This window comes from Tenrec ecaudatus, chromosome 11 (genome assembly GCF_050624435.1).
Source record: "Tenrec ecaudatus isolate mTenEca1 chromosome 11, mTenEca1.hap1, whole genome shotgun sequence".
Lineage (NCBI taxonomy): Eukaryota > Metazoa > Chordata > Mammalia > Afrosoricida > Tenrecidae > Tenrec > Tenrec ecaudatus.
In genome coordinates, this window is record NC_134540.1 from 65130167 (window position 1) to 65201772 (window position 71606).

The following is a 71606-nucleotide window of genomic DNA, read 5'->3' on the forward strand; positions in this document are numbered from 1 at the left end:
CTCATCGTGACCTTATAGGACATGCCCCTGTGGGTTTCCGAAATGGAAACTCTTTACAAGAGTAGAAGAAGCTCCTTATGGGAGTAGAAAACCCTGTCCTTCTCCTGTGGAGTGACTGGTAGCTGTGAATTGCTGACCTTGTGATCAACAGCCCAACACAGAACCACACACCGGCAGTTAAATGTCTTCACGTGAAAGATTCCCCCGTTCCAGTGACAGTGTGTTCTGACTTAAATATCAGGCTATCTAGCTTGACAAGGAAGTTCAGTTTCCTTCTGAGAGTCAGAGAATTTTCAGGAGAAACAATTTGGTTGAAGAACCATTAGCATTCCTGGCACCCTTTGACAGTGGTTTTATTTTGGGGGCAGGTAACGTGGCAAAATGGAGGCAGTCAGATGGTCATCATTTCATGACTTCTCGAAGGATTGCCAAGCCCTGGGCGGCACCTCTTTAGAGCATTATATCTTTTAGCTCCCACAACAATAGTTGTGGTGGAAATGGTGCGGTGGAAACAGTCACCCTTGTTTTGCAGGTTCTGTCTTTACAGCGTAGTGACTGGTCAGAATTCAAACCCAGATCCATGGATTTAGAAGCCAGGCCTTATGAACAGCTATACTTACAGAGGCTCAGGATATGGGGCTCCCCAGAGATACATGCACCTCAGAAACTAAGAATATTGCATGGTTGAATGTCAGAGCCCCAATCAGCATCTTTCTTCCTTCCTCCCATCCCCCCCCCTCTTTTGTTCTTTTGAGTATGTGCATTTTAAAAAATTTTAAGCACTTATGAAATACTTGACAATTGGGCTATTCCTCAGGATGAGAGCAAAGATCACCCCCTGCATAAATGTAGAAGTAATATCCACAACTTTACCAAACATTAGGCAACACTTCAGCGGAAGCCTGACCGCTGACCAGGGAACACAGTTCTGAGTTGATCCAAGACAAAAGGAAACCTGGCTGGGAAGTACGGGTTCCCTTTGAATCAAACTTCAGTTGCCATCAGGGCAAATCATGTGGCCATAGAAATGGAGGCTGTTTTGGGAAGGTCCATGTATACAGCCCGGGAGGTCCATGTGTCTACTTGGCTGCACCCTGGCTGGGATGCTATTAGCTCAATCTCAGTCAACTTGAAATCATTCCTATCTGTGGCAAAGTAGTAGACCCCCAAAGCCCATCTCCCTGTGTTCTGGGATTTCAAGAGTTTCATCTGCAGATCCCGCAGCGCCCACCCCGATGCTGGGGGAAGCCGGAGTAGCTAGCACCTTTGGGTTCTGCGCTGGGCTCACCCGATGCACCACATTGGGGCTTCTGTGCCTTTTTTCTTGGGATATAGTCAGTTAAATGACCCTTCTAGCCACAATCCCTTGTGGGAGGTATTACACATTTTAGCCTATACGCCTGTTGTGATAAGCCCATTGGGGGGGGGTGGGGTGGGGTTTCTCGGTTACAAGATTAAGGTGGGATGTGTACTTAGTAGATGGAGCCTTACCAGAGGGTTTGCTTAAGTCACTATCCTTGGTTTTTCTTGGGGGCATGGTCTGCTGGAAAACAAAAACCAAACCTCCATCCTCCATCAGAGCCATCTCAGAAGCAGGAACACAGAGAGAAATCCCAGGGCCATTGGAAATGGATATTCCAGATCTCTAAAATGGGAGAGGTTGAGGCCAGGGAGACCGAGGGACAGAATAAAAGAGCCAGGCTGAGACCAGAGGCCAAGGCAAGGAGACCATGAGGTGGAACAGAAGAGCAGTCCTGAGGCCAAGAGACTGTGAGGCAGAGCAAAGGGCTGACTTCCTGGTCCATAGCGACAGAGGCCAAATAATCACATGGCTGAGAAGCTGAGGACCAGGGAGAGACTGGGTTGTTGGCTGAAAAGAGGTGCTTCTGTGGACCAATGACTCTGTTCTTACTGTTTATTGCTCTTGACCGGTCAACTTCCCTTGTTAACAACCCCCATAATTGTGAGTTCTGGGAAGACATGGCCAGGAATTATCAAGCTTCACAGAAAATTAAAGTGTTATTCAAGGCACAAATGGTGTCAGAACAGGTAAAGAAAGATGGAGGGTGGAGGCATGTCTGACCCCTGCCTTGGGGCCATAGGGAACCCAGAGATGGTGAGCTATGACCCCCTTCCATGCTGTTTCCATACTTTCTGACCTCAGTGAACTCTCTCTCTCTCTCTCACATATGCTGGAGGAGGGGCCTTTGGTGGCACAATGGTTAAGTGTATGATTGCTAACTGGAAGGTGAGTGGTTCGACCCCACCAGTCAACGGTTTGTCTACCTGCTCCCTCTAAGATGAACCCACTGCCACCATGTTGGTTCCAACCCATAGTGACTCTTTAGGACAGGATTACTCCAAATGGTTTCTAAGGTGTTTCCAACCATCGACTGTGTGGTTAGCAGTCTAACGCTTAACCCACTGTGCCACCAGGGCGCCTCCCTAAAAGACTACAGCCCGGCCCATCCAGTGGTGACGGGTTTGCTCTGTCCAGTAGGGTTGCTATGAGTCCGAGTTGACCGGACAGCCCACAACAACATGCCAGGGGACCAGTCTACAGCAGTGGTTCTCAACCTCCCTCACGCTGCGATCTTTTCATACAGTTCCTCATGTTGTGGTGGCCCCCACCATAAAATTATTTTTGTTGCTACTTCATAAGTGTAATTTTGCTACTGTTATGAATCGGGCGACCACTGTGGAAGGGTCGTTTGACCCCCAAGGGGTCTCAACCTGTAGGTTGAGAACCGCTGTTCTAGATACTGTTGCTTTTTTTAAAAAACAGTGGCCTCACATTATTTATTGTTAACCTCTCATTGCAGAAGCATCGGAACCAAGGAGGAAACAGCAGACAGCCAGTGAACCCAGGTGAACGCCGCGTGCCTGCCCTCACACGGGGCTCCTTACAGACCAGCTTGGCTCTTCTCCAGCGTCTTCTCTTGGGGTTGTGCCGGTTCTCATCTGAGTCCGTTGGGGAATGGACAGGTTCTGCTTTTGTTTCTTGGCCAGGAATCTATTGATCCTGGACGTCTTGTGAGAAGACATTGTGAAGACGGGAGGCAGCCTGGACGGCTGAGAAGTGGATTTAGCTTCTGTTGCTTTTCTCCAAGAGTCCACCCAAGGGAGACGAGGGCTAATCTCAAGGAATGAGGGTTTGAGGCAGCCAGGTCACTTGACAAAGTGCAAGCCTGACAGCTGAAGGCTCCCAGTGCAGCGCCTATCACCCTGCCTCTTCTGGACCATTTCAGCTGTCTGCTTTTGATGGACAGAGGCAGCAGGCTGCTAAAAATACCCTAGCCACAGAGTGCTCCTGTTCCCAGCTTAGGCCGGACATGGCAGACGCCCAACACATGCAGATAGTTTCTTATTGCACAGTAACTTTTCAAAACATTTTCCGGCTGGTAGGTCTAGAACCACAAGCCCCGTGGTCTCGTTCTGTACTGTCGGCATTGTTGGGTGAGACAGGAGCCCCTTCCCAGATCACTGTCCTCTGGCCTACCCAGTCCTGCCTGCAGGAAACGTGGCGGAGGTGAAGGTGGGGGCCCGGTGGCTGAGAGGAGGTCGGCAAGGGGAGGTGGTTTGCCCATTTATAGACTTGCTCTTTGGGCTACTGGAGGTGCTGAAATAGCAACAGTGACAAGAGGCTTGCCTCAGTGTAGAGTATCTGGCCTGAGCGTCTCTGAGATGACAATAGGGGCAATGGAGAACGTGGACGTCTTCACCTCCGAGGGCAAAGGCAGGGGTCTGAAGGCCACTAAGGAGTTCTGGGCGGCGGATGTCATCTTTGCGGAGCGGGCTTACTCTGCCGTGGTCTTCGACAGGTATGCGCCTCTCCTGTTAGTTTGTCTGGTGCCCAGCTCGAATAATAATGATTTTCAAAGTCCTCAAGGGAAGGATTCATGTGGTCAGTTTGTAACAAAATGGGGCATCTGACAGTTGACTGTTTTCTTGCAAGAAGTCATTGCCAATGCCGTTGGTTCCCGAGGCCAGTTGTAAAGGTGAGCCCACGCTTGGAGGCATTTTACCCGCATAGCTGTGGTGGCCGCGTGGGTGTGCTGTGTGAGGTGAGGACCAGGGAAAGGGGGTGGAGAGGTGCAGGTGGTATGGTAGGTAATGTGTTCTGACCAAAGACTCCAAGCTTTGAGCCTTTTTAAATTATAAGTATTTTAGAACATCACGTAATTGCTGAGGTGATTATAATTTATTGTAATTGAATACAAAGAACACAGGAATAGCCGTTTACCTTTGAAAAGTGACAAGGTCATGGATTCTATTTCAACATTTCTTCTCTTAAGTCTCAACCTCTTAAGTACCACTACACAGTCTTGTGTGTCTTCCCTCAGACATAACCCGTGTTGTGGTTTTAATGTGTTTCCTTCTAGAATGTTCTCGCACTATTACACACTTAACAAACAGTGGTAGTTTGTGTGGATGCGTGTGTCTTTTTCCCCCTTTCTATACAGAAAAAGTATCCTTCTTTAGACGTCATTTTAAGAATTTTTCATCTAAATATTTACATGCGTTTAATGTCTTTCCATGTGGGAACTAGAAATCTATAGACACATTCCCCACCTAAGTCTCAAAGATTTGCTTTGTAAAAACTATACTCAGATCTATTCATGCTGGTCTGTGTAGCCTTAGGAGGCCTCACAAAGTTTGTTGGAAATTTTCGTTTGCTTTTTAACTCCATTTTTATACAAACGTTTGGAAGTCCCCTTATGCATGTTGCAAACAGTCTATCCTACGAATATATGAGATTGCGTTATCCGTTCCCCTATTCTGAAACAAAGTTTCTATAAAAATTGTTCCTACAATGACAATATTAGACTGTGTATCTGTGCACATGTGTGATTGTTCCCCAGGATATGTATCTTGAGGGGAAATTGGGGACTGTGGAGGGTACTGTTTTCAGATCTAAGAGGCTTCCCAAGGCGCTTCCAGTACATCGACATTCCCACCTTCTGTGAATGAAAGTCCCTGCGTCCCCACAATCCTGGTGCGGGGTGTGTGTATACACCACATATTACTTTTAAATTCGTACTCAATTTTTATCCCAAACAAAAAGCAAACTCTGACATGGTGGTTAAATTATGACAATACTTTCTTGAACCCAAAGCGGGGTGACTTGATGGATATCCATGTGACTGAATCAAGACTGCCTGTGGTAATCTAGGCTGCATGGTTGGCTGATTGCACAGCCCTGAGAACGGGCAGTGCCTTCAGAGATGATTTGATTGGTGTTCAGTCTTTTTCCTTCCTGCCTACCAACACCTTTAAAGCAAAATCACTGAACTGTGGTCTATGAATCACCAATACCTGAGTAGTGCGCGGGACTGACGTGAGAGTACCATCTCCTCAGGGGAGTGTGTTTTGCTTTATGTGTGTATTTATGCATGGGGCAGGGGTGGGGGCAGGTGAGTGGGGTTTGGGACTCCGTTAGACTCAGAGTTGAAACATACAGCACCAGAAGTATCAGGGCTGTGGACATTGATCGTGGTACTGCCACTGCATCGCACCTGGCCTCAACAAGTTTGCGGACTCCAAGTCCCCCAAAGGCAACAATAGATGTGTCAGTTCCCTTTCAAGAATGCTTGCAGTTGAGGGGACTTTCTTTCCACGTTTAAAGGAAGACACATTTGTAAGGGAAATTTAGGAAGAAAAAATATGCTATCCCATAAAGATAACCACTCTTAACATTGGTATGTATTTCTTTTCAATTCCTTGAGAATAGTTTTCATGTGTTTATATTACACCATTGAGATCTTATTAAATCAACTATTGCACACTTTTGTTGAATTATTTAGTTGTCGTCCATGTTGTGATACATTCATCATATAGCCTGCTGTCTGTATGCTCTTCTGCCTCCCCCCCTTATGACTGGACACAGGTTGTTGACATGTTGTTGTCATAAATAATTCATTGGAAGTACAAAACAATGGAACTACAAACCAACATGTGCATTGCAGATAAAAATGCAATGTTATTATTATTACAAGGGTACTAAAACTATGATGAGTTGTGTAAAATTATAAAAAAAATATTGAAAGGACATATTTTTTGAAAGGGATGCACCCAAACTTACCACTACACAGATGAGAAGGTGGGGCAGCTGGCTGTTCCTTTGACCACCCCCTGAGATGTGAGGGGCGGGGACACGTCAGATCAAGGCTGTCCTTGCTTGCATTTTAGGCTTCTGGTGAGGCTCAGCCATTGTAGACCAGACAGTAGACTGGGGAGGTGGTACCGAGTCATCCACAAAGGTTTATCCATTCAGTCTCTCTATAAAAGTAGCAGAATGATCCAGGTTATTCTCAACCAGTCATGGTTCTACGTCTCCAAGCAGAGGGAAAGGGGTCTTTTTCTTCTTCTCCTTTTCATTGCCCACTTCATTCGATGAAGATGGATTATTTTAAGGAATATATTTAACAACAACAACAGCACCCACACAGTCACACAGTTAAGAAGTATAACCTGGGACACCACCGTCCAACTTCACTTGCTAGGTGCCATTGCCTAGATTTTCCACTCGTAGAGACCCCAGGTGACAGAGTCGAACTGCCCCACAGAGTTTCCTATGTGCAGGAGCCCCCATGGCACTGTGGCTACACACTGGGCTGTTAACTGAAATGTTGATGGTTCTAAACCACTAGCCACTCCACGAGACTTTCCACTCCCATAAAGAGTTACAGTCTGGTAACCTCACGGAGGCAGTTCAACCCTGCCCTATTGGGTTGCTATGAGCCCGAATTGCCTTGATGGCAGTGAATATATATTTTTAATCTTTCTGGGAGCAGCTCACCAGGTCTGGGTTTGTAGCTAGCTGGGTGCTTACCCACGGTGCCCCCAGGGCATCCCCAACCCAAATAGAACGTTCCAATATAGGGCATCTTCCCTGTCCTATCTCCTGTCCGCTTTAATCATAGTTTGATCTGTACCTATTCCTGATGGTAAATAATTTCATGTTTGCAAATAAATTTATTTTTTAAAGCAGTGTTAAGGTTGCAGAAAAATGCTTCAGAAAGCACAGAGTTCCCATATACATCATTTTACAATTTAGTTTTGCTGTTTCACTTTCTGATCTCTTAACAAAGGCCTGGTATTATATATTGTCTTATGGCACTTGCTTCTTTCTTTCATATGCATCCATAGTTTTGTGCTGCTTCGCGCCCCTGAGTCACTGTGGACAGAGTAGATCGCCCCCTAGTGTTTCCAGGCTGTCATCTGTCAGGGGGACCAGCTAAGAGGTCCTTTAATGGCCAGAGTTACTGGTGGGTTCAAGCTACGGACTTTGGGTTTATTAGTCAGGCCTTTAACTATTGTTTCACCAAGGCTCCTTAGGAGAGAGTTTTGTATAACTAGTCAAATGGGTAAACTCTGTATGTGTGTGCACCACAATTTCCCCCCCCCCATTCCTCTGACTACTATGGACACTTTTATTCCTATCTCCTGATGGACAAAGAGATGAGTTTTTCTAGGGCGTGTTCCTAGGAGTGGAATTGCTGGGTTACAATGTGTGCTACAATCAGCTCTAAAATATAGTGCCTGATTGTGTCTTTCCCCAAATAAATTGAATGTAGCACAAACAGCACCAATCGGGCCCTGGATTGTTGTCCTTGGCCTGGATCTCTAGAACACTTAGCATCTTTTAACGCTGCTGACTGGGAGAACAAGTGGTCTTAAAGATGAGAGAGCAAGAATGATCGTTCAGGCTGGGAAAATACCAGTCCACCCTTCCTTCCGATCTCCCACGTGTCCTCAAATTCCTTTCCAACAGGGTGCTCTGGGCGGCCACTGCCATGCCACCAGAACTGGCGTTAGCCAGGATGCCTACTTGCCACCCCCTTTAGCTCCTTTGCTGCGCAGTAGAAGCAGTGACGGGAAACAGGCCAGGTGGGGCAGCATACCTTCTTGGATACAGGTATTTTGAAGTGAATGAGATGAGACAGCAGGTGGTGGATGGGCTGCCACGCCTGTCCTCTGCCCCTCTCACCCTGCACTCTGAGGTCTTCCCGAAGGCCAGTGAATGCGAGCTCTGCTTTGTCTTGGCCCCTCCCATCTTTCTGAGCTTCGCAAGTTTGTTTGATGCTGTTTTTTTGTTTTGTCTTTCGCTCGTTTAGAGAATTTTGAAATTACTGAACAACTGGGGGAAGAAATAAAAATCCTTAATAACCTTTGTATTTGGAGCAGATGACTGTTAACATTCTGTGTATTTCCTTCTAACTACTGTATGCACATATAATTTAAACATAGAAGAGTCGATTCCAGTGAGCTGCAGATGGGGTAGTGGTAGATGTACTAAACTAAATGTATACTTTCATTGTAAGATGCATTCATAACTCAATGTTCTACAAGATGAGAGGTAGTACGTTTATTCTAGAATAATTCCAGGATATGTGCTTGACGTTAATGTCTCTGAAATCGTGACACACTTTATCACCCATGGCTCCTTCTGATTTAATTGGGAGCAATTTTTCTTCTTACTGGTAGATAAACATAGTTAATTTACCAACTGATGGCATCTTAGAATCCATGTAACTAAGAAACATTTTTAGGCACTACCATCTTAAGGAAACAGAAGGCTGAACATTCGGTCCATGCATTACCTCTCACTGAGCTCAACAAATGGGCTCTATAGCTCTCTACTTAAGTCTCTCTTGTTCTTATAAACCCAGTTAATGGCGTTTAGTCTTAATCAAAGGAGGGGTGTCTTTCAAAAACGGGTTGTCCACACAAATGAACCAAGAAAGCATTATGTTAAGTGAAATAAGCCACGCCCACTCAGGGATACGTGTTGCTGATTTCACTCTGAAATACCTAGGACAAGAAACTTCACAGCTACAGCAAAGGAGATGAGAAGTGACTTTGGGCGGAGGGTGGAGAGTGAGTGCTTAATGGGCACAAAGTTCCTGTTCAAGGTGATGATAAAGTGAGTGCTTAATGGGTACAAAGTCCCTGTTCAAGGTTCTGGAAACAGGTAGTAAGGGTGGTTGCCCAAGAAATGAATGCCAACAAATCAAACACTTAAACAAGTGAAATCTGTAATTTTAATTTACTATATATATTTGTGTTAGTCTGGGTAGATTAGAGAAACAAATTCATGAAGACTCATAGGTCTATAAGAAAGACCTTTATATATAAGAGCAATTGAATATTGAGAAAATATCCCAGCCCAGTCCAGGTTAAGTCCATAAATCTGATATTAGCCCATATGTCTGTAACCAGTCTATAAATTCTTCTTCAAACTCACGCAGCACATGCAATGACGCCGAATGCAGCAAGCTCACAGGCTAGTGGGTGGAAAGTCTTGTGGGTCCAGTGGTGATGGAAGTGTCTCTGCACTGGCATGGGTCTCCATGTTAACTCTTCAGCTCCAGGGCTCTGGCTCCATCAGTCTCTCTCCATTTGACTTGTCAACAATAATGTCTCTCAGGGAGTGAGTCAATGTCCCATCTCCAGTGAGTTATTTATCTCCTGAGCGTCTCCAAATGAGGTTATCATGCTGTGACCTGATTGACAGGCTTAACTCTACCCCTTTAGTCTTAAGTCTCAAATTGACAACAGATTATGTAACTACCACAATATTTTACCACATTTCTAAAAAAGTGTTTCGAGGGTCTGAGAATGGCTAGATCAAGAAGTTCATCAATACGAAATAGGAATCTACACATCACTGAAAAGAAAAATGTTTATATAATAAATCGATGCATTAGGTCCTTATGACTGCAGTAGCAAATTGTCTGGAATTTTGTGTCTTAAAGGTATGCACATTTGTTATGTTAAAATTCTGCAGGATCTGCAGGGCTGTTTCCTTCTAGAAGCCACAGCCAGCGTTCCTTGGCTGTGGCCCTCTTCCTCTGTCTTCCAAGCCAGTAGCAGGGCATCTTCTGTCCTTCTGCCTCTCTCAGTTAGCGACCCTGGTCATTGCTTGGAGCCCACTCAATTAACCCACAACACCCTCTCCATTTTGAGTTCCTTTTCCCATCTCTCCGCTTGTCACTGGGTGGTGTTTTGTACACTGCTGTGACGCTGGGAGCTATGACAGTGGCATTAACAATACCGGCCACCCTTAGGAGCAGGTTCCAGTGCATTTCTAGACTAGGATGGACCAGGGAGATAGCTCTCAGGATCTACTTCTGAAGACTGTTGTTGTGATTAGTTCATGTTGAGTCTATTCCAAAACATCACCAGGGAAACCTTTGGGAACACAGCAGAGTATTGTCTGATGTAGTGCAGGAAAACGAACCCGTTTGGTTAGAAGGTACTTCACAACAGTTGCAGCATAGAAGTCAGAGATGCAGATGGCACAGTGCCAGGCAGGGACCACTTTGTTCTGGAGCTTATTTGAAGGCAACTAACATCAATAACAACAACAACATCAACAACAGAGCCCAGTTGGCATAGTGGGTTCTGAGGCTTTCGACTCCCGCCAAGAGTTACAGCCTTGGAAACTCAAAAGGCCATTTCTACTCTGTCCTATAGGGTCGCTGTGCATCTGAATGGACAATACCAACCTTTAATGCATCTGTTGTCTCTTTTGCCATGCCACCACCACCACCAAAAAACCCCAAACACTTACAGGCTCCAGGCATTAGGAACCTACCCAACCAACCCGTGATGATATAGATGAAATAAAAATTAATTTAATTTATCGCAAACACGTCAAGAAGAAACAAGAACAATGGATGTATTTATGGACTGTGATAAGAGTTGTACAAGCCCCCAATAAAATGAATTTTAAAAAGAAAAAAATGTCCTTTAAATAAAAACTTGACTTGTTTTCAAATGAATTGATTCTCTTGTGTGTGCATGTGCATGTGTGTGTGGGTAAAAGATAGAGGGAGGGATGTGAAAAGGCTGAGTGCTTTTTAAAGAAATTATTATCAGTCAGGGCTTTTGAAAATTAAACCAGTTACAGCTTCTTCTTGTCTAGGGGGACAGCTGGGCATTTAGCCGGCATACTGCCGTGTGGGCCAAGATTAGCCACGGCGGACAGGCAAGCACACATGTGACCTTTTATCTGCTAACAGCTGGTCAGTGGGTGGTGGGGTCCAAGGATGCTATAAATGGAAACAAGTTCAGAAAGGGATTAGATACACCTCTGAGCAGTCTGTTCAGGAAATGCATGAAGAAGCGTTTGTTAAAACGTTCAGGTTGTAGCCTGCACTTGATGCTGAGGAAAACCACTGTAGAGGTAGAATTTTGTCTTTAATTTGGCATTTCTAGTTTTGGGGACAGTCAGGCCTCTTGAAGTGCCTTGGGATCATTTGTGAGCTGCACCACGTATTTCTACTAAATCCTTAAAGTCAAAAGTGGCCAGGAATTATTGCCCATTTGAGCTTAGCTCAAAATGTCAGCACCCCGCCCCAATTGGGATATCATCTTCACTCATTTGCATCTTAAGACACGTTTTGTGCAAGAGAGGAGCCCTGGTGGCAGAGTGGGTTATCCATTGGGCCACTAACCACAAGGTAAGCAGTTCGAGTCTACCAGCAGCACTGCGGGAGAAAGATGAGGCTTTCTGCTCTTGTAAAGCTTTACAGTCTTGGAAACCCACATGGGACAATTCTCTGCTTTCCTATCGGTTGCTCTGAGTCGGAATCGACTGGATGGCAGTGGGTGTGCTTTTGGGTTGGGGCCACAGAGCAGCCCTGTGGTGAGAGCTGGAGTTTGGGGAATGCAGACAGGTCTGAACTGGCTGTGCGACTGCCATCAACCTTGTGAGATGTGGGAGAGAAAGGCTTGGGAGCTGCTGCTATACCGAAAAGATCTTAGAACCCAACAGGCAAGCTCTCAGTCAGAGCCAAGATAGCAGCGCCACTTACCGTGGTGGGCTGGGTGTGCAGCTGTCCCTGCAAATTTGAATCCAGCGATGTCCTTAAAGAGCTGACATCTTGTAGGAGATGACTCGGGCATAGGAAAAACAAAGTATTCTTACCAAGCCTGATCATGTTGTTCTTCTCAGAAAAGCCTTCGTGGTTCCTGTGGGCCTGCAGAAGAATGGTGTGTTGGTGCTGAGAGTGGATAGGGCAGTGGTTGCTCCGTGGTAGAATTGTTGCCTTTCATGCAGGAGACCTGGGTACAAATCCCAGCCAATGCACCTCAGACGCTGCCAGCACCCAAGTGGAGGCGTACATGTTGCAGGTTCCAGTGGGGTTTCCAGACTAAGACGGACTAGGGAGAAAAGCCTGGGGATCTATTTATGACCATTAGTGCATGAAAACCCAACAGACCAGATTGGGCTTATCTGTGGGCGCGGCCTCTTCGGTGTCGAGAACTAACTCCGTGGCTGCTTACACCATTAACAAGCGAGGGTGGCTTTTAAGGCCTGCCACAGAATGGTCAGCTCTTCAACACTTTCCCCTTTTGGTAAATCCAGTGACCTGCCGAACAGCCTCTCCTGCTTTCTACATATGCCTGGATGTCCCACTTCAAAGACGTTGACTCTTGCCAGCGTCTTGCTCTGAGAGACCCTGACCTTCTCTGTGAGTGCAAATTCAGGGCCTCTTTTGAGGGTCAGCATAATGCCTTCTCATGGCCTAGGTATAGCTTTTCCAGATTTCATGCCTCCCCTGATTCAGCAGAATGAACCGCCCCCCCCCCTTGCTGCCCCCTCCTTCCTCTAACCTCTCCACAGATCATCAGTGCCTGGGATCTGCTTGCCTCATCCTGTATTTCTGCCACAGGCCAGCCTAGAGACTGTCAAAGGCAAGAGCTGTGCCTACTTTATCTTTAAGGCCCGCTCTCACCTAGCTGGATGCCTAGTACATAATAGATGCTCAATCAACACTTGTGCAAGGAAGGCAGGAGGTTGAAGACAGGCAGGGAACAGGAATGTAAAATACTGTGAGGTTCTCTAGGTGCGCCATGAGGGCTGTGGTTGTTAGGTGACATGGAATTGGTGCTGACCCCTAGTGAAGTGACCGCATGCCCAACGGAAGGAAACCCTGCCTGGCCCGCGGCCACCCTCACCACCGCTCCTACGCTTGAGCCCCTGTCACCCTCACCACCGCTCCTACGCTTGAGCCCGCGTCACCGTCACCACCGCTCCTACGCTTGAGCCCCTGTCACCCTCACCACCGCTCCTACGCTTGAGCCCGTGTCACCCTCACCACCGCTCCTACGCTTGAGCCCGAGTCACACCACTGTGTGAAGGCCTTGCTCTTCGTTACTTCATGCCTAAGATACTTTCAAAGACAAATCTCTCCTAATTTTGTAAGGAGGTTTGGCAGACTGAGAGATTTCAACCATCCTGGAAAGACAGAATTCTTGCTACAGTCCTCTCTGGCTGTGATTTTGCTAGATGTGTCCACCAGCCAGGCATCTTTTCTTGGCATTTATTTGTCCAGTTCTTGGTTACTCACATACAGGAGGCTGAACGCTCACTGTCCTTCTAGCCTCTAGACTCTGACAGATGACATAACCCAGCTGGAGCTGCAGAGAGCTCCAGTGGGGCCTCTGGAAAAAGTGAGCTTGGAGCTGCATCTTGCCTCTGTGCGGGGAAGATAAATGCAAAAAGATATAAGGAAATACTTAACATGAAAATACAAAACATAAAAACACAAAATATAACATAATATATAAAATCTACTTTAAAAGCACGTAAAGAGGAAAATAAAAGGTTAAAAAAGTCTCTTGAACATGGGAAGTGGGGTGCAACGGGGAGGGAATAGCCTCTGTGCAGAGAGAGAAAACACTGAGACTCAGGAGCAAAGCAACTGGCTGAGGGTCACCGGGTAAAGACCAATGGGGACAAGCACACTTTCTCCCGGCGGGAAAATGTGGGTTGGAGACTTCATGTGTCTTGGACATTCTTCCCCCCCGAAGCGTCCTTCTCTTCCGTGCCCCCATAAAGGAGGTTGTCCTATAGTGGGGTGCCTTCTTCTTGGACAGCTGCAGGTGAAGGGTGAATCTGGGAGGAGAGCAGGACCTCGGAGACCCTTGGACTCAAGCTTTCCATGTTTCTGATCCAGTGAGGGATGGGTGTCAACTGAGTTAAACTCTGGGCTGGTTAAATTACACGTTAGCTCATTTAAACCTCAAAATCAGACAGCGGTGGGGTTTCAGGAGATTAGAAAGTCATCCAGTTTTTGAAAAAAATAATAAATATGCTTAATTTTTAAAAAGTTAATTATTAGTTGGATAGAGGCTGGTGGAATGAACTCCCAAAGCGATGGCCCTTCGGGTCTGGAAATGAACTCACCCGCATGGCTCAATTTTCAGTCCAACCATAGATGGATCTATAAAAGGAACTATAACACTCGTGAGGTACACACACCTCCGAATAGCCACCATTAGAGAGCAAAGGGCAGTATTTGTCCTAGGACAAAGGTCAGAAGGGTTAGGAAAGCAGGGATAGAAACAGGAAACACATGGAGGGAGTGGGATCCGTAATTCATGGGAATTACAATCTATGAGGTGAAATAAAATGTGTAAGAATTGTTGAATAGAAAACCAGTTTGCTTTATAAACCACCCAATTCACAATAAAAGGTATCAAGATTCAAGATATTGCTATTCCCACTTTCACTTAAACCTCCCACAAAACCTTAAACCTTAAACCACTTAAACCTGCCAACCAAATAAAACTATAAGGCTCAGAGAAGTTAGGGGACTTGTTCGGAACACACAACCAGAGTCAAGAGAAGAATTCAGAGGTTCAGAATTTTTAGAAAACTTTGCTAAGCCTACTTGAGATTTTCTTGGAATGCCCCTCAGAAGGTCAGCATTCCCAGCGGTTTTTTTTGGCATCTCTGCATTCTTGCTATTGAAAGTTGTTCCATCAGCATCCCCTAAGAGCTTATTAGACATGCAGACTCTTAGGCCCTATTCTGGACCGAATGCAATGTAACAAGCTCTCCTGTGAGTAATTTCTGTGGACACTAAAGTTTGAGAAGCCCTTCTCTGCACTGTACCTTTCCTTCTTCTTCCAGTTCCAGGTTCAAGGCTAAATCCTAAGGGCAAGTGTGAGGCAGTCATTCTCATCCCAAAGGGATCTAAATCAGGAAATATCTTCCTGGGTTTCACCAGCTGTTAAGGTCTGATTCTGGTCCCCATCAAACACACAGAATGGAATATAACACCTATTTGTGAGCCTGTTGAAAACAGTTTGGTGGTTACAATTTGGAACTCACTCTGCGTTCACTTTGAAGAGTGACTAAAGGTCACTCTTTTGAATTATTTTATGAGGAGTAATGAAAATTTTATTACCGAAAGGCAATTGCAATGCTTGCTCATGGGATGAGCAATGTTGTATATATACATATACAGGACAATGCGATGTTATTGAACTGATTGTTGTTACCAGGGACCATCAAGTCAGTTCCAACTCACAGTGACCCTGTGTACAACAAAACGAAACACTCCTGGCCCCACACCATCCTCACAACCACTGTTATCTCTGCGCCCATTGGTGCAGCCACCATGCCAGTCCATCACAGTTAGCATCCTTCTCTTTCACAACTCTCTGCTTTACCAAGCATGGTGGCCTTCTTCAAATGCTAGTCCCTCCTCATAACATCTCCAGAGTACGATGGGTGGACTATTACCATCCTCCCTTCCGGGAAGCTGCACATCTTTCAAGACACATCGGTCTGATCTTCTGGCAGTCCATGGTATGGTCAACATTCTTTGCCACAATCATGATTCAAAGGCATCAATTCTTTGGCTTGCCTTACTCTTTACCCAGCTTTCACATGCATATGAAGTAATGGAAAATACCAGGGCCTGGATCAGGTGCACCTTAGTCCACAAAGTGACCCCTTTACTGTTTAACACGTTAGAAAGGTATTTGGTCGCAGATTTGCCCAATGCAATACTTGTTTGATTTCTTGACGGCTGCTTCCATGGGCTGAGAGTTGAACTGATTCAAGGCCTACTAAGTGGCTAGATCAGTGATTATAAAGGTCTCTCTGTCATCCAGGTACGAGTGATGTCCATATTGCAGCATGTCCAGGCTCTGTTCACTGCCCTTCCTTGGGCAATGTGGCCTGGTGACTTTAGAGACAGAGGGGGAGGGGGATATTCTACTGATATCTATTCTTTTAGCTGGAACACAGCTATAGTTCACGGCAGATGGATGATTATATAACTAGGCCTGTTAGACGTGTGCTCAGTCACTTCCTGGGAGTCTGGAGGAAAGTGTCAGGACAGATGTAGTTTTCCTTACGACCCAGACTCTTGAGAACAGCAGGCAGTGGCTTACTGAGGGTAGCGAGATCCCAGCGCAGCCAAAAGAGGGAGTGGGGAGGCGTCATCTGGACAACTAAACACCCATCTGGGTTTTATTATAACCATGCACTGGCAATTCTTTTATTTTTAACAATAAATAATTTTATTGGGGGCTCTTACAGCTCTTATAACAATCCGTACATCAATTGTATCAAGCACATTTGTACATATATTGCTATCATCTTTTTCCAAATATTTTCTTTCTATTTGAGCCCTTGGTATCAACTCTTCTTTTTTCCCTACCTCCTCCACCCTCTCACCCTTGTGAATCCTTGATAAAATTTAAATTATTATTATATTCATATCTTACACTGCCCACTGTGTGAACATCCCCCTGGGTGTGTGTGGTTATACATCGATCATTGTGATCAGTTCCCCCTTGTTCCCCTTCCTCTCCCCAGCTGCCCCTACCCTCATGGTATCGCTGTTCTCATTATTGCTCCTGAGTGGCTTATCTGTCCTGGATTCCATGTGTTGAGAGCTCTTATCTGTATCAGGCATCAGCAATTCTAAAAAGTACTAGGGATAAAATATTTCTTTCTGAAAAAAACAAACAAACAAACAAACAACACCCCCCCCCCAAAACAAAAATGGGACAGAGCGGCACCGAAGGTGAGAATCCTACCTCCAAAGCCCCGGAAATAGCCAGTCACTGCTAGTGAACGGCAAAGGTTGGCCAGAGTGTGATCTTGACTGGAGACAGGGGTTTGGAGGTTCCATGAGATGCCAGGGTTTGTGTGTGTCCCTGGCACTCAGTTCTGCCAATGACCTTCATTTGAAATGGCCGTGGGCTCTTGCGCAATCTTAGGCATGCTGGCTGTAATTCGACTCCTCTCTCACTAAGGACTTCGAAGGGAACTCAGGTGCGTGAGAAAGGCCTTATTATTCTGAGAACTTGGAAGCAGCTCTCATTTCTGAATAAGCACTCCTCGTTAATGCCTTGAGTACCTTATGATTATTACTCGTTCCCAGCAGCATACCTGACAGCAGATGAGGACACCGCAGTGTGTGTTAGTGGGAGTGAGGTTTGAAAACCGGTTCGACTCGGGAAGCGCAGGGCCTAGCTTAGAGCAGCAGTGCCCTTGATTTGCCTCTGCTCCGTCTCTTCTCTGCTTGGTGACATCCTGGACCACTGGGCCCAGCCTTTCAGCTGTTCCTTGTTTTAAACGTTTTATTAGGGGCTCCTACAACTCTTATCACAGTCCATACATATACACACATCAATTGTATAAAGCATCAGCTGTTCCTTGAGCTTGGTGTCCTGCATTGGCTGCCAGGTCTTCCTTGTCTGCCTTGTGACCCTGTTGTGGATTGAATTGCGGCCCACAAAACGATAAGTTAATGTCCTCACCATCAATCCCTGTGAATGTGTGACCGTGCTTGGAAGTAGGGTCTGTCACGATGTTATTAGTTAACATGATGTCATATTGGAGTAGGGTGGGTGCACCATTATAAATGAGAGGAGACACAGAAACTCCGAGGGAAGATGGTCATGTGAAGAGGGAGGAAGAGAAGGAGTCAGGCTGCAGCTACAGGCCAATGCATGCGGATCCGACCCAAAGCTGGAGAGACAAGAAACAATCTTCCCCTAGAACCATCCAGGACCGCATAGCCTTCCTGACAGCCTGAGCCTCAGAACAATGAGACAATGCACTCTTGTCATTTTAAGCTCCCACTGGGTGGACCTTGGTTGTGGCAGTACTAGGAAATATGTGTTGTTGTTGTTAAGTGCCCTGGAGTTAGTTCCAGCCCACAGGGACCCTTTGGTCAACAGAAACACTGGCCTGTCTGTCGCTTTCTCACAATTGTTCTATGTTTGAGCCCATGGTTGCACCCACTGTGCCAATCCATCTCATTGAGGGGCTTCTTCTTCACGGCCCGCTCCCCCCGTTTACCAAGCACGATGTCCTCCCAGGGACTGCTCTCTCCTGACAACATGTCCAAAGTCTTTCCATCCTTGCCACTAGGGAGCATTCTGGCTGTACTTCTTCTTCCCAGAGAGATTTGTTTGTTCTTTTGGCAGTCCATGGGACTTTTCAATATCCTTCACCAATGTATAGTTCAAATACATTGTTTTCTTTGACGTTCCTTATTCAATGTCCATCTTTCACATGCATATGAGGCAATGGAGAATACCATGTCTTGGGTCAAGTGCACCTTAATCCTTAAAGTAACATCCCTGCTTTTCAACACTCTAATGAGGCCTTGTGCCGCAGATTCACCCAGTGCAGAGCATCCTTTCATCTCTTGACTGTTGTGGATCTAAGCAAGATTAAAACCTTGAGAACTTCAACCTTTTCTCCATTTGTCATCATGTTACCTATTGGTCCAATTGGACTTTTGTTTTCTTTACACTGAGTTGTAGTTCACATTGAAGGCTGCAATCCTTGATCTTCATCAGCAAGTGCTCCAAGTCCTCCTCACTTTCAGCCAGCAAGGTTGAATCATCTGCATATCCCAGGCTGTTAATAAGTCTTTCTCTAGTCCTGATGCCACATTCTTCTTCAAATAATCCAGCTTCTCTGAGTATTGGCACACAGAATGACTAAGTATGGTGATATGCAAAATGATATGGTGATACTTAAAGTAACTGGAAATTGAAATCCCATGTGATCCAGCAATACCACTATCAGGCATATACCCTAAAGGAAAAAGAGACACACCATGAGTGGAGTTGTGCTCTCCTGTGTTCTTAGCAGCACAGTTCACAATAGTGAGAAACTGGAAGCAGCCCCGATGCCCAACAGTGGAAGAATGGATAAAGAAACTATGGCACCTACACACAATGGAATAGTATGCATCCCTGAAAAACAGCAACGAAAGCATGAAATACCACATGAGATGGAAGGACCTGAACCATTGTGGTGAGTGAAAGAAGTCAATCGCAGAAGGACAAGTATCATATAAGTGCACTACTGCAAGGAGAAACACCAACTTAGCAAATCTTAAGAACCAATTCCTGAACAAAATGAGAGAAAGCTGCCCACCGGTCATGAGCCACACATCGTCTCCCTTTTGTGCACTACAAAAGAGACAGTGTGACAGAGGAGACCCCACATTGCTGGGGGTCACTCCTTCAAGAAGGGGGAATTGGGAGATGACCATCCACTTGAGGTGATACAACACTGACACAAGACTGGGACAAATCATCGTCCCCCTTCCCCCCTCTAGGAATGGAAGGAGTCACTTTCCATTAATTCAAGTCATGATCATGAGAGGGGAGCACCTACATTGTGGAGGAGATGCTGGTAGTTCTGTTGGTGAGCATGGTGGGTGATTGGGGAGAACTGACCACATAGCAGGAAGGGATGCTAAACAATGCGTGTAGGGACCCTAGAGGGACAGTGGGTCAGATTTCAGGTCCCTGGGTAGACACTATAAATCACTTCTCGCCCTACCTTCTGTGAACTGCACCATGGACTAAGCACCAGGATGATCATGGAAGCTGACCCAGCAGACAGCAGAGCACTATGCAGGGGCTACACCAGAAGGATTTAACATACCTTGAAGCTGCCTGTGCCCTTGAACTGAGGGCTGGTTACTTAGATGGGAGAGGAAGCACAGAGTGGCCTCCTCAGGACTGTAGAAGTGGAGGTTGTTGGACCTTGGGGAGAACCCCAGACTCGATAGGTGCCCGATGGAAGGGGATCTGGGATCACCATACATGTAGTGCCTCAGTGCCCACCCGGCAGTGACACCACAGGTTGTGATCCATTGAAAAGGGATCTACACTTGGGGGAGTTGGCCCAGGAAGGCCCCAGTGGCATCAACCCCTATGCTTAGGGTCAACAGAGCCCAATTGAATGGGAGATGGAAGTGTGTAGGACAAAACCTCGTGGGTTGTGGCTCAAGGGTAGACTGTACTTGCATGGACTCCTCATACCGACAGTGTCTGGAGCTCTGGGTCATTCAGAAAATGGACCATGATAATAGAGCAGGGAGGGAGGGAAATAATGACGAGCTGATACCAAGGGCTCCAGTAGAAAGCAAATGTTTTGAGAATGATGAGGGAAACAAATATACAAAAGTGCTTGACACATGGATGTACATTTGGATTATGATAAAAGTTGTATGTGTCCCCAATAAAATGATTTAAAAAAAAGACAGGAAAGAAAGAAAAGTTAAAAAAAAATAAAGTGCAATTGACTTATACTGGAGAGACTGACAATGCTGTACTTCTGTGCTTCTATGTAGCTGCCTTTTTGGGGTTTTTGTTTTTGCCATCTTTGTTTTTTCTCTCTTTTCTTTTTGGGTGTATGTGATCTGTTTGCTTGGTGGCTGGTTGGCTTATGGTTGCTATTAATGCAGCCGATATTATAGAGTTGTGATATTGTCATATTATGACAGACAAAGTAAGCCTGAGATGTGCAAACCCCATGGACAACCAGATGCAGTCTGCGCTCCTACTTAACTCTAGTTCTGATATCATGGCCTTGCTCGATACTTCATGAAATGATCACTGAAGATAAGGGTGCTTCAGCAAAGTGTGGTGAAGAAAGTAGATGGTGCCCAGCTATCAATCAGAATAGTGTTTGAAGTCTTAAAGGCTTGCATTCAAGCAAGCAGCCATCTAAGGGAGGCGTCAACTAAGACCATACAGAAGAAGCACACAAGCTTGTGGGGTCCAAAAATGACAATTAAAAAATTCAAATATGGCGAAGGAAAAGTACCAGAGCTAAAATTATAAACCCCCAATTTGTAGAAGGTTATGGAGGAGAGTGGGAGCACCAAGCCCACCTGCAGAGTATTAATTGCTGCTTGCAGCTGTTTCCTCTCACTGTGTGTCAGGCCCCATCAGCAAATGAAGGTCCCAAAGGCTTGACTCCTCAGGCTTTCTCCCTCAGCGTCACTAGGGCCCACTCCACTTTGAGAAGACGGCTTCCCCTCAGTCATGTTCTGAGTGCCTACCAACCTGAGCGGCTCATTTTCTATCATCATTCTGTTTCTTTCTCTTTCTTTCTTTCCCTTTATTTTTTCTTTCTTTTAAAATCATTTTATTGGGAGTTCATACAACTATTATCACAATCCAAACATAAATCAATGGTGTAAAGCACATTTGTACATTTGTTGCCATCATCATTCTCAAAACATTTGCTTTCTACTTGAGCCCTTGGTATCAGCTCCTCATTTCCCCCTCCCTCCACTGCTCCCTCCCTCATGAACCCTTGATAATTTATAAATTGTTCTTTTGTCATGTCTTGCCTTGTCTTATGTCTCCCTTCACTCCCTTTTCTGTTGTCCATCCCCCAGGGAGGAAGTTATATGTAGATCCTTGTGATCAGTTTCCACATTCTACCCCACCTTCCCTCTACCCTCCCAGTATCACCACTCTCACCACTGGTCCTGAAGGGATCATCTGTTCTGGATTCCCTGTGTTTCCAGTTCCTATCTGTACCAGTGTACATCCTGTGGTCTAGCCAGATTTGTAAGGTAGAATTGGGATTATGACAGTGGGCAGGAGTGAGATGGGGGAAGCATTTAGGAACAAGAGGAAAGTTATATGTTTCATCGTTGCTACCCTGCACCCAGACTGGCTCACCTCTTCTCCGAGGCTCTTCTGTAAGAGGATGTCCAGTTGCCTACAGATGGACTTTGGGTCCCCAATCTGCATTGCCCCTCATTCACAATGATTTTATTTTATTTCTTTTGTTCCTCGATGCCTGATCCCTTTGACATCTTGTGATCACACAGGCTAGTGTGCTTCTTCCATGTGGGCTTTGCTGTTTTTCAGCTAGATGGCTGCTTGTTTACCTTCAAGCCTTTAAGACCCCAGACACTATATCTTTTGATAGCCGGGCACCATCAGCTTTCTTCACCACATTTGCTTATGCACCCATTTGTATGATTCTGTTTTCCCTCATTAGGTTTTCATTAACTGACAGTTTCGATGCTGTCCGTAGGGTTGTCAGTGGCTAACTCCTCTGAAGTGGTCAGCCTACTCCTTCTTTGTAACCTGTTCTTTGTCTGAAAGCTCTGCTGAAACCTGTTCACTTTGGGTGACTCTGCTGCTATTTGAAATACCAAACATCACAGCAACACACAAGCCACAAACTGACAGACAAGTGACTGATGTTTACAGACACCATCTCCTGTGACTTCCAGGATCTGCTGTCCACACATTGGGAGGCCACCTGAATGGTGTGAGAATTAGGGAAACTATAATTGTATCAGGAACTGTTGAGGGATGGGGAAGGTCTCAGCTGTCTAGTACTCCTCTAGAAGAAATACCATAAGTGGATGATATTTCACAAACAGAAAGGTATTGTCTGACAGGCTGCAAGGTGAGAAGTCTGAATTCATGGTACCAGCTGTAAGGGAAGGCTTTCTCTCTCTGCTGGCTCTGGAGAAGTTCCGTGTCAACATCTGTGAGCCCGGTATTCCTTGGAAAGTGACATGTGTCTTAATATCAATGTTCTCTTGGATCTAGGAACTTTCTAGCACAGGGACCCTGGGCACAAAGGACAGACTCTGCTCCTGGATCTTCTTTCTATGTGATCGTACATCTCGCTTTCTCTGCTTGCTTCTCTCTCCTTTTACCTTTTGTAAGACTGTAGGTGCTGCAGGCCACACCCCAGAAAAACTCCCTTTGCAGGTCTGTGACAGCAATAAGTGTGCTACATCCCACCCTTGGTCATCTTACAACAGATTGAATCATATGGGTTCATTACAGAATTGCCACTTTGTGTCATTAAATAACTGCCAAACCAGAGAATCATGATTCCCCGCAAGGTGACATATAGTTTGGGGGGAGGGGAAGCAATTCAGTCCCTGACAGGGGTCCTTAACTTAGAGAAAGGAAGAGAAGGGGAAGCAGGTCAGGAATCTTTAAGTGCTCAAAGAACTGATGTGACAAAACTTGTTCCATTGGGCCAGCATCCTGAAGGTCCAAATAGAGTGCAAGCCTCCTTGCCACTGAGTCTATCCCAACTCATCGAAAAGGAGCTTCCCTGTGGGGTCTCTGAGATTATACATCTTTAAGGGAGCAGAAAGCCTTATGGTTAGCAGCCGAACACGGAATCTTTGCACTACCAATGTTCCTCAAATGAGAGCGTCTTTTACAGGGAGGCAAGCTCACGTGCAATACATGGGAGCACTTGGCAATCATGAAGGCTGGCCAAGATTATTAACTAACTGTTCATAGACTCAGTGACTTCTTCACTGTGGAAATAAGATAGTTAAGGATTAGAGCAGATCACCCCAGAGAGAAAATTCTACACTTGGATGTTCTGTTGAAGGTTATTCCTGAAGAAATAAGACTGTAGGATTCTAAAGTCCCATGTTTTTTATACTTTTGAGATTCCCGTCTAGAGGGTTGACTTTAGCCTCTGTTTCCCAACCTATCTTGCCCCTGGGAGCTTGGCAATTCCCCACCCAACCACTGAACTGGGTTTCATCATTTTGGCGCCTCCATGGTGAGGGTTTGTGCCTCCAGGTGACAGGCGTTTGCAGTGGGGCTTAGAAACATGGTATAGCACGCCAGATTCGACTCGCCCTGGGGCTCAAGCAGTACTTGGAGATGGGCTTTTTAAATTGTAGCTTCTCTGTTTGAAAGATGGTTTGTCAGGAGAGATAGGGAGCTTTTTAATGGGACACTGGGTGGCAAGAAGCATGGCTTTGTGTGGTGGGGCTACACAATCTCACCCACCCCCTTGGACAGCATTATGGAGCTGGGAAATGGCATCATGGGGCGACAGTAGCCTTGTAATTCTTGCAGTTGTAAAACACACAGACATGTGACCCAGGATGCGAAGCTTCTTAAGCTATGGGCTTCAGCTCTGTGTGGGTCGTGAGAACTCTGACAACAGTAACAGGTGTCTGATCACACAACGACCAAACATTTGTTCAAAATCACATGCATGATGAATCCGAGGTGCTTCTCCAAGCATTTGGCCATGTTGCCAATTTCTAGGTTGTAAAGAGGTCACGAGTAGAAACTAAGATGTCCTGTGCCTCGTGTCTTAGCACCCATCCTATACTGTCATGCATCATGTCTCATCGTATTATATTTTGTTCCTTTGGAAAAGGGACATCATATTTCAGCAATGTTCTCATTGTTGAACATAGTGTTGAATAGGGGCTGTTACTGAAAATGCCCACCCGTGGTGGTTCAGTGGTAGAACTCTTGGGTTTCCTTCCAGTCAGTACACCTCGTGTGTGGCCACCACTCATTTGTCAGGGGAGACCTGGGCGTCTCTGTGATGCTAAACGGGTTTCCATGGAGACTTCAGCCTGAGGCGGACTGCGTGGAGAAGTCCAACTATCTACATTTGGAGACTAGAAATGACAGTCCTAAGGAGTTACACAGTCTGCAGCCGACCCAGGGGATGGCAGGGCACCCAGCAATGCTTTGTTCCCTTGTGCATGGGATCACCAACTCAATAGAAGCCAGGGACAGAAACAACCCAAAACATGGCGCCCATGACCCATGACCTTCACAAGAGGATCATGAGGCATGTACCCCCATTCCTTAGGCCTTGGGGCATTCCTGGGTTCCTCAAGTCTTTCCTTGGATGTGTTCCAGGAAGACCCTGCACTTCCAATCAGCGCTCATCATACTGCGGACTTAATTGTTTCCTTCATAATTTGTGCCCAGTAGCTAGCGATATTCACAGTGCTTTGCACATGGTAGGTATTAATTTGTACTTATTGATTTGAATGGAAAGGCATATGGCAGAAGACAATAGTGTCTCTGAGTTAATCTGGGTAGAACAGAGAAACAAATCCACAGAAACTCATATATGTATACGAGAAAGTTTTATATAAAAGGTAAGTGTACATTCAGAAAGCATCCCAACCCAGTGCTGCCCAAGCCCATAAGTCTGATTTAGACCATATGTCTGACACCGGTCTACAAGGTCCTTCTCAAACTCACAAAACACACACAGTGACGTCGAATGTAGAAGGATCACAGGCCAGTAGGTAGAAAGACTTTGAATTCAGTGGTGGTGTAAGCATCTCAATGCTGGCAGGGGTCTCCACACGGCTGCTCCAGCACCCAGGGCTGCATCAGGGTAAGTCCATGTGGCTTCTCCCCAGGAGAAGTCCATGTGGCTTCTTCTCAGGGATGTCTTGCAGGAAGTGAGCCTTGCCAGCTGAGACAGGAAACTAGTGAAGACAGCTGCACACTGGTCCGACCACCAGAGAGCAAGAGACCCAAGAACTAGAAAGGCGAGGCTCACTGAGCCATATAGCTCTTCACCCTTCAATTAATCCCACATGTGTTATTCCGCCAGGTTGTCACAATAAACCGTAACTATCTCAGTCTCCCACTAAGATCACTTAAAAATAATCAGCTGAAGAAAGAGTTACATTTAGAAAGGACCTTTGGAAGACTATGCCTCTCATCTTGAAAAGTGAGGGGGTTGAAGCTCAGACTGATACATGCTCTTTCAAAGAGCCAGTTGTTGAATCCTGGTCTCCTAAGGGCCAGCATGGGTCCCTGCCCATAGACCTGAGTCCCAATCAGGTGTTTTCTTCCTCCATTTGCAGCCTCGTGAATGTCGTGTGCCACACCTGCTTCAAGAGGCAGGAGAAGCTGCATCGCTGTGGGCAGTGCAAGTTTGCCCACTACTGTGACCGCACCTGCCAGAAGGATGCCTGGCTGAACCACAAGAACGAGTGCTCCGCCCTCAAGAGATACGGGAAGGTGCCCAATGAGAACATCAGGTCAAAGTGGGGCCCCAGGCGGGGGGGGGGGTTCTGATCCCCACATGTCAGGCTGGCATGGTGGCAGTGAGAACATTCCCAGGCACGAGGAAGCCAGGTAGTGGGCCCAGTGCAGGTCAGGAGAGAACCTGGAAGAGCTTGGGAGTGGTCACTGCTTCAGTCTGGAGCAGTCCCTGACTGGGGCTGGAGCTGCCTTGAAACTCATCTTGAATGGTGCCCCCTTGTTTAACTTTTTTTTTTTTAATTTAGCTTCTAATGTTACAAATTAGGAAATACCACAATGTTACAAAGCCAGATTTCTGGCTTTTGTTGGAAAGGAAACTCAGATTTGGCAAAACGGGCCAGAGTTGAGCAGCATCCCTTCCCTCCGACCCTGCAGAGCATTCCAGTCTCCTAGCCCCACGTTCCCTGAGGTCTCACGTGCCACCCTCTGGCACTCATTCTACCTGAGAGGCATTGGATCTGTAATAACTAGCGCCCTCTTCTGGTGTGCACTGGGTTACTTTGGGCTGCGAACTACAAGGTCAGCATTTGGAACCCACCAACTGCCTCCACCCTGCCCCGAAACAAAACAAATGCACTGCCGTGGAGTTGATGCTGCCTCACAGTGACCTTATAGGACAGGGTAAAACTTTGAGTTTCCAAGACTGCCACTGTTGACCAGAGTAGAAAGCCCGGACTTTCTCCTGGGGAACAGCGGGTGGTTTCGAACTGCTGACCTTGAGGATTGCAACCCAAGGTGTAACTAAGACACCGCCAGGGCTCCTTCAGCTGCTCCTCAGGTGAAAGGTAACATTGTCTGCTTCTTAGAACCCCTCAAGGAGCAAGTCTATTCTGTTCTGCAGAGTCGCAGACCGGACGAGCTCCATTTCAAGGGCTCGCAAATCCTAGAGGCTCTGCTGGAGTGGGGGCTTGGCAGGGCACCACCCTGATGGTCATCAGGGTGGTGACATTGGGGGGATTTTCATCGTGTGTGTGTAGGAGCCCTGGGAGCGTAGCAGTTGTGCCTTGGGCTGTTAACAGAAGGTCAGCAGTTTGAAACCACCAGGCGCCTGGAGGAAGAAAGATGAGACTTTCTGCCCCCACAAAGTGCTACAGTTTTGGAAACCAGAGGACCAGTTCTACTTTGTCTCATAGGGTCACGATGAATCAGAATCAACAGTGAGTTTGGATTTGCTTTGGTACAGGGGTGAAGTTGAAGGACGTATCCTATCCTGGTAACTTGGAGAAACGATACATTAATCTGGTTTGACCAACCCCCTCATGTCCTCTCAGTTCTAGCTGTTGAAATCCCACCTATTCTTCAAGGCCCAAAGTGCATGTCGCCTCCAGTGACAGGGACCCCCCTCTGGACGGTGCCAGTTAGCTGTTTCTGCTACTGCTGAATTGAAATCTGCCTTCCATTGGCCTCTAATCTCGGTGCTTCACCATCATTTCCCAAGGATTTTGAAGATAGTCGATCGGCTCCAGGCCTGACCTCACACCTTATTTTCCCTGATGATGTCCTGAGCTTCATTGGGGGCACCTTAGTGCCCAGGCTCCTGGAGTTCCCCAGGAGCATCATTCAGAAATGAGTTTGTGGCCCACATCAGAGGACAAAGGAGATGGCTTGTCAAGCGGTCTCTCTTCAGGGACAAGGTCGACTCTGGCCCATCAGCCAGCCAGTCCCAGGCACCTGGTCAGCCAGCAGTCAGTGCGAGGCAGGCAGGCTGACACAAAGATCTCCCCAGGTGGTGCCCGACCTAGGACACGACGTCCACGCTTCTCCCCACTGCCCTGCACTCGACGCCTTTGCAGCACGAGTGGGCAGCAGAGAGAATAGGCCCTGGCAGGAAGGCCTGACACAGGCTTCCGAAAAAGCGGCCACGGACCATCCAACAGCGCCCCATTCTGCTCCCACACATATCGCTTTCTCTTGTGTCAGAAGTGACTAGATGGCAACTCGTTTTCCGACCCGGTTACCCTCTTCTATATGCTGCGTGCACTTGGCCGCAGGTAAAGCGGATCTCGTTTAGCGGGGCCTCTCTACCGCCAAAAGCTTCACCAGCGAAGAGCGTGTGGACATGCGGTCTTGTGGCCGCACCCGTGGCTGGGGTGCGCTCGGCGCTCGGGCAGTGCTTGCTGGGTGAGGGCGTGTGGTGGCCCCTCCCCAACATCACCCCTCTCCACAGGCTGGCCGCCCGGATCATGTGGCGGGTGGAGAGAGAGGGCACCGGGCTCACGGAGGGCTGCCTGGTCTCCGTGGACGATTTGCAGAACCACGTGGAGCATTTTGGGGAGGAGGAGCAGAAGGCCCTGCGGGTGGACGTGGACGCCTTCTTGGAGTACTGGCCGCCTCAGAGCCAGCAGTTCAGCATGCAGTACATCTCACACATCTTCGGAGTGGTATGACACCCTGGCTAAGCCTGCCTCCTCCAGGGCCCCCTCTTCGCTCTCGTTCCTCCTCTCACATGGACTGGTGGACGAGGAGCCCACGTCTGCCCTGGGCAGGGACTTCTATGCCACCGGGGATGCCCTTAGGCCTGCAGACCCAGACACTGACACCTCTGTTCTGCTAACGAGATGCAGCAGAAATACCCACTGCCCTTTCTATTTATGAGACCAGGGACAGGCCCCTAAATCAGTCCATCAAAACAAGCCCAGAGACAGGAGAGCTCGATTCCTCATCAGGGAAGACGAGGGGAGGAAGGATAACTAGGCTTGTGGAAAGGAGCCGTTTCTAGAAACTCCTCGGCCACAGTGGAGAGGGGGTGCCAAGACACAAGCTAGAGGGCAGCAAGATCTCATTCTTTGTCTTGCTAGCCATGCTTCCTTTGAGCTGGTTCCTGCCTTGTTGCAAGCTGGCATTCCACACATAAACTTTTTTTTGTCTCCGACTGATGGGTTTGGGAAGTCTGCGTATTCCAACCTTTCTCTCCCAATATTGGAAACAAAGAGCAACCACTGTCTCTGTGTCTCCACTGGTCATTTTACTGTATAACAGTTTTGTTGTCATATAACTCACCAATCATACCTTTCAATAGTCCAATCATATTCCAAAGAGCTTTATAATCACCATCAATTTTAGGACATTCCTCCTTCTTTGTACTCATTGCTCTTATTTCCCCATTTCTTGCCTACTTCCTCTGCCATGCCTCTAAGAAACTATTAATCCATTTGCTCTCTATCGATTTACCTATTCTGGATTTCATATAGAGAAAATCGTGCAAAATCAAAACAAAAATAAACCCAACATCGACAGACCAAAACAGAGCAAAATTTCAGCCAAAAACCTTAGAAATTAGAGCATATATATATTTGGATCCAAAGTTAGATCAAATGACAAGGTGTCACATTTTAATCTAACTACAACTGCAGTGATCCATCGACAGTTCACTCTGTCTGATAACAAGACCATCCCCATCCTGGGGCCAGAATCAGAGAGGATCCGCTGGAGGCTTAATATACATGGGGACCCTGCAAATGGGCTTGGGGTTTTCACTGGATCCATAGCCTTCCGCACGGCCAGATGTGCAGAATTTAACCTCTGTTATTTTTCCCACCTCTTGATATGGATTTTATTATTTACAATCCTTGAATCACACGGGCTGGTGTGCTGCTTCCAGGTGGCCTTAGCCCAAGGCTCACTTAGATGGCTGCTTATTTTCAGATACATCTTTAAGACCCCAGACACTATTCTTTTTGATAGCTGAGCACCATCTGCTTTCTTCATCACACTTTTCTGTAGCACCTGTATCTCTGGGATCACTCATGAGGGCAGCCATGTCATAAGAACTAAGTGTTCTTAGATTAGGGCTATGCTCGTGAGCTCAACATCTAGTCACATATCTCTGGTTTATGTATGTCCCTGGTTCACTTTAGAGATATCTTTATTATTTTATTGGAGAATGTGAGAATTCATCTCCATGGGGCATATGATAATGTGATTGATGTTATCATTAATGTATCTAGTATAGAATTTAAAACACTGTTGAGAACAGGAAAGTATACATGTATCGGATAGTACACTTTAGGTGACTGGACACTATTTGCACGAATGATGATGATTAGGAACAGGGTAAGATTTTCAATGAGGCTCATTCACAAAAGCAGAAGTATGCCTGCTGGACTAGAGATGCCATAAAAGGCAGAGTATAAAAATAGCAAACGTGTGGTGGTCTGGAGTTGCCATTTGTTGGGTCGCCTCAAAGCAAGAGTGTTTGAACAAACAAACCTATGAAAAAGAGAAGAGTCTTTGAAGCAAAGTCCAGTGACTTCCACATCCACAGCCTTGGGAGAGTAGCCATCTGCTTCTTCTCACAAGAGCGCATTTCAGCCTTAAGCCCAAGGGAGTTTTTCCAGTCCTTCGATCTGCTACAGGTATGCTGAAGGTAAAGTCCAGCTCGATTAGTGTGAATTCCAAATTAGACCTTTCTCGTGTGGTCTGTGAAAGATGCTGTGCACCTCAAAGGGACAGAGTCTAAAGTCCTGGTTGTCTATAGTACACGGTGTGGGTCACCAAGGGTTGAATAAAAAATAGGTCCAAAATGTCCAGTTAGAAACATAATACTGCGCTTATTCTCTCTTAGGGGATCAATGTGCTTAATGTAGAGCACTTCCCCCAATGGCAGGCTGCCCCACCCCGTTTATCCACCAACAGAAGTATAGGCACCTTCTCTGAGACAAGTTGGGCCATGTCCTAAGAACCAATTGAAGAACAACTTAATCTTTAACAAATTTTTTTCTTAAAAAAATCTTTTTATTGGGGGCTTGTACAATTCTTATCACAATCCATACATCCATCCATGTGTCAAGAACATATGTACAGTTGTTGCCATCATCATTCTCAACACATTTGCCTTCTACTTGAGCCCTTAGTATCGGCTGTTCATTTTCTCCCTTCCTCCCCACTGCCCCACCTCATGAACCCTTCATAATTCATAAATTATTATTATTTTGTCATGTTACACTGTCTGACGTCTCCCCCTGCCCTCTTCTCTGCTGTCCATCCCCCAGGGAGGAGGCTATAGGTAGATTCCTGTAATCCGTTCCCCCTTTCTACCCCACATTCCCTCCACTCTCCAGACATCGCCACTCTCACCACTGGTCCTGAAGGGATCATCTGTCCTGGATTCCCTGTGTTTCCAGTTGCTATCTGTACCAATGTACATCCTCTGGTCTATCCAGATTTGTAAGGTAGAATTGGGATCATGATAGCGGGGAGGAGGAAGTATTTAAGAACTAGAGGAAAGTTATATGTTTCATCGTTGCTACCTTGCACCCTGACTGGCCCATCTCCTCCCCACAGCCCTTCAGTAAGGGGGTATCCAGTTGGCTACCTATGGGCTTTGAGTCTCCACTCTGCACTCACCCACATTTACAATATGATTTTTTGTTCCTTGATGCTTGATACTTGATCCCTTCACAGCTCATGGTCACATAGGCTGGTGTGTTTCTTCCATGTGGGCTTTGTTGCTTCTGAACTAGATGGCCACTTGTTTATCTTCCAGCCTCCAAGACTCCAGATGCTATATCTTTTGATAGCCGTGCACCATCAGCTTTCTTCACCACATTTGCTTATGCACACATTTGAAGAACAACTTATTCTTTAAAAAAAAAAACACCCACAGAATGCCACATAAGTAAAAACTAACTTGGTTTGCCTTGCGTTGCAGAGAACAATGTTAGATATTGCCCTGCCCAAAAGTAACCTTGGTCATGCACATGGTCAAGCACTCAACGGATTACAGTAAGTTGGTAGTTTGAACGCGACACTTGCTCTGTGGGGAAAAGACATGGAAACCTGCTTACCTAAAGATCTACAGCCTAGGCGATACCCTGTGGGGCAGTTCTGGTCTGTCCTATAGGATCGCTAGGAGTTAGAGTTGACTCCACAGCAGTGGAGGTGGGTATTGCACTTATCAGATTTAAACATTGTGATCAGGGAGTGTAAAAGCAGCCACCAGGGACAAAATAATAAAAAAGAGATCAATTTTTATTTTATGAGGAGCTCAGAGTTGAGGATGGGAAAGCAAAAGAAGCAGGGGAGGGATAGGCGGGCAGCCCCCACCCTCTCTCTCACACACACAGACACACGTACACCCTGAGACAGATAGCAAGGAACACTCATGGGAGGCCAGATGCTGAGACAGGGAGAGCCATCTTGGAACCAGCATTCCCATCTTTGGCCTTTTTAGAACACAGCTACGGAGAACTTTCAAGATGGTGTGACATTTTAACAAATATGGGACTTTCCCATGCTGAGCTCATGAGTCATTTAGAGTCTTAATAAGGTGACCACATTAAGCGGGACACCAGCAGGACACCATTGATAAAACTCATATCCTGGCAAAATAGCCACATGGCAGCCGAAAACCATATACCCTAGCTTGTCGTACATTCTTTAAAAAAAGAGGGACTTTTAAAAAACGCCGTGGGATGCAGGAAAAATTGTTAAAAATCGGGACTGTCCCACCCAAAGCGGGAAGACTCTTTAAAGAGAAGAAGAAGTGAATTATTTTGCTTTCGAGTTCAGAGTTTCTAAGCATTTCCAGGGCAAGAGGAGGTCTACTTCTTTTTATTCAATTTTTAAAAAAAACTCCTTTCAACAGCCGGGATGTTGTTTTGCCCGAGTTTATATCTGGTAACAGTTTCTCTTTTCTTTTCCCTGGAAAGATCAATTGCAACGGCTTCACTCTCAGCGATCAGAGAGGCCTGCAGGCAGTGGGCGTGGGCGTCTTCCCTAACCTAGGTTTGGTGAACCACGACTGTTGGCCCAACTGTACCGTCATATTTAACAATGGCAAGTGAGTATGTCTCTCCCCAGGGTGGTGTGATGGGGGTAGGGAGACTTGATGTTTTCTCCACCTGACTTAAGCCAAAGACAAAATGTTGAATCTGAACCAGAAGGGATTTCAATGTAAAGCAAACAGGACTCTCACTTCAGAATGTGAGTGTGGGTTGGTTGGGGGAAAGGGAATAGGGATATCAAATATTCCACACAGATTATTTCAGAGTCTTTGTATGCTTTTGAAACTGCCTGGATGTATTCGACAAGCCTCTGACTATTTTAAAACGTGAGGCCTGGGGTTATTCACCTGAAGATTGTTGCAGAACTATACTGAATGAGAAGGGGCCTGGCAGGAGCATGTATTGGTCAAGATCCTGGGAGGAATCAAAATGGCTCAAAACGGTTTCTCAGGAGGGCATTTAGTAGAGAATTTAATGGAGACGTTTAGACTGTAGGCAGGGATTAAGGAACTGATCAGAAGCGGTGAGTGTCTGACAACAGCGGGAGAGTATTACCACTTCTGGACTTCAGGGCCAAGAGGAAGCACTACCCCTATACCTGGTGAAGGCTAGGGCCATGGGAGCCGCTCAGTGGACTTAACTCTGTAGAGGAGCCATCTACTGCCAGATCCGTGAGGAGGCAAGGAGGAGCCAGGGGAGTAAACAACTTCAGCCTCTCTCTCCAACTACCTTCTGATCTCTTCGCACTGGGCTCACCCCAACAAGAAGCCAGAGGTCAAAGAAACCTGGATGCTGTGGGCCTCAGAAATCAGCCTCCCTATCTCTGAAGGCTCCAGTAAGATGGAGAAGAAGAGCAAACCCTGAAACATGGATGTGAATTTGGAGAAAGCCAGCACAAGGAGTGAGCTCCTGGTTGCCATGGCTCAGACTATAGAGATTTGGGCAAGCAAGGCATAAGCCATATTATTTCTTTTGCTCTTAGAGATAAACTTTCATGGCAGATTGATTCTAAACCATTGACCAGGAGCAAGTTTCTTCCCAGATTTCCTGGAAGTCAAAGAAAACAGTTTCTGACTTAAACCCGAGAACAAGGCTAACCACCGGTGTGGCAAGGGTTGTTTCCCACTTCCTTCCTACTTCTGAAAGCAAGAGCTTACATACCAGCTGGCCACCCATCAGTTTATTGAGTTATGGTAGCTTGTGTGTTACTGCAATGCTAGAGGCTGTGCCACCGGTATTTCAGATGCCAGAAGGATCACTCATGGTAGACAAGTCCGGCAGCGCTTCCATACTAAGACAGGCTAGGATGGAGGGCATGGTGATCTTTTTCTTAAACACAAAACTCAAAAAACTGGCCAGTTAAAATGTGATGAATAGCAGCAGTGCATTGTGTGATATACTGCCGGTTGATGAGCCCCCAGGTTGGAAGGCACTCAAAACACAAAGGAAGGTCAACCTTACTGACGTGTGTGGGTCTTTGGGATCTCTGGGTCCTTTTGGGACTTTCATTTACGGAGGTAGCATGACTCAAATTGAGAAGAAACAGCAGCAAACACCCATTGCTAATTAAATTGTGGAATAACACAAACTATGAATTTAGGACACTTAGAAGTGTGAAAATAGAAATGAAACGCATAACGATCAGTATCCTAGGCATTCATAAGCTGAGGGACTGGTATTGGGCATTTTGAATTGGACAAACACACAGCACACGATGCCAGGAACAGCATCAAGTTCATCATAAAAATGAATATTTTGATATATATCCCGAAGCACAATGCTGTCAGTACTGGGTTTCTAGCTATAAGCCTATAGGGAAGCTCAGTGAATATGACTAATATTCCAAGTTATGCACCAGCCACTAATGCCAAAGATGAGGAAATAAAATATTTTAACCAAGCTCTGCAGTCTGAAATTGACCAAATATACAATCAAGATGCGTTAGTAATTACTGGTGATTGGAATGTGAAAGTTGGAAACTAAGAAAGATCCGTAGTTGGAAAATCGGGCCATGGAAGTAGAAATTATATTGATGAGCGTATGGTAGAATTTTGTGGGACCAATGGCTTAATCATTGCAAATAATCTTTTAAAATAACAGAAACAATGACTCTATAAATGAACTTTACCAGATAAATTACACAGAAATCAAACGGTCTACCCTATGGAAGGAGACGTTAGAGAAGCTCAATGTCCTGGGTCTCAGAATAAGACCAGGTATGGCTACAGGATAGATCATCCATTGCTGACGTGAAGCAAGTTGAAGATGAAGAAAATTAAAGCAAGCCCATGAAAACCAAAACAGGACCCTGAATATATCACATCTGAATCTAGAATAGATTTGATGTATTCAACACTGACAATGACAACCAGTTGAATTGTAGACTGGTATAAAAACATCATATACAAGGAAAGTAAAAGATTATTAAAGAGAAAGAAAAGACCAAAATGGATATCAGCAGATGTTCCAAAACTTGCTCTTGAACAGTAGCAAAAGGAAGAAATGGTGGAGTAAAAGAGCCGAACAGAAGAATTCAAAGGGGAATTTTCAGAACACAAAGTAAAGTATTATAAAAATGTGCAAAGGCCTGGAGTTGGAAACGCAGTATGTGAGAACACATTGGGCATTTCTCAAGCCAAAAGAACTGAAAAAAAAAATCAAGTTTCAAGTTGCAATGTTGAAGAACTCAATGGCCAAGCTAAAGAACAATATAGGAAGTATTATGAGAAAATGGAAGGAATATGGAGTCACTGTACAGAAGGGATTTCTTGATGTTTGACCATTTCAGGAGGCATTCTGTAATCAAGAACTGATGGCACTGAAGGAGCAAGTTCAAGCTACACTGAAGTCATTGGTGAAATAAACTCCCAGAATAGATAAAATACCAATTGAGATGTTTTCATTCATTTGTGCCAAGAAATTTGGAAGACAGCTCTGGGGTCAACTGTCTGGAAGAGATCCATATTTATGCCCATTTCAAAGAAAGGGGACTCAATAAAATTCTGATATTATCTAGTGGTATCATTAATATCACATGCAAATAAAACTATGCTGATGGTAATTGGAAAATTGTTGCGGCAGTGCATCAACAGGGAACTGTCAGAGAGTCAAGTTGGATTCAGAAATGATGTACAAAAGGGATATCACTGCCTAGCTGGACTGGATCTCTCCATGTCCCCCCAGCAGGGCCTGTTTGTCTGGGCTTATCCTGGTTGGCAGAGAGGATCAAATGCAGGCATATGTAGGGTGACTCCCCACTCCAACAGTTTTATTGGCCCATAATCCACATAGCATACAATTCAATAATTCAATCACATTGTAGGGTGACCTTTAGTGGGTACCATTCCACTAAGTGTTCGTGGCCCGGGGCTTTGTTTGCCACTGCATCTAACAACCACAGGAACCTGTGCTTCAGGTCACCTGTGCTGCCTGCTCTGGCTTCTTTGTACTTACTAATTTAGAGGAACTGCATCCTACCTGAGCTTGGCTGTTGGGCAGAAGCAGGCAGCTTTGCAGTCTCTGTCTAGCTGTCTGTTCTAGAGGAAGGGACTCTGCGATGGTGTGAGGGGCAATTCTAACCCTACACATGTTCACCCACCACTGATGTGACCTGGAGTCCCTGGGTGGCACAAGAGGTTACGTGTTCGGCCACTAACTGTGAAGCTGTGTTTGAACTCCCCAACAACACCTTGGAAGCAAGGCTGGGAAGTTTGATTCAGCAAGGTCACAGCCTTGAAAACCTACTTCCTCCGAGGGTCTCTGTGACTTGGAATTGACTCTGTGAGAACCTTGGGGGGCGGTGGGGGAGAGTCGTTTGCTCACTTATTAACATAGCCAGTCTCCACCCCTCCCCAAACTTTCCCCATTAAAAGTGGCAATACTTATTCCTTTAGGATGTTCCTTGATAAAATTCCAAACCTTTTCAGCACCTGCTTTTAAATGCATAATCTCATGACAGTCCCAGTGCCAGTTTACAGCTGAGAGCACTAAGAGCCAGGGAAGTGACGTGACTTGTTTCGGTCTGAGTACCTCTGAACCCAGAACTTCTCTTTCAAACCCAGAGCACTCTCTGCTCTGTCAGACTACATCCTGTCACGTGAGTCCCAGCTGGGAGGTGCTGGGATCCAGATTGTGCTGATAGCCAAAGCTTGCTTGTTTACCCCAGAATGCTGCAGACTCTCGCTAGCCATACTGAATTACCCAGTGGTAATAATTTCTGTTTGGGTGTCTGTTTTGTCTTTCAGTCATGAGGCAGTGAAATCCATGTTTCACACCCAGATGAGGTGGGTCAGTCCTTTCACACACCCTTTCTCCTCAGACCCATCCCCCTCATTGCCTGGTGTGCCGCGGCCACGCCTTCCCAAGACTCCTTGGCTGTATGCAGTCTGTCTGTAATGTTCTTCTGAAGTCCGACTGGTGCATTTTAACCCACTTAAGTGAATCCTTTTGTTCTCTCCCTCCCACCCCCAGTACCTGTCCTGCCTTGGCTTATGTAGTTCCCTTTCTTCTCCCTCTTTCTGGCCTCACTTTTACCTTTCCTCGAATTCTGAAGCATGACAGTCCCTTCTAACCCCATCACTTTACCACGAACCTACGGCATCCTCTCAGCCCTGCTCCCGTGAAATGAGCACTGCCAATGGGATTGACCGACTAATGAACTGCATGTTTATTCATAGCCCCTGACCCCCGACTTCTACTCAGACTGGGTTCTGAAACTAGCACCAACAGGTGACTTTAAAAAATAAATGTTTATTCATTGAATTCTGTTTCCTGCTTTGGGCCAACTGTGATTAATGGCTTAGGTTAGATTTGATATTAGACTTTTCTTATTAAAAAATGGCTTAGGCTATATTTTGTTCTCAGGCTGGTCTTAAAAGCAGGAGAAAGATGGGGCTTTCTATTCCCACAAACAGTTACAGTCTCAGAAACTCACAGGGCTGTTCTATCCTGCCCTACAGCATAGGCTAAATGGCAGTGAGTTTGGATTTGGTCTTAAAAGCATATGAAATGGCTTTTGGATTAAAAACAAAAGAGTAGTTGGTTTCTGTATTTGTCTTGGTTTACATCATGGCTTTGATTCCTGGGTTTACATCATGGCTTTGGTTCCACATGAGTTATGGTCAAGTAGTGTGGCCCTTCTAGCCATGGTTTCTCATAAGCTAGCTGATGGTTCTGGACTTGATGCAGCTGTGGGTATGGCCTCATCTAGGAGGGCAGTCTCTACTACGCTGATGGAAAGGAGTGGGGTGTGACTGAGACCTGACTTAAGCGGAGGATGTGGGCCAAGCCACATCCTTTGTTTCTTGAGGGCATCTTCACGACTCCACTTTTAGTACTGGGTGTGAACCAAGCCATGCTCTTTGTTTTCCTTGGATATGTAATGGTGCCACCATGCAGTTCCACACTCATCGCCTCACTTGCAAAGTATGGCCTCCATTTTCCTGACTGAGCTTTGGTAGAAACAAGAAGACCTGCGGTGGATTTGGGACATTTTCGGCTTCTGTCTCTTGACCCTGAATTTGGCTTGCCTCTGCCTGGCCCTCAGGGTTGGGACTGCACAGCACCCACCACCACGTGAGGCATTTCCTCAGAGGTTCACAAGTTTCTGTGGACCTTGCAGTGAATCACAGAACACAGGGACACGAGAGAATATACTTGAGGGATGAGTCGGGGGAAATGGAGCAAAGTAGTATCTTGGAATAATTTGGCTCATCATCAATCTCTAACTCCTTGGAATTAGTCTGGTACTAATTTTTCCAATAGAAATTATTGCCATATCACATATGCAGAATGTAGGTCAGAATGAAAGGGTCTCTAGGGACCATCTTAGCCTTCAATCTCTGTGACTGATCTGTTCTTAAACTCTGTAAGTAAAACTTAATTTAGTTGCTTGGTTGTCGATCAATTAGCTGAACTATAGATTGGCACGCGGATAGAGCTGGAAGATGTCCTAGTGGTACACTGGTTAAGCATTGTCTTCTAACCAAAAGAGTGATGGTTTGAGCTGACTATCAACAATCTTGCTTTAAGGGAGAAAGAAGTGCCAATCTGTTTCCTAAAGATTTTAGACATGAAAACCCTGTGGAGGGGTAATTCTTCTACTCTATCCTACTCACAGGGCTGCTTTGAGTCAGAGTACACGAGATAGCACACAACAACAAAGGACAGGAAAGGGATCTAAGACCTACGGGGTAATGCAACTCCTCCATGATTCAAAGCTGGTCGGAAGAAGGGCCAGACCTAAAATCCTCATCTCCTGACTTCCTCTTCAGCGCCTTGTCTGTGGTGCTCACCTTTTATCTCATGGTCTCCAGTTCCGAGGATGGCAAGATGGGCCATACACATATGCATCGTTTTAATATTTAAATGATCTTAAACTAATTTAGTTTTGAAAATGCTCTAAGATCACCGAAATCATTCGTGATACCCTGAGACATGGTAAGGAATGATTTAACCATGATGGGAAGCAAAGCTATGTTAAGCTAACCCAGTTAGCCTTGGAGTCACCACTGATTGAGGGTAAGTCACTCTGGAGAGCTGCTGCTATCAAAGAGGCCAATGGAGGATTGCTTTCTTATCCATCAGAGCCAAACATCAACAATTCATATTCAACACCAGCCCAGGGTTTGGTACTATTGGAACTATTTAGAACATTACTCATTGCCGATGAGTCAGTTAACTGTGGGGGACAGAGTAGAACTGCCCAATGTTTCTGAGGCTATAATCTTTACAGAAGCAGACTGCCACATCTTTTTCCTGTTGGGTGGTTGGAGGGTTTGAACTGCCAACCTTTTAGTTAGTTGCCAAGTACTAAGCCACTGCACCATCAGGGCTCCCCCAAACCAAATGTTTTGATGTGCACACTTCATTTCCTCTGCTTGTACCTGGGAGGCCAACTGAAAACAATCACATAAGGCTACGAATGGCACTCGAATTCTAAACTTGTCTCTGTTGCTAAAGCGCTGTGGGACTGTCACATCTCTGGGCATCGGTGTTCTTGCTGGAAAGGAGCAGACTGGCTCCCTGTAGCTAGACAGGCCCTGGAGCCTTAGTGGAGTAGTAGTAACTAGTTGGGCTACTAACTGCAAGGTCATCAATTTGACATCACCAGCCTATCCAAGGGAGAACAACGAGGTCTTCTCCTCCTCTTAAGAGTTACATTCTTAGAAACTCAGCGGGGGAGTTCTACCCTGTCCTATAGGGTGGCTATGATTTGGCATTGACTTGATGGTAGTGAGTTTTCTTGCATTAGATATGTTGTTAGTGACTTTCAAGCCAACTCATGATGACCCCATGCAGTACCCCAAGAGTAGAAGACTATTGTAAGCCATAGGGTTTTTTCTTTGGCTGATTTTTCAGCAGCAGCAGCAGATCTTAAGCTTTCCCCCCTAGCCTGTTTTAGTCTGGACACTCTGCTGACACTTGTTCAGCATCATAGCTACCCAAGTGTTCATTGACAGCGGGTGATGGTTGTGCTATGTAAATCAGGGCTGCAGCAAAAGCAAGGAAGGCCCTCAATGGGATGGATTGACACAGTGTCTGCAACAATGGGCTCAAACGAAGCAACATTTGTGAAGATGGCACGGGACCAAGGATTGCTTCCTTCTCTTGTGCATAGGGTCACCCTGGGTTGGAACTGACGTGATGGCACCTAATGACAGCAACAAGCACTAGATCACTAAGGAAGAACTTGATACCAGGAATCTTACCAATATTTAAAGTGTTGAGGCAATTCTGGAATGCAGCAATGAGGGGCCTCATCGTAAAAGCCTACTTTGCAACAACAACAAAAAAGCCTACACTGCCTTGAAGAGACAATTGGTAGAATTATGGATGTCAAGGGCATTTCTGATGAGAGTTCAGAGGGAAGTGAGGAGAGCAGTAGAGAAAGTCTCCATTATCAGAGAAAATGCATATGGTACCAGGAATAGAATATTGATAGAAATGTGGAGGTTAACCGTGTTTCTAGTGGAGCTTTAATAGAAAATGATAAATAAGTAAAAGAAAGGTGATGTTTTCATGCGGTGCCAAAGAACTTGTCTGAATTAGGTTCAAATATTTGGTGGAAGGTAGTGATTATAAATGACGAATTCAGATATCTGCCTGAGGGGCTTTCTAAGCGAGATCTTAAAAGAGTCACATGGCTTGTCCTTGGTATTTGCAGTAAAATGCAAGAGGAAAACTTAAAAATGAACTGTGCAAAATGAAAACAGAACCTATGGGCTTGGAAAGTTGTGTGACACACTAAGGACATGTGTCCTAGAATGATCACCTATGGCATGGCCACATAACCTTTGGTTAAGGAGCTGCAGCTAGTGACTGATGGATCTAACCAACAGCAGCAAGCGTCATAGTGTAGACTAAAGGGTCAAAGACAAGAAGAAGGTTCTCCTCTTGGAACTCTCAGCCAGGAAACAGGCCAAAGGTGCTCAGTCTGCTGTCCTCTAGAAAATGAAAAGAAGTGTCCCTGGGGCTGCTCAGATCAGAACTGCTGGAAGGGGCACAGGAAGCAGGGCCTTCTCAACGTTAGAGGATGGAGCCACAGACTCCTAGCTCTCAGATGATGGGCCACAGCCTGGGTCTCAGCGGATGGGCCACAGCGTCCCAGGATTCCAAGAGTCAGATCTTTACCAGTTTTGAACTGGAATGTGGGGCAGTGATGAAGATGGCTTGAGGTCAGTGGCCAAAGTCGAAGGGGTGGGGCTACCATGCCCAAGAGGCAGAAGAATGGGATCTGCTGGGAAGAGGGGGTGAGGGCGCCACTCAGATATCCAAGAAGGAGGTTGCCTGAAGCTGAGCTAGCAGAGGTGCCACCCCAGAGGGCCTGGAAGGTGGGGTTGAATGAAACGCAGGACCGAGAGGCCAGAGTCCAGAGAATATGGCCAACACTCAGAGTCTGGAGGGCAGGGCTGTTGCCTTGATGCTTCCCCCAAAACAGAAGATTCGTTTCAAGAGTTGAGAGCTAATGTAAATCGTTTTGCTGGAGTTTGGACTTGCTTGGTGCCTGTTTTCCCCCCTTTCCCTCTAATTTCTTCCCTTTGTAATGGAAATGTCTACCCTGTGCATCTTCCGCCATTGTCTGTTGGAGACAGAGACCTTGTATTCTAAGTTTCATTGGCTCAAAGATAGAGAGGATTTTTACCCCAGGATGGAATACACCCAAAGTCTTTACCATATTGGAGTTAGGTGATTCAGAAGATGAAATTTTGGACTAGGAGTTGATTGAAAACTTTTAGGTTGATGTGATGGAGTGGATATGTTTTATATGTGGCAAGGACATGAATTTGGTGGCAAGCAAAGGGTAAAAGAAGATGGATTGTATTGTGTACCCTAAAAGATGTGTTTCTGACTCTCATCTCTATGCCTGTGGTTATCATCTCCTTTAGGAATTAGTTATCCTTATTATGTTAATGAGGCAGAGTTAATATCGGGCATATTTTGAATTAATATCTTTAGAAATATTAAAGAGATTAAACAAGAAAGCTAGAGATGCAGGAAGATGCCATGCACACGAAGATCACCTTTCTGTTCAGAAGGAACAAGGACCTTCCTCTGATGCTGACGAAGAAGGACCGGTCTCAGAGTGGGCATGCTCAATTCAGATGTCAACTTCCTAAACTGTGAGAAATGAGTTATGTTTGTTAATGCCATCCTCTTGTGGTATTCCTGTTATAGGAGCACTAAATAACTAAGACATTACCACAAAGGAAAAATCTGCATCCATTAAGCAACAACTCTATGCGAGGACTTTTTTTTAACCATAAATGACCTCCTAAGAGACCCGGGCATCATGTCACCATCATTTAGCTTGTTCAGCTATCACCTTACAGCATGTGGAGAAGATGTTCTCTGAGACAATACCTTCTGTCTCAAGCAGGGTCTATTTCAGCCTTCCTCGGAGGTACTTAAATGAGCATGTGTCCCTCTGAAAATGCTTGCTCTCCTCTGATCTCTGCATCCCATCACTCATTACCTGGGTGATGACTCTTCACTGGACAATAAGACCCCAAGATCATGGGGAGACAACAGACCACACTTTGGGCGCAAACTTGCATGACTCACCACTTATTTACTTTAGTGATCTAGCCTTGTGGGTGGAAATTGCATTGTGGAGAAGCCCAAGGGCTGGTAACACCTTTGGCTTCACTTGATGTAATAGCAGGGGCTTTGTCTTTAGTTCATGCACATGGTATGCGGGTGGTGCTTTAGGTAACTGGAAGATGAGGTCTTGGTTGAGAAGGGAATTGAAATGTCATCTGCTCTTCATAACAGCCTTCATCCAGAAAGTCAAGTTTCCGAATAAACACAGAAGTAAACCACGCAGCAGGCTGAGATAGCCTTTGATTATAAGCTTGATGGTTTGCACTACTCAGGGGCTCCTGGTTTGCACTTGAGGACTATGTTAAGCAGGGTGCTTTAGAAAAACAAAACCAGGACGTGTGTGTGTGTGTGTGTGTGTGTGTGTGTGTGTAGCCAGAAGGAATATAATGGCTAATTAGTTCACACAGCAGAACAGAGGGCTCAGTTCAACTCACTTTCATGGAACAGTTAATATACTGAAGGTCCTTCAACTCATGCAGGCTGCTGGTCCAAGGTTAATGAAGCAGGCTGCAGAATCTTCCCTCAGGCAAGACAAGCAGAGTAGACTTGCAGGCAGCAGACAGCAGGGTGGGACAGCAACAGTCAGTAGCATTGGAACTTATGGAAGCAGGACCCGATGGGGTCTCCAGCTCTAGCACTGTACACACAGTGACACAGTCCACCAGCAGCATGGCAAAGCAGGTCTCAAAGGAGCTTCAAGCTCTAGTGAGGCACGGTAAGGCAAAATGATCCATGTGTTGGCTTGGCCCACAAGTAGTGCAGCACACAGTTGAGGCAAAGAACTAGCTTAAGCAGCAGCACGCTGGTCTGATCACCAGGGAGAAAGAGAGATGGGATGTCTGCCTTGGAAAGCATTCATATCAGTTGCCCTCCAATTAATCTTCAGCCTGATTAAACTCCATTCACATGTTCCTATCGAGGCCTAGTTGGCACAATAAAACTAACTATCACAATGGCTAACTGCAAGGTTGATAGTTTTAATCTAAACAGAAGCACCTTAGAAGAGAGCTAAGGCAACACCATGTGGAGCAATGCCTTGTGGAGCTGGTCCACTCTGAATCACAGAGCATCACCATGAGTCAAAACGGACTTGATGGCAATCGGTTCTTTCTTTTGGTTTAATCATGTGTCTCATCATCTACTGTAGGCTACCATACCATTGGTTCCATGGTAACAACAACATTGGGCTGAAAGTCACACCAACAGAGTGCTTAAAGTTCAAGTTAGACAGAATGAATCAAGAGGGTAGGAAACTAGTTACATGCTTTTGAGAGATTGGCTCCCAAATTAACCAAAATTAACTTTTGGGTCTTCTTTTGTTAGGAGTTTTTGCCTTAGTATTTGTGTGTTGGGCTGCCAACTGCAAGGTCAGCAGTGCGAAACCAACAGAGGCTCTGAGAGAGAAAGAGGAGGACGTCAACTCACATAAAGAGTTCCCGCTTCGTAAACCCACAGGGCCAGTTTAAGTTATTGTTAGAGACCACCAGTAGTTCAAGATACAGGGACATTCGTAGGCTTAGGAGTTATGAATGCTGTTATGACCAAGTCATCCCTTTTATGAGGAATCTCTTAGTCTGATTTCAGAGGGATTAATCAAATAAAGCAGATTTGACTGTGATAACAAGTAAAATGGAATTATTCAGAAAATGATCCTTTAGGCCCTATTTCCAGGTGTTCTGTGGGTGGGGCGGTGATGGGACTTTTCTCAAAGCACCAGTGGAAGCTGCTGTCTTAGAGTCTCCTGTTCTTGTAACCCGGGAAAGCACAAATCTCACTAGCAGTGGACTTGATTTTTGTTTTCTTCTGCTGCAGAATTGAGCTCCGGGCCCTGGGAAAGATCTCAGAAGGAGAGGAGCTGACGGTGTCCTATATCGACTTCCTCAATGTTAGCGAGGAACGCAAGAAGCAGCTGAAGAAGCAGTACTACTTTGACTGCACGTGTGAACACTGCCAGAAGGGGCTGAAGGATGATCTCTTCCTGGGCGTAAAAGACGACCCAAAGGTACACACAGCCCCTGACATGGGCCTGGACACCATCTCTCAAGGAACAAGTTATTTATCCTTATCAATTGGGTTCCCAGGAGCCGATCACGTCACCTTGGTGGACATAACATTGCAGACAGGTCACAGCTGGTATCTTGGCATTGCCATTTACCAGGTGCTTGAGTTTGGGGAAGTTACTCTGTTTTCTGTTTAATTGAATAGGATTGATGACACCCACTACTAAGGGTTGTTCTGGGGATGAGAAAAGATGGTGTATGCAAAGTGACTGGCAGATAGATTTTAGTTCCTCTTTTTGTCTCTTTGCAAGTTAAGGGGTGCTGAGAATTTCAGACACTGACTCCAGTTGGGCAAAGAGTTGTTTTGTCTGGTTATCACAAAGGTATCCCTAGCCCCATGGATATGGGCAATATGATAGCTTGGCAATGCTCAGACTGGTTAGTATCATTAACTCTCAAGGAGATGCTTGATGGATGGTGCAGCCATTGAGAAGTTGAGCTGCAGAGGAAGGCTCACCAAGCCTCTCTGTAAGACGGACAGTCTGCTCCCTTGTGAGGTACAATTTAATGTGGCATACCTCTAAAATTAGCAGTTCTCAAACTGTGGGTCACAACCCCTCTGGGGGTCAAGTGACCCTTTCACAAAGGTTCCCTGATTCATAACAGTAGCAAAATGACAGTAGCAACGAAAATCATTTTATGGTTGGGGGAGTGGGGGTCACCACAACATGAGGAACTGTATTAAAGGGTTGTGGCATTAGGAAGGTTGAGAACCACTGCTCTAAATGCATGTCACAACCTCTGTCTGCTGTGTGTGGGCAGGTATTCACCTCTGGTTAGACAAAGGCTACAAGTAAAACTGGTTCGTGAGTACATCTGCTATGGCCCCAATATTTTGTGACTCATGGGATCAATGCTGATGTTCAGATAACACCATTCCCACCCTTATTCATCTCTCCCTTTCATCCCCTGGCTACGCAAGACATGCTCTTTTTGCCACTTATTTTTTTCTTGGGATCTCATATGTTTTTACCTTTTGACCAGGTAGTTCTACACCTGAGGAGTTTTCCTCTGGATATACTTGTGCAGGTGCACAAAGATGCATATACGGGGATCAGCACTGCAGCATTGGTGGAAACAAGAGAATATTGAATAAGATCAAAATAAACCACCAATAGGGAATTGCTTAAATTAAGGAAATGCCCTGCAGTCATTAAAACTAACGACATAGATCTTTATGTACAGACATGGAATGAGTAATATTTCTTAAAGGAGCTGGATGAACTTTCTCTCAAGCTGTACTATCTATGATATCCTCATAGTTGCTTTTCTCTCTTTCCTTATAAGGCTTTATATCAGCTTGCATACTCCCTTCCAGGACACTAGTTTTTCTTTCTCCCCCTTCCCAATGGTTTTACTGATAAAAAATTCACATGTCATACACTTCCACAGTTAAGTCCCTTTTAAAAAGAGGCATATATAAATCACCACACTCAGTTCTAGTGTACCCTCCCCCTTCCCGCATTCATTGTTTGCTTCTCAGTTCCCCCCAACCTTCCCGCCACCATCCCCAATTAGCTATTATATCAGTTTTATATCTCTATGCACCTGCCCCTTTGGTGCTTCATAAACTGGGAACATATCAGAAACAATAAAATAAAAAAAATTTTAAGGAAGGAAGAATAGATCACTGTCAAGATTAAAATAAACCAGAGAGAAAACTCCTGATGAGGAACAAGTGAGAAATATTTAAACCATTTAAATGAGTCAAGAGGGAGGTCAACTGACGAGGTCTCATATTCTACTGTAGTTCATGCCCTATAATCCAGTTTACAATAATCTCTACCTGACAGTAAGGCTGAGTCCTTAGACTATGAACAGGTGGGAGCTGCCAAAAGTTTAATCCAAATAGGTCCTCGGTAGATGGATTTGGGGGTCTTGTTGCCCTCTATAGTGTTCTCAAATTGGAGGACACTAATCTTTCTGACCCACCCTCAAACCTTCATTAGACATAAAAATCCTTCTGACTTCTTAATATCCTTAGATATAAACCTGGATAAAGTTAAAATCAAATCTTTCTTTAAAAATGCAACAATAACTAAATTGTGAACATTTTCCCTGCATTTGTAGCTGTGGGCTCTACTTGTTTAGGCTGTTTAGGAATTTCTTTTGCTTTCTCTCCAGCTGTCAGCCATGGTTTTCACAATGGGAATTTGCCAGTTTTCCCAAGTTTGGATCTACATCCTCCTTTTAGACCTTCCCTCCTTTTCTGGTTCCTCCCTGTCACTTTCTCTGCCTCTTCCTTCTTGAATCCCGCCCCCCTCCAGGTCCTCTCTCATCCCTCCTCTTCTTTCTTTCCATCTCCTCTACCCCTCCGGGACTTGATAGTGGAGATAGCCGTACAGCACATGGTGGGAAGACAGCCAGAATTTCATACCCAAGTCAAATGGCAACACAAAGTTTAAGTGAAGTAGCAGGCCTGAATGCAGGAGTGAGAGCACAGAAGGGTGTGTCTATCGCTGGGGTCGGGTCATGGGATACATATAGATAGACATGCAGAGGAACGTCAGGGAAGCCCAGAATGCAAAAAGAAATGAAAAAAAAAAAAGGGTGTTCAGAACTGTTGGTATGGCCAAGAACTCTGAAGAAGCCAAAGTGGGCAAGACTGCTGAAGAACATCTATCCCTTCCTTAGAACAGTGCCTCTTAACCTGTGAGTCACGACCTCTTTGGGGGTTGAACGACCCTTTCACAGGAGTTGCCTAAGACCATCGGAAAACACATTGTTTCCGATGATCTTAGGAACCGAGGCACCGCTCCTCTATCTGTCTCCAGGAAGGTCCGCCCACATGCACATATGCCCACCCACGAGTACCGGCATGAAGACTGTTACCCATGCTACACCACAAAATCTCATTTATTTATCATTAGAAACAAATATTCCACAATATATAATTACATATTATTTTGTGATTAATGACTATGCTTTAGTTATGTTCAATTTATAACAATGAAAATATATCCTGCATATCAGATATTTACATTATGATTCATAACAGCAGCAAGATTACAGTAATGAAGTAGCAATGAAAATAATTTTATGGTTGGGGTCACCACCACGTGAGGAACTGTATGAAAGGGTTGCGGCATGAGGAAGGTTGAGAACCCCTGCCTTAGAAGATCCTCTCCTGAACGAGCTGCCTGGTTAGGGTCTTCTCAAACTGTTTGCAGGCTAAAGAGCCATGGCAGGGCTGGTGCAGGTCAGCTGAGAGGCTGAGGGAAAATTTTGATCTTCCTCTATTTTAGCTTCTCTCTGCCAGCAGAGAGCCAGGCTTTCCACTCCTGTGAAGAATGACAGTCTCAGAAACCCATAGGGGCAATTCTACCCTGTCTTATAGGCTCGCTATGTTTGTTGAAATCCTGGAGGTCAGTGAGTTTTTTGGAACTGCCAGCAATCATTGGTGTTATTGGGTTTATAGATGCATCTTGCTCTATCTTATGTCTCCCTCTTCTCCTTGTGTCTGTTTATTTATTTTGCTCTTAATTAATTTTTATTTATTTTGCTGTTGTTGAGCTATTCTGCTCTCTTTATGCCTCAGAAGTGATTAGGTTTATAGCCCACCCTACTTTGCTACCAGCTCATTAACATAACAAACGAAACCTCCTATTTTCAGAGTACAGAAGCTGGTATTTCAACACATATTTTGGGGAGATGTAAATCAATTCATAACAATACCTCTGTCTATAGCCTTTTGGAATTTGTGAAAATAAATGTCTGTTCTTTAAAGTTACCCATTTGTTACAACAGCATTAAGTAATTAATTAAGACAAGCATGATACTATTCTAGTTAGAAAATTTTTTTGATCTTATTGGCCTATGTACACATATACACATTCATAAGTCCAGAATGACACACTTGTTTTTGATAACCAATGTCTATTCATATTGATCGGTGCTTGTCCAGTACTTCAAAATAAAGATAAACAAACAAACAAACAAACTCACTGCCATCCAATTGTTTCTAACTCATAGTGACCCTTTAGGACAGGGTGAACTGCCTTTGTGGATTTCCAAGACTACTATTTAAAGTAGAAAGTCTTTTTTCCCCCGAGCAGCTGGTGGTTTTGAACTTCTAACCTTGCAGTTGCAGTTAGAAATCTAATATATAGCCACTACACCAGTACATATGCATAGGGAAATGTTTCTCAAAATGCTAGCTGTAGCCATCTTTGGGTGGGTGGGCTGGGGTTCTGAGGAGTACTAATTTTTCACCATAGTTTTCATTTCATCTTAACGTTTTTCTACAACTTGTAGGCAAATTTTAGTTAGCATATGAAAACATTCTTTTAGAATTGAACAAAAAATCAATCAAATTAGTTTCTGAAAAAAGATTTTTAAAACTAATATATCAAGAAAATGATTAGGGCAAAGGATGTACAGATGTACTTTATACAATTGATGTATGTATATGTATGGATTGTGATAAGAATTGTATGAGCCCCTAATAAAATGTTTAAAAAAAACAAACTAATATATCATTTTATTGGGGGTTCTTACAGCTCTTATAATAATCCATACAATAGTTATATCAAACTCATTTGTGTATAGCTTGCCATCATCATTTTTAAAACATTTTCTTTCTGTTTGAGCCTTTCATATTAGCAACTGTTTTCCCCTCCCTCCCCCTCCCACCCTCACAAACCTTTGATAATTTATAAATTATTATTATTTTCATATCTTACACCATCCGCTGTGTCCCTTTGCCCACATTTCTGTTGATCGTCCTCCGGGGGCTGGGGTTATATGTCGACTATTGTAGTTGGTTCCCCATGAGAAAAGAGATTTTTATATGAATAAACATAGCAAATAAATGTCTTCTTTGGACTTTGAGAAACTGCACTTTCTCATGGGAATAATGATGCTCTCAGGGGGACAAGCTATTTAATCATGGGACTCCTTTGCTATAAATAGTATAACCTCAGTTTTATGGAAGGTAGGGCCACTAGACTGCTTACGTACATGCAATAAGAGACACTTGGCTAGTTCTCTCTTGATATCCTTTTGGGCAAGACGGCAATCAGAGCTGGATGCTAAGCCTTTGCAAGGGTTGAACTGATCAGAACCCCCTGGGCCTCCTTTCGTGAACTCTAGCTGCAACCGGAAAGGGTTTTGGAGTCAAGCCCTTAGCCTCGGCCTACACCTTGTGCTGGTCAGTATTTCGATCAATGACTGGGATAAAGGGGAAAAGAATGCTGGGGCACACCATTGGAGAGTGCGGTTGACTGAAGCAAAGCGGAAGAATGGCAAACACTGTGGGCAACAGAGTCACACATCCGAGATAACAGAGAAGACACAACAGGAGCCAACCTCAGTTTTGTACTGGAGTCTAAAAGCCTAAGCCCGTGCACCGCAGGGGCAGGGACACCTGGCCAGCAGCATGGCTCTGGGGCTTGGTGTATAGAGACCACAACATGAGTCAGCAGTATAATGAGGGAGGGGGAAAGCTATGGAGATTTTACACAGTATTTGCATAAATGAACATTCAGCTGGAGATAGGCGTTAATATGACACCACATCGAATTTCAAAGGTGGCAGCTATGAAAAATGGAGGGGGTAGTGTCTTTAGGGGGTCTTCCCTCAAGGTCCTTCCCTCTCCTTTTCAGCCTTCTCAGGAAGTGGTGAAGGAGATGATCCAGTTCTCCAAGGAGACCATGGACAACATTGACAAAGCTCGCTCGGAGGGTTTGTACCACGAGGTAAGCAGGTGTCTTTTAAAAAAAACAGGTGTGGGGTGGGCGAGGAGGTTGGAAAGGCTCTCCGTGCAAGGGAAGTAAATGAGATGAGGATGAAGAGGCTGCCAGACAGGTTCTTTATCTCAATACAACCTTTGGCGGAGACTACAGCTCTTCTGACCCTTGGGGACAGCTCTCCGGGGTATACTGTGTGACTCCTTAATCCGCTGAAACTGGGCCTGACAAATGACCCCCAGAATCTGTCATATCTCAGCTTGGCATCAGAGACGGCAGAATGGAGACAGCAGGGAGAACAGGAGGGGTTGCGTGTTTTCCCATCATTGGATGAATGTTCTAGCTACAGTTTCCAGTCTCCAACATCTGAACATTCAACCCTAACACTAAAAGCTCCTGGGATACTCAACACTGGAGTTACCATTTAAAACCCTTGGTACCCAGAACAATGGACCAGAATCTCTGAGGATGAGAGCCAAGCAGCGGTACTTTCAACACCTCAGGGTGAACTCACTGTGCAGGCAGAGTTGAGACCCACAGATAAACACTGAGCTGTACACCACTGTCAGAATCTTACCTTATTTCTCACCAAGGTCGATGTAGCTGCCTCTTCTCTGGTCTCCTAGTCTTCTGGGAGCTTCTCTGTCGCTGATATATTTTGGTACACTTCCAGCAGGGCAGATAGCCCAAACTCACTCTACCTAGGAACCACCCATGTACTTACAAGGGGCCCTCCCCCAGATCTTTGGTTTCAATTGGTGTGGAGCTGGACCCAGACATCAATGGGTTTAAAAGCTCTCTAGATGGTTTCAATGTGCAGCCAAGGTTGCCCAACACTGGAAGGGCGGTCACGAACTTAGCTTGATCCTCACGATTGTTCTCCTCACATGTGTGCCTGTGGCAAAGTACTAAACCTCTCTGTGCTTCAGTTTCCACATCTGATAAGATTGGTTGGCATGAATACCTACTGTCCACATATCTATATTTGCTTATTCCCACAACAGAGCACAAAGTAGTATCTCACACAGACACACACACTAGACCTGGTGGCACCGTGATTAAATACTTAGCTTCTAACAGGAGGGTTGGTCCTTCAAATAGATCAACCCCTCTATGGTAGTCTGCTTCCATAAAGATTTATAGCTCAGAACCAAGAAAGCCCACATGGAAGAAGCACACAAGCCTGTGTGATCATGAGGTATCAAAAGGATCAGGTATCGGGCACCAAAGAACAAAAAATCAAATCATTGTGAATGAGGGGGAGTTCAGAGTGGAGACCCAAAGCCCATCTGTAGGCAATAGGACATCCCCTTACAGAAGAGTCTTGGGGAGGAGACAAGCCAGTTAGGGTGTGGTGTAGCAATGATGAAACATACAACTTTCCTCTAGTTCCAAAATGCCTCCTCCCTACCACTATCATGATCCAAATTCTACTTTACAAATATGGCTAGACCAGAGGATGTACACTGGTACAGATAGGAACTGAAAACACAGGGAATCAAGGACAGATGATCCCTTCAGGACCAGTGGTGTGAGTGGTGATACCGTGAGGGTGGAGGGAGGGTAGTAGGGTGGAAAGGGGGAACCAATTACAAGGATCTACATATAACCTCCTACCTGGGGGATGGACAACAGAAAAGTGGGTGAAGGGAGACATCGGACAATGTAAGATATGATGAAATAATAATTTATAAATTACCAAGGGTTTATGAGAGAAGGGGAAGGGGGTGGAGTAGGGGGGAAATGAGGAGCTGATACCAGGGGCTTAGGTGGAGAGCAAATGTTTTGAGAATGATGAGGGCAATGAATGTACAAATGAGCTTTACACAATTGATGTATGTATGGATTGTGATGAGTTGTATGTGCCCCTAATAAGATGATTAAAAAAAAGATTCATGGTGGGAGGGGAGAAAAAAAAGATTCATAGCCTTGGAAACCCTATGGCACAGTGCTGCTCTGTCTGTTGGGTTTCTATGAATATATATATATATATATATATATATATATATATATACACATGTATATACACACACCTATATACATACATGTGTAAAAGAGTACGAAGCATGTTTAAACAGGACATTGATATTAGTGGATGGTCACAGACAGATAAGTTCTCCCAGGAACAAGCTGACCTTGGTGTTGTTAGGGAGTCTTTTAATAAGGGGTACTTAGGACAGAGGCACCAGAGAGGGTCTGCTGGGCCAGTTAAATTCAAGGCAGATCGGTCAGCTCAGAAGGTTTGGGTGAGTGTTTTTAGGGAGTCCAAAGGTGTACTCTTGACAGATTATTTTTTTCCAAAGGGCACAGGATAATCATGGGCACTTACTATGAAGAAGGTTCAAGAAAATTGAAAGTTTTCCACTGCATTGGTGAGATAGAGGTCAGAACAATTATGCCAAGGATTTCTTACCCCAGGATGACAATGCACCTGCTCATGATAGCAAGGGCTCTCCAGAGAGACTTTCACTGAGAAACCTTGTCCCATCTGCCCTGCAGCTCTGATCTCGTCCCTTCAGACTTCGTGCTGTTCCTCATACTCAAGGGATATTGAAAAGGAACAAGGGTCGAGTCCCACGAGGATGTCCAAACTGCTGTTTGAGGTGGTGTAAATGGAACAGTGGAGATTCTTTGGGGAAGGGTTAAAGAAAGAGAAAAACTGTCTTCATAAGTGCATAGACTTAGGTAGTGGATATGTTGAGACATCATAACTTCCTATTTTGATATTTTTGTTTCATAAAGGTTTCTATGGTTTTATAACAATACTTTTGCTCTCTCTCTCTCTCTCTCTCTCTCTCTCTCTCTCTCTCTCTCTCTCTCTCTCTCTCTCTCTCTCTCTCTCTCTCTCTGTAAGCTCCCTGCTCCTATTGAATTATGTGAAAAGTCCTTACTCTCTTTCCTTCTCACTTTTCTCCTCCCCCTTCCAATTCCTTAGCCAACTGGGCCCATTATTGCTCTCCCATCTCTTCCAGCACCTTCTCACACCAGAAAAGAAAGAGTGCTCAATGCCATGGTGCTTGACCCTGTGGATTAAGTATGTGTTCTGGGGCCCGTGTCTCCCTCTAGGTGGTGAAGTTATGCCGGGAGTGCCTGCAGAAGCAGGAGCCAGTGTTCGCAGACACCAACCTCCACACGCTGCGCCTGCTGAGCATTGTGTCTGAGGTCCTGTCTTACCTCCAGGCCTTTGAAGAGGCTGCTGACTATGCCCGGAGGATGGTCGATGGCTATATGTACGTGATGATCCTGGGTCCCAGACAAGTCTCACAGAAGTGTCTGTTCCGGGCATGGCAAACAGATGCCACACATGTTACCACCCCTCCCTCCTGCGCCCACAACAGGCATCTGCAATTGATGGTGTCTCACTTGACCAGTGGGCATTTTTGACCACGGTGCTCCAAGGTAGCAATGACCAGACAATCAGAGTTGGTGGCGGAGATGAAACCTAGCTGTCAACTCAGATCTTCCCTGGGTCTCCCAGCTTTCCTGTCACTGGGACAGCAACTTAAGTTCCTTAAGGCTAAGTCCAGCTGGATATGAAATATCTGGAAATAGGTTCTCCCTTAGCAATTAACATGGGAAATACCTGCATATTCTATATACTCTAAAGAAGTAGCGCTCTCAAGGTCAGGACGCAGCTGCCTCCCAGGGCTGGTGGGAGCAGCAGGACTTCATCAATGATGGCATTTTTCTAAACTGGCCAATGATATGCAGACAGAGGGGCCATTGGGATTGTCCTGTTATATAATGCCCTAATCCATATATTCCCACAGGAAGCTCTACCACCCCAACAATGCTCAGCTGGGCATGGCCGTGATGCGGGCAGGGCTGACCAACTGGCATGCTGGTAACATCGAGGTGGGGCATGGGATGATATGCAAAGCCTATGCCATTCTCTTGGTGACCCACGGACCTTCCCACCCAATCACAAAGGACTTAGAGGCAAGTAGCATCTTGAACATGGACTCGTGGTCTGGACCAGGCTCTCCGGGGAGTGGACTCTACTTTAGGAAACTCCCAGTTGCCGGTCCGATAAGAAGCCATTCAGAAGTTTTGTAGTTCACTTCCTTTACTTTTGGTCTTTTCTCTTAGTTTTACATACGAGGCAGCTGAGACTCAGAGAAGGGGCGTCATTTGCCCATTGTTATCTAGTGGGGTGATGGCAAAGGTGAAACTTGAACCCTGAGTCTTGTTGTACCACAACGCCACAAGCCTGGACTGACAAAGTCTAGAGACAGCGGTGTGTGTGAGCGTACGTGTGTGCCACCATTCACACCGGAAAGCGTCCAGGGGTGTAGAGTTGAGTGTGAGAGCCTGTCTCCGGGATCTGATCACCTGGACTGATGTCCAGCTTCACTTCTTTCATGATGTGTGACTTTGGATGTCCTGGGCCTCAGCCTTCTTCTCAATAAATAGGGTTTTAAGTTCAATTAAAACCTAATAAAATAAAGGAGAGGATTTTTTTGATCCTCAGTTTCCTCTCCTTCCCTATAAAGTGGAGGAATATACTAGCTCCTCAAAATGGTTGTGAGAGCCAAGGGGAGGGCAGGAAAGTGGGGGAGCCTCCCCCAGCCAGGTCTGCCATGCTGCCTTCATCCAGGGCACAGATGCTGCTGAGTGCGCTCACTGCTTTGTCTCCAGCTCTTGACTGACTCTTGACAAATATGAGCAGCTACAGAAAGTTCATTGCAAAAATGGATTAGAACATAATGGGAAAATCCCACGCACGCTTGAAGGGTCCTTGTATTTGTGGAGTGGCATGTGAGAATGAGGGATCCCCGTAAAGCACAAGGGACTCTCAGCTGTTTCACAGACGAGAACGCGAGGGCTGGAGTGATTAACTCGCTTTCCTCATGGCCGCCAAGGTGTACGTGTGGGAGACAGGGTTCAGACCCAAGTTCACACTTGATAGTTCCTGAGAACACATATTCCCTGCTGAGAACAGTTCCTCAAGCCACCCTTCAGGGGGGTCCCCTGACTTCTCACGCACGAACAGTAGATGAGTGAGTGCGTGTGTGTGTGTGTGTGTGTGGGGGTGTCCTTTGAGGGAGGAGAGTTAACCTGAAACTGGGTGACTGGGAACCATTTCCGTTAGTGCCTTTCTTTTTTAAACAGGTGAAGGTAGGTCATGTCCAGGGAGCTTGTCACCAGTGTTCTTGTTGTGTCTGTGTCCCCCACAGGCCATGCGGGTGCAGACTGAGATGGAGCTGCGCATGTTCCGCCAGAATGAGTTCATGTACCACAAGATGCGCGAGGCTGCCCTGACCAACCAGCCCATGCAGGTCATGGCTGAGCCCAGCAAAGAGCCGGCCCCAGCCCTGTTCCATAAGAAATAGTGACACCTGTCTTGAAGGGGAGAGGCGACGTGGCTGGAGAACTGGGGAGAGACTTTGGAGGCAGTGATCTTTGCAGAGACTGTAGAGGAGGGACCTGGGGGTAGTGTTCAACCATGTTGCTGTGGGAACATGCGGCTCTGTGCCCCCCCCCACCCCGTGTTATTTTGGCTCAATTCAACCCCGTTCAAATGACTTGAACTCTACCCTCCTCTGGCTCCCAGGCTGGACATTTTTATTGTGTGCTGGATCCTGAAGATGAGAGAACTCCAAATGTTAGTTGGGGAGGCACACTATCTCCAGCAAAGGCGAGCACAGTAGAATGCGGCAGTGAACTGCTTGGATCGAGGAGGGTGTGTGTCCGCTGGGCACCTGCAGTGCGGGGAGCGTCTTGGGAAAGATGGCGTCTTCCGTGACGTGGCTCCACTGGCTCTCTTTCTCTGCCTGCCTCGATATGCTGGCATTTCCTGGGGTTGGTTTTGTCCTTGCCCCCTCTACACGCACTCCCTGGAAAAATGAGCTCAGTCAAGTCCTCGGCTGAATGAGCACTGGAGACGGGTGATGGTAAAACCGGTACCTACGCAGCCTCGCTCTGGAGCGTTATACACACACACACACACACACACACACACACACACACACACACACACACACACACACACACACGTTTTGCAGGCAGAGCAAACTCAGCAGGTCCAAGAGGAAACCGGTTCTCTGTTCGTGTTCTCTTCCCCCAATCTGTTTCCTCCTGAACACATCAGACAAGCGTGCCATGGTGGGACACGTGAATTCTCCTGCCCTAGGTGTCCCCTGCGTTCCTGCTGCTGTTTCTACTCCAGTGCGGCCCAGTCACGCTTGCTCCCTGAACGAACCATATGCTCCAGACCCTCATTTTGAATTTTGAAACTTTCTTGAAAGCTAACCAGTTCTTATTTGCCCATTACACCCAGTTTAGGAATCACCTCTCCCTTGAATCTTCCTCTGGCTGCCCGAGAGAGAGCTGGCTGTCCTCCCTGAGTCTCTCGTGTCATCCTGAATGCCCCGTCAAACACTTTTCTCATGTTAGAATGACCTTATACTAGCTACTTCCTCCTTCAGATGGGTTTCTGGAGGGTGGGAACTGTGCCCCTGGACTCATCTCTCTTTGCCTTGCAGCTGGCACAGACTCCGAAGCACAGGCGGTGCTCGACAAAGGGGTGTTGAATGGAGGCATGAATGAGTGCGTAGCTCAGAGCAAAAGGGGCACAAGCTGTGTATTTGGAGTCTGTATGTTATCAAAGTCAACAAATTAAATCTCTTGTTTCCAAGCGAATGGGTGTGGTTTCTTTCTTTCTGAATATATATATAAAAGAGCAGTGCTGTCGAATAGAACTTTCTGTGGTGATGGAAATGTTTTATCTCTTTGCTGCCCAATAAAGCAGTCACTAGAAACATGATTGATTACTGGGCACTTGAGGTGTGGCTAGTGTGACTGAGGAACTGAATTTTACATTTTATTTAGTTTCCATTCATTTCCATTCAAATATCACATGTGACTAGCAGCTTTTGTGTTTGGACAGTACGGTTTTAGAGAATCATTTTCGTTTACTTTGAAAGATCCCGGGCACTGAGCTAACCTGGTTCAGTTCATATCCCAGCTCTTCTAATTATTAGCTGTGTGGTTATTTCATGGAGCCTCCTGTTTCCTCACTTTCACCTACCTCAAAGGCTACTAGGATTAAACTTCTTAAATAAAAAGCCCCTAGAAGAGTGCCTGGCTCCTTAGAAGTGTTCTAAGAGCATCCACGGCTATTAATCTTTCCGCATTCTCCCACCCATGCTTCTGTTGCGGTGTCTCCTCCCCAGTAGAAGGTGTTAGGGTGAGACAAGTAGCCCTGAGCTGGCACCAACTCTTATTAGCTCACAAAAAATGACTGTGTGCATATTTTCCTACTCTGTGTTTGTCAGCAGCACATTTGTAGCCTGAAATCGGTCATCTTGGGAGTATTTACACCATGGTAATTGGCCTAATTTTAGGACACATAAATTTATAGTGCTGCCAGTCTATTAAAGAAGTGGTATTTTGCCACAAGGAAGTAGCAAATGGGACAGTTAGAAAGATCACTAAAGACATCTTTACTTAAACTGGTGGAAAATGTGCATTTGAAACCTCTGCTCTTCAAGGTCATGCCCAGTAAGTCTGAGACCTCTGACTACCTCCCTTCAAGCCAAATGACCTCTTACGGCACCCCCAGTGTGTTAGCCAACACGTGTCAGAATTGGCTGTTGCTTGGACAAATCACTCAGGGTTTACTCCTCCAAAGGACAAGAAACCAAAAAGCTCACTGACATTGAGTCAATCCCGACTCTTCTGCCCCCACTGGATAGGGTAGAAGGGCTGGTGTAGTGGTTACGAGTTGGGCTGTGATCCACAAGGACAGCAGTTTGAAACCGTCAGCCTCTCCACTTGAGAAAGATGGGGCAGAAACTCATGGGGGAAGTTCTAGCTGTCCTGCGAGGTCACTGTGAGCTGACATCTACTCGATGGCAGAGAGAGTTTTTCTAAAGGACACAGAAAGGAATCAGCTCATTTCAGGCACATGGCAGTGTGCATTTCTGAAGGCAGGTGGAGATGCAACTTTTGGAACCAAGAGCTGCAGAGTTGTGCATGAGGGTAAAGTGTGATTGAGGGTTCACTGCCCTTCTGGAAGCATCCTGCTCTTTCCTGGCTCACCATAACATACATAAGTCATTCCATACTGTATGTAATATATAGCTATTACCTATAACATACCACATACTCAGAATTACACACTGCCTTGTGTGGTCCAGGAGTACCTCATTCATCTTAGAGAAAGGCAAAAGGCAATGTGACCCCAGGTCACTATAAGGTTCCGTTATCTCTGACAGGAACTCAGTCTTCATTTATCAGCCTCGGCTCCCCAGATCACCTGGTTTTGCCTGAGAACAATCTGGTTCAATCCAGTGCTAGACTTTCACAGAAGTCTTCGGGAGTTCTAAAATTCCCAGAAGCTGTATACATTTTCAATTGCTGCCACAACAAATCACAGCAAACTTAGTGACTTATTAAAACACTAATTTATTATCTTAATATTATCAATATTAATAAAACCCAAACTCAAACTCACTGCTAGCAAGTTGATTCCAACTCATAGTGACCCTATGGGTCGGGGTAGAACTGCCCCTGTGCGTTTCCAAGACTGTAACTTTTTACAGGTGTTGAAAATGTTGTATTTTTCCCATGGAGTGGCTGGTGGTTTCTAACTGGAGACCTTGCAGTTAACAGCTCAATGTGTAATACAGATTTCATATCTGTCTGGAGGTCAGTCCAAGTTGGTGGACTCAAACCTCCCATCTTTCTTGCTTTTAAAAAATCATTTTATTGGGGGCTCATACAACTCCTATCACAATCCATACATCCATCCATTGTGTCAAGCACATTTGCACATTTGTTGCCCTCATCATTCTGAAAACATTTTCTTTCTACTTGAGCCCTTGGCTTCAGCTCCTCATTTCCCCCCTCCCTTCCCACCCTTGATTAACCCTTGATAATTTGTAGATGATTATTATTTTGTCATGTCTTACACTGACCAATGTCTCCCTTCACCCATTTTTCTGTAGTCCCTCCCCCAGGGAGGGGGTTGTATGTAGATCCTTCTGATCAGTTCCCTCTGTCCTCCCCGCCACCTTCCCCTTCCCCTCTGCTGCTCTCATTATTGGTCCTTAGGGGTTTCTGTCCTGGAATCCCTGTTTTTCCAGTTCTTATCTATACCAGTGTGCATTTTCTGGTCTAGCCAGATTTGTGAGGTAGAATTGGGATCATGATAGTGGAGGGAGGAAGCATTTAGGAACTAGAGGAAAGTTGTATGTTTCATCGGTGCTACACTACACCCTGACTGAATTGTCTCCTCCCCAAGACCCTTCTGTAAGGGGATGTCCAGTTGCCTACAGATGGGCTTTGGGGCTCCACTCCACACTCCCCCTCATTCACAATGACATGATATTTTGCTCTTTGATGCCTGGTACCTGATTCCATCAACACCTCATGATCACACAGTCTGGGGCACTCCTTTCATGTGGGCTTTGTTGCTTTTCAGCTAGATATGGCTGCTTGTGTATCTTCAAGCCGTTAAGACCCCAGACACTATATCTTTTGATAGCTGGGAATCATCAGCTTTCCTCACCACATTTGCTTATGCACCCACTTTGTCTTCTGCGATCATGGCGGGAAGGTGAGCATCATGGAATGCCAGTTTAATAAGAAAAAAAGTGTTCTTGCATTGAGGCAGTACTTGACTAGAGGCCCAATGTCCATCTGCTACCTTAATACTAAACCTATACATATATGCACATAGATCTATTTCCACATCCTCATATATAAACATATTTACATATGCACCTGCTTGTATTTAGACCTCTAAAAATGCCTGTTGCCTCCTACTTCTTTCCTCTATATCCTTTTACTTTTCTCTTGTTCCACTATCATGTTCAGCCTTAATTAGGGGTTCAGTAATTCCTCTTGGTTACATTACCCTTGATCAAGCTTTACCAGGTCTGCTCCACCCTCCTTGCCATCAATTTTGGATGGAACTGTTGATTCTGTTGTTTTCTCCTCCAGATTGTTTGTCCTGCCTATCTTATCTAGATAGACCTGCAGAGAAAATAATATGCACAAAAAAGAAGACAGAGCAAAAGAAAGCAACAAAAGAAAATAAAACAAAAAACAACAAAAAAGTCTGTAAATAGTTCAAGGTCTGTTTGTTGACCTTTAGGAGAGTTTTCCAGTCGAATCTGATGCATGGAAGGGGTCAGACCAAATCCAGGGATACATATGGTAGCCAACTTAAAAGAAGAGGGGTGGAAAGAAAAAAAAAGACATGAGTAGTGGGGGAACAGGGCACTAACTCACCCAAGGGGAGGATATTGTTTATATCTCCACAGGGAAAGAGGGATCAGACTTCCACCCGGTGCTCCAAGATGCGACTACAACATGCCGGTGTGAAGCAGGGAACCAGTGACGAGGTGCAAGGGGCTGTTCCCAATCCCAACTATGTGAACAGCTCTTCCTCCCCCCAGAAGAATTTACTTTGGAGACAACACTGAATCTGCAGCTCAGGGAGAGGGACATGTCTGATCAGAGCACACAGGAGCAAATGAAGGGGAAGGAAGAGAGAGTGGGGCACATCCTGGCCCACCAAACCTTAAGGATGATATCCCTGCACAGAGCAGCCAATATACAGAGGGGACCATATGGCTGGCCCCACTACAAGACACAATGTCCCTCACTGACCCATAACCTTACAGGGGACAACACTGGAGACACATTGCGGGAATTGTGCCCTATCTGATCCCACCACACAGAGGCAAAGCATTAAGGGTGTGCACCAGAACAGCAAAGGGAGCAGAGCAAGGAAGTCCAGAAGGAGTACCAAAAATAAACTTTGGGGCCAGTGTGTGGCACCCCATCAGGGTCCTCCTACCTTTCATTTAGCCCCCTACTGCACTAGCCATTTGCACTACTTAGGGACTCTTTTTTTTTTTAATTTTAACAATTTATTGGGGCTCATACAATTCGGGACTCTTGAGAACACTTATTTGTGCTTTATTCAACACCTGAATGGGTATGTTTCTTGAGGGAAAGAAATTTGTCTTACTCATCACAGTAGGGGTTCATGCTCTTTATACTCAATGATTAAGTCTGCAGGCCTGTCCTCTCCACCGCACCATCTATTAGGACCGGATGGCTTGATCTCTTCCATGCTTTGGATAACAGGACAAGTCTTATGTCTACGACAGTCTTCTGTTTGAAGGCTGCTCAGTATAAGGTTGACACATAATTTTTTTTATTGGGTTATGCCTCCACCCTGTCCCCCACCCCCACAATACAGTGTCTTTTTCATAAGAAACTTAAGATTTTGAGTGAGCCAATTTCAATAGTATTTGTCATCATTTTAAGGTCTTATTTATATACAACTACTGTGGAAAGAAATATGGTGCTACCTAAAACAAACGGGATATAACATGTGACTCAGCAATACCTTTGCTTACCAAAGAAGTTAGAGACCGAAAACATTTGCTCTCCACCTAAGCCCCTGGCATCAGCTCCTCCTTTTTACCCCTCCCTCTCCTCTCCCCCTCCCTCATTAACCCTTGGTAATTTATGAATTATTATTTTGTCATATCTTGCCCTGTCCGACGTCTCTCTTCATCCACTTTTCTGTTGTCCGTCCCCCGGGGAGGAGGTCACATGTCGATCCTTGTAATCGGTTCCCCCTTTCCAGCCTACCCTCCCTCAACCCTCCCAGTATCGCCACTCACACCACTGGTCCTGAAGGGATCATCTACCCTGGATTCCCTGTGTTTCCAGTTCCTATCTGTACCAGTGTACATCCTCTGGTCTAGCCAGATTTGTAAGGTAGAATTGGGATCATGATAGTGGGGGAAGAGGAAGCATTTCAGAACTAGAGGAAAGTTGTATGTTTCATCATTGCTACATCGCACCCTGACTGGTTCATCTCCTCCCCGAGACTCTTCTGTAAGGGGATGTCCAGTGGCCTTCAAATGGGTTTTGGGTCTCCACTCCACACTCCCCTCCTCATTCACTATGAGAAGATTTTTTGTTCTGATGATGCCTGATACCTGATCCCTTCAACACCTCATGATTGGACAGGCTGGTATGCTTCTTCCATGTGGGCTTTGTTGCTTCTGAGCTAGATGGCCCCTTGTTTACCATCAAGCCTTTAAGACCCCAGACACTATATCTTTTGATAGCCGGGCACCATCAGCTTTCTTCACCACATTTACTTATGCACCCACTTTGTCTTCAGCAATCATGTTGGGAAGGTGAGCATCATGGAATGCTAGTTTAATAGAACAAAGTGTTCTTGCATTGAGGAAATACGTGAGTGGAGGCCCAAAGTCCATTGGCTACCTTAATACCAAACCTATAAATAGAGGCACCTAGACTTATTTCCCCATCCTCATACAAATATATTTACATATGTACATGCCTGTATTTAGGCCTCTATAAATGCCCTTTGCCTCCTAGCTCTTTCCTCTATATCCTTTTACTTTCCTCTTGTTCCACTATCATGCTCAGGCTTCATTTGGGTTTCAGTAATTCGTCTCCATTACATTACCCTTGATCACACCCTACCAGGCCTTCTACACCCTCTTCACCACCGATTTGGATCACTTGTTGTTCCCTTGTCCCTGAGTTTGTTAACACCACTACTTTCCCCACCCCCACCCCACTGCTCCCTCTCCCATGTCCCCTGCAACCATTGGTCCTGTCACTACAATCAGTTTTAGAACAATTTCTTCTTCCTTGTACTTAGGATTACCAGCTCCCTATTTTCTTGCACCTCCCTTGCCACACCACAACTCTTTGTAATATATTCAAACCATTGAATTGCATATGTGAATTATATGTCACTAAGATAGAATAAATAAATTAAAATAAATAGAAAACATAGACTATAGCACTCATTGTTACCAACAAGAAGCCGCCGAGAAAAAGATGTTTTTAAAACAAAGTTCACTTTATTACATTATTTTTACACAGTAAAAGAATATGAAATGCAGACTTGTCTAAATTTTCTTGCTGATTCTCTTGAAGACAATGTCACCCAATGTCATGGTCTGAAAGTCAGAAAAAAAAATCATAAAATGTTTGTCTGGCAGTTAATTGTACACATTAATTAGGGCTACAAAATACTCCCAAACCTGCTAGCCTATGAAGCAACTCAAAGATTCCCATTTTCTTTAGGCCTAGAGGAAATGTTGGAACTTTTTTCTAAAATCCTATGGCCACCTCACTTTGTCACATCATTTTCTTGCATGGAAAATTATTTTGTCGTTTACATTAATTTTCTACATTAATGACTGTTATAGAAAGACCACTAAATCCAATCTATCTAATCCAGCTCAGGGAGCCCTGGTGACATACTGGGTTGTGTGTGGGGCTGATAACTATAAGGTTAGTGGTTTGAATCCACCAGCTACTCCATGGGTAAAGGTAAGGCAGTTTGATCCCATAAAGACTTACAGTCTTGGAAACCCAAAGGGGCAGCTCTACTCTGTCCTCTCAGGGCACTGTGAGTCAGAATTGACTTGTGGCTACGTACCAAAGAGCCATGGTGGCAGAGTGATTAAGTGCTCCTGACTGATAACTAGAAAGTCAATGTTTCAAACCCAGTAACTGCTCCGTGGGAGAAGTTTGAACAGTCTGCTTCTGTAAAGATTTACAGCCTTGTGAAAGCCGAGTTGGTGGTTGGGACCGCATGTGTCTCAGCTGACTTTCCCACTCTCTGGAGGTGGGACTGTTTTCCCCACTCAAATGGGACAATGGCAGACCCTCAGAGCGTGCTTGACCTGCGGTCACTTGCTAAAGCACATTGGGGGGCACAGAAGAGCCCGCAGGAGAAACACTGTATAGTGTGTCTCCTGCATTGGGGACAGGGCTGGCAGACAGCTGACCCCAAGGATGGCAGAAAACCTGTAATGCACCAGATCTATGGGGGAAAAATTTAAGAAGCAAAAATGTGTTGCCCGGAAGTGGATTCACGTGGACTCTTGGTGAACCCATGTGCACCAAGGAGAACTGCTCCAAGTGTTCAAGGTTTTGACCTTTCAGAATGAGTCACCGGACCCTTTTCTGAGAGGACTGAGGGTGGGTTTGAACCATCAACCTTTTGGTTAGTAGTGGAGCACTTCACTGCTTGCCTCACACCGAGATGCATAGGTTGCTCATACAATTTATATGTGCATGAATCTCCTTATAAATATGGAATGGAAGTAGGTGGACTTGGAAAGTAGTAGGACTTGGAAAGTAGGTGGAGGCTTTCATGGCTCTTTGGTTCACGCCGAGGCAGAAGGTGAAGCGTTCTGGCTAAAAATTAGGGCAATATCATAAAATAGGAAAATCCCACTTCTGGACAAACAGAACACCCTCTGGAATGTGGGTGCTGCGCCCATGGAAGGAGGCTGCTCCAGGAATCCTGAGGCCCACGGGATGGCTCAGCCACCTGCTGACCACCTGCTGAATGGATGGATTGCTGCCCGCTGCCCGTGAACAAGTCTTGTGGCTCCATCCCAGTGGACTGCGAGAGGCGGGCTGTGCTGGTGGCTCCAGCAATCCTGGGCCTCCTTTCTGCCAAGGCCCTCTCTTACTGCACCCTTTTGGGTTTCCGTGCAGAAAGCGGGGGGAAGGCAGGGAAAGGGCACCCAGGAGAGAAGGTGGCAGGGGTGGAGGGGTCAGCAAGGTAGACCTGACTTTGGAACCGGTGGCCAGCCTGCAGAAATGGAGCAGAGGTGGGAAATGCCAGGCAGGGTGGCTGCTAGTGCAGTCGGTGGCTTAGAAAAGGGTGTGCTTTCCTCAAGATGCGTCCTCTCTCTCTTAGGAAAGTGTCCAAATCACTGCCCTAGCTTTGCTGGAACAGGACCCTGGCACAGGCTGTAAAATTATAACAAGCATACACATCTCAGCCGTCAATAGTGTAAAGGGGTCCCCCTAGCAGTGTGCAGTACCCAACTGCAGAATTCTAGGTCTGCATTCTCTGGCTCCTTGCCATGTTTCCCCATTGATAACATCTGGAGACCTTGGGAAGGTTGGAGAAAATATGTGTGAACTCTCAGGCATCTACGAATCCTCAGGAATGGTAGCAGGTTCCGATAATAGAGAAGGTAGAGAGAGATGTCCCCACCCTTCACCTCACGTCTTGGGAGCCACAAGCTCTGAGTGCCGACTTACACTGACTACGGTGTCTCCGTTGAACTCCACCACGGACTTGATGCCTTTGAAAGTTGTCACCAGTTTATTGTCGCCTTCCAAGTGAACCACTGCCTGCAGGGGACAGAGGAGTTGGCATGTGAAGAGGGTCCTGGGAAGGGAGCAGGGGCTTTGATAATGACTTTGGCTTTTCTGACTGTCTGCTTCCAACAACCAGGATGTCCATCTGGGCATGCCCCCACCCCTTACAATTCTCTGTTCTCTTGATCTAAGAACTAAAAAGATATTAGGCTATCTTTTATCAGAAGTGTTCCTAAATATATACATATATAAAATCTATCATTGGATCCCCAAGGGATTGCAAATATAAACACTGAAATAAAACCAATTACAATCTCAATTCTCCAACCTCATGGAGGGAGATAGCGGTTAAATTGAAAATGCCAGTGGGAAGAACACATGTTTTGCACTGGGACATATTATTTCCTCCAAAACATCGAATGCCCCTGCTTTGGTCCCTTTCCCAAGCCTTACACATCCAGGAAGAGGGTTCCTGGAGCCCAGAAGCTGTGGCATATAAACCCATCAGAGAGCAGGGCACACTCACCAGGGATGGCAATTTGCCACCACCGCGACAAGCAGAAAAGAGCCTGGTAAAACCCAAGATGACCTGCCTTTGACTGTTACTTCATCAGGCCAAAGGTTTTCCCCTCCTAAAAATAGGTCACAGGTAGTTTCACCTGTAACGTTCTATCAAACAAATCTATCTTGGAGGAAGTAGAACCCGAAGGCTCCTTAGAAGCATAGCTGGCAAGTCTTCCTGTCCCGAACGTCGTACGTGTTGTCAGGAGGGAGCAGTCCCCGGGGAAGGACACTGGACTTGGGAAAGTCGAGGGCCGGATTGACACCGTGGCTGCCACCGTGGGCTCCAACGGAAGAGCAATTGTGAGGACGGCGGCGCACCGGGCAATTGTTTCGCTCTGTCGGACCTGGGGTGGCTAGGAGCTGGAGCTGACTCAGCGGCACCTCACTACACAGCCACAAGGCAGAGATGCTGTATCTGGAGAGGCGGCAGGAGAGCCCAAGGGCCCAAGAGGGGAGACGGGACAAATGTCCTGGGACAGATGCAGGAAGGCAGTCCTGGAGCCAGGTCCCAGGGAAAGTTCCAGAAAGCGGAAGGGCAGGTCCTACCTTGACCTTCTCCCCGGTTAAGGTCTCCAGCTCACACTCCTCCCCCAGGGTGAACTCGTTCTGGATGACTTTGGAGCCGGTGGTGATGGTGAGCTTGAAGTGCTTCCCGTTCTGCACGATTTCCGACACCCCCTTGATGTCCTTCCCCTTCTGGATGAGGTCGTCTGGCAGACCTGGGGGAGGTTTGAAGGTGAAGGTGAGAGAGGCAGTGCTGTGAGTTGGGAGGAGGGGTGATGATAGGGGCTTTGTGTCCTGCGGGAGGGGGCAAAGGGAGAGGGAGTCCGTGGGGAACAGGACCTCTGTCTCTAAGAAGAGAGGTCAGTGGCCTGGCCTGACCTCCTGCTATCTTTCTCGTTACCTTGTAAGACAGACACTCTTCTGCGGGAAAGAATACTTTTTTTTTCTTTCTCACTCTCCTCCCTCGCTCTCTCTAGCTTTCACTTCACGAGGCTTTGCTCTTTGAGGGTGCACATTCCATCCTTCTCACGTCCACGAGCATGGAATTCACTTCCCACACCTGCACCCTGGGCGTGAGAGTGGGGAGGGTGTTCATAATGGTGCCAGGGCCGCCCGCACAAGCAGGCTCTGTGCCAGGCAAAGAGGCCGGGAGGTTACCGACCTCTCCCTCACAGGCAGACCTCCCCTCAGCCAAACCTCCTGTGGAAGATGGGCTAGGATTCCCTTGCCCAAGAACAGTACTCTAGAATTTTCAGAACCTGCTATTGTATGGCTTGACCTCACGAAAGGCGCATCGATCAACGGCAAGAGGCTGAGAGCCACACATAAGGGATGGAAGACAAAAGGGAAAGATCCAGGTTCTCAGTGGCCTCCTCTCTCTGCTTTACTGTCTCCCCCAAGCTTCTCCTGCAGGGCGCTCTCCCTTATCACACAAAGCTTGCTGGACCTGGAAAATATCTCCTGCCTTAGTGTCTACCTAGTGGTCACCTGTTCCGGTTTCCAGGCTCAACCCAAGGGACTACCACCCCCAAGCCCGGACCCGGCAGGCCTGGCCAGACTCTCCTGTGAGCACTGTATCCTCATGCACTTGGCTCTGGGATGCACATGAGGTTATGTAGGGTGTTTTGAGAATTGGTGCCAGCTTCAAATTCCAAGTCAAACACCTTCTTCCTGAGTGACCTCGGTCAGAGCCATGTAGCATTCCTTCAACTACACAATGGGAAAATGATCGCACCCAACTCCGAGACTTTGGCTGAAGATTTTGAATATCAAATGCTAAGCATAACACCCAACACAGAGTCAGCACATCGTATAGGGTCGGAGACATTTAACTGCACTTTTAACTCTCTCTCTCTCTCTCTCTCTCTCGTTAAATTGTGGCCTCCTGGGAAATTTGGCTGATTGCTCTCTATCTCCTTGGTACGTCCCCTCACTCGGCACCCAGCTGGGGTGGGCCTTCAATCCACGCTGTGAGAAGAAGGAAGAGATAAATGAATGAATGAACAAATCACCAAACGGGCCATCCATTGAGGTGGCCACAGAGATGGGACTTCAATCCATATCAGACCCCTACTTGAGTGCCCTGTCACTTGCCTCCAGAGTCACCTTGTTCAGTGAGTACTAGCACAAGCTACAAGTGACCACAATAGTCCATTGTCCCCTGAATTATGGGTAGCCTGAATGTCAACATCACCTGTGGGTCAGACCCTTATTGCAGGGACCTACAACCTTGACACCCAGTCCACTACTCACCAATAGCCTTCATGAAGGGCTCAAAGTTCTCCTGGGTCTGCACTTGGTACTTGCCGGAGAAGTTCATGGTGGCGATGCGGGTCCCTCTCCACAGTCGACTTGAAGCACTGCTGGTCGGGCTACCCTGTGTGGGATGTTTTATAGGGACCTACTTCCCCTTCCAATATAGGCCACAGGTCAGCTGCTGTCGACTCCTTTATGACCAGGCTCAAAGATTAACTCCTGAGAGCAATGGTCAATGATAGTAAACAGGCTGGTCACAGCAGAGGTTTGCTCAAATTCAGCAAACATTAATGAGTGTCAGTCAAGTACAAAGCCCATGGGCCTTGCTGCTTCTACTGTGACCACCACTCTGCAGCACAAGACCTCCAGGAAGTGTGGGAAAGCAAGGATGCTGACTCACTCTCTCACTATCTCACTCTCTCACTATCTCACTCTCTCACTCTCACTCACTAACTCACTCTCTCACTCTCTATCTATCTCACTAACTCACTCTCACTCTCTCACTCACTCTCTCACTCACTCACTCACTCACTCTCTATCTATCTCACTAACTCACTCTCACTCTCACTCCCTCACTCTTTCACTCTCTCACTAACTCACTCTATCTCACTAACTCACTCTCACTCTCACTCCCTCACTCTTTCACTCTCTCACTAACTCACTCTATCTCACTAACTCACTCTCACTCTCTCACTCTCTCACTAACTCACTCTCTATCTCACTAACTCACTCTCACTCTCACTCCCTCACTCTCTCTCTCTCACTAACTCACTCTCTCTCTATCTCACTCTCTCTCTATCTCACTCTCTCACTAACTCACTCTCTCTCTATCTCACTAACTCACTCTCACTCACTCTCTCACTCACTCTCACTCTCACTCTCACTCACTCACTCTCTCACACACTCACTCACTCACTCTCTTACTCTCACTCATTCTCTCACTTTCTCTCTCACTCACTCTCTCACTAACTCACTCTCTCACTAACTCACTCTTACTCTCACTCACTCACTCTCACTGACTCACTCTCTCACTCACTCTCACTCTCACTCACACACTCACTCTCTTACTTTCACTCATTCTCTCACTTTCTCTCTAACTCACTCTCTCACATAACTCACTCACTCTCTCACTCACTCACTCTCTAACTCACTCACTCACTCACTCAGTCTCTCACTCACTCACTAAAAGAAAGAAAGAAAGCAGGAAAAGCAAGGATGCTAAGGTATTTCGCATGGCCTCATGTGCCTGTGAACGCTGGACGTGGCCTAAGGAAGAGCAAAGATGAATGGAGGCTTTTGAGCGGTGGCGCTGACGAAGAATAGTACAAGTGCCATCGACCGCCTAAAGGACGTTCTGATCTGTCTTGGAAGAGGTCCAAAATGCTGCCTAGAGGCCAGGATGGTGAGACTTGTTTCCCACGCTTTGGACATGTTGTCAGGAGCTAGCAGTCACTGGAGAAGGATACCATGCTTGGGTAAGGAGAGGGGCAGTGACAAAGAGGAAGCCCAGGACAAGATGGATTGAGAGAATGGCTGTCACAATGGGCTCAAATATAAGAAGAATCACGAGGATGCTGCAGGCCAGAGGGTATTTCATTCTGTTAGACATGACATCTCTGTGGGCCAGAACGGAACCAATGGCACCTAACAACCACAGCTACTTGTGAGGTGGATGTGTGTGCCAGCAGGCATGTCTATACTCGTAGATGTGCGTGCACACACATGTGCACATGCGTGCACGTGCACACACACACACAGGCTACCAAATATTCCCTTAATCTCAGAACCTCACCTTATTTATACGACCTTGTGATGTCATCCCTTCTTTATTTTAATACAAATTTAAATTTTGCAGCATTGCCCTCTGCTCCCAGTGTTAGTTTCCACTCTGAGAATTCCCCTGACGACGATAAGCTCTCCCGCAGGCCACCTCGGCCTCCTCTCTGAAGCATTAGAGCGGTAAATACTAAACAACAAGTGTAAGCCATTTAAACCATGTGCGTGGAATAGAGGTGTATGAGACAGCGTCCAAAAGTTCATGGGAAAATCTCATTGTCTTTCCATTCCGTTTTCCCAAGAAGCCCCCTCTGTTTTATGGGGCAGAATCAAGAGAGGGAAAGAAAGAAGACGCCTTCTAGACAAAAGGATGGGGGACAAGGGGATAGGGGAATGGGGTTTATATCTGGGGAGCTTGACTTTGTAGAGCCCCGTGGACACCCCTCTGCTAGACAAGCGCTGGTCTTGGGGAGATGGCAGAGCAGTGCTCTTGAGCTGGAGGTCCACTGATTGGAAAAGGTAAGCAGTTTCTCCAGGTCTTCCACTTCCTGCCTTGGAAACAGCTCACCCTCCGGCACTGTTTTCCACTCTTCCCTATCTGTACGTCGGTGTCAGCCTCTTCCCTTGCAGCCTTCACCCCACAGCCCCCCTCTGCTCGGAGGCTGGAGAGCCTGTCAAACAGAGCTGGAGAAATCTCATCCTCGAGATGTAAGTCTCCAGTGGTCCCCATCGCTCCAGCGCCCACAGGGTCTGGATGGTCTTCCAGAACTTTGGACTATTTGATCTGGCTCTGGTTGCTATCCTCCAAGAACACTTGGGATCCTCGGGAAGCAAAGCACTAGAAGACTAACGGAAAAGTAATAATCTACTTCTGACATCTCATGGCCTTGAAAACTCGGCGGAGCATTTCTGCTCTGCACCCGTCGTGCTACCGTGAGTTGGAATCCACGCTATGGCGACCGACCAACCACACCAACCATGCACACTTGTGCTCTCCCATCACTAGCTCTAGCTTTTGGCCTGGGGAAATTTAACGGCCAGATCCATTGCTTTCGATGCTAGCAGGGCTCCCAATCCTGGAAAAAGTCATGTCTTAGCTCTTGTCTACCTTTCCATCCTCATTCCTTTGCCTTCTTCCTCCCCCAGGCCATAGTCCCAGCACCAGGGCCCATGGAACACATCGGGGCCTCCACATCTTCTTGGTTGTGTACATTCCCTTCCATCGGGCCTGTTCTATCATCTTTGCCTGGATGATGTCATCTCCCCAGTGCAAACCTCTGCTCACTCCCTCGGAGAGCGCTAGCCACCCCGTCCTCCGGGCTTGGAGAGAGCACCTTGCAAACATCTGTATCCCAACTCCTATGGGGATGGCTCCTCTAGGCATTCTCTGTGCCCCT

At 46.0% G+C, this 71606-nt stretch overlaps 2 protein-coding genes across 3 annotated transcripts; one reads left to right on the forward strand and one right to left on the reverse strand.

Annotated features, from left to right (window-relative positions):
- Positions 1–3684: 3684 nt before the first annotated feature.
- On the forward strand, positions 3685–55802 carry SMYD1 (SET and MYND domain containing 1). Of its 2 annotated transcripts, XM_075562539.1 has the most exons (10): positions 3685–3821; positions 25716–25892; positions 28064–28277; positions 32547–32677; positions 36866–36904; positions 44535–44724; positions 50386–50478; positions 53536–53699; positions 54240–54408; positions 55647–55802. In XM_075562539.1, the coding sequence occupies exons 1-10, from the start codon at positions 3685–3687 to the stop codon at positions 55800–55802; spliced, it is 1470 nt and encodes a 489-aa protein (XP_075418654.1). The 2 variants fall into 2 exon arrangements, with proteins under 2 accessions (XP_075418654.1, XP_075418655.1); XM_075562540.1 differs by lacking the exon at positions 36866–36904.
- A 7587-nt stretch (positions 55803–63389) lies between these two features.
- FABP1 (fatty acid binding protein 1) lies at positions 63390–68497 on the reverse strand. The gene is made up of 4 exons (XM_075562541.1): positions 68431–68497; positions 66721–66893; positions 65551–65643; positions 63390–63440 (listed from the first exon to the last, which is right to left on the reverse strand). Exons 1-4 carry the CDS (start codon positions 68495–68497, stop codon positions 63390–63392), a joined length of 384 nt encoding a protein of 127 aa, XP_075418656.1.
- Positions 68498–71606: the final 3109 nt, after the last annotated feature.

What these genes read in the sequence shown, in the direction of transcription:
- SMYD1 (XM_075562539.1), top strand. Translation starts at nt 3,685, where the DNA reads ATGACAATAGGGGCAATGGAGAACGTGGACGTCTTCACCTCCGAGGGC. An exon ending in GTGCCCAATGAGAACATCAG is followed by an intron (nt 25,893 to 28,063) that starts GTCAAAGTGGGG and finishes CCCTCTCCACAG; the next exon opens with GCTGGCCGCCCGGATCATGT. An exon ending in GCGTAAAAGACGACCCAAAG is followed by an intron (nt 44,725 to 50,385) that starts GTACACACAGCC and finishes TCTCCTTTTCAG; the next exon opens with CCTTCTCAGGAAGTGGTGAA.
- FABP1 (XM_075562541.1), bottom strand. Translation starts at nt 68,497, where the DNA reads ATGAACTTCTCCGGCAAGTACCAAGTGCAGACCCAGGAGAACTTTGAG. An exon ending in GCCCTTCATGAAGGCTATTG is followed by an intron (nt 66,894 to 68,430) that starts GTGAGTAGTGGA and finishes AACCTCCCCCAG; the next exon opens with GTCTGCCAGACGACCTCATC. An exon ending in TAACCGGGGAGAAGGTCAAG is followed by an intron (nt 65,644 to 66,720) that starts GTAGGACCTGCC and finishes TGTCCCCTGCAG; the next exon opens with GCAGTGGTTCACTTGGAAGG.